The 72,089-nt window shown below is 43.0% G+C and overlaps 2 protein-coding genes and 1 pseudogene across 4 annotated transcripts; 2 read left to right on the top strand and 1 right to left on the bottom strand.

Moving 5' to 3' along the window:
- The first annotated feature begins 16,589 nt into the window (after nucleotides 1-16,589).
- On the top strand, nucleotides 16,590-45,272 carry OGA (O-GlcNAcase). Of its 2 annotated transcripts, none has more exons than XM_075215887.1 (16): nucleotides 16,590-17,018; nucleotides 21,392-21,443; nucleotides 22,070-22,167; nucleotides 23,069-23,199; nucleotides 24,154-24,325; nucleotides 25,012-25,110; nucleotides 26,408-26,692; nucleotides 27,056-27,214; nucleotides 29,598-30,208; nucleotides 31,178-31,352; nucleotides 34,674-34,759; nucleotides 35,552-35,656; nucleotides 37,250-37,338; nucleotides 38,627-38,819; nucleotides 40,086-40,245; nucleotides 41,129-45,272. In XM_075215887.1, the coding sequence occupies exons 1-16, from the start codon at nucleotides 16,850-16,852 to the stop codon at nucleotides 41,263-41,265; spliced, it is 2,721 nt and encodes a 906-aa protein (XP_075071988.1). In that variant the 5' UTR covers nucleotides 16,590-16,849; the 3' UTR covers nucleotides 41,266-45,272. The 2 variants fall into 2 exon arrangements, with proteins under 2 accessions (XP_075071988.1, XP_075071989.1); XM_075215888.1 differs by lacking the exon at nucleotides 16,590-17,018 and adding an exon at nucleotides 19,476-19,645.
- Nucleotides 45,273-54,587: 9,315 nt separating this feature from the next.
- Nucleotides 54,588-54,718, bottom strand: LOC142095974 (U2 spliceosomal RNA; annotated as a pseudogene).
- Nucleotides 54,719-56,020: 1,302 nt separating this feature from the next.
- NPM3 (nucleophosmin/nucleoplasmin 3) lies at nucleotides 56,021-62,732 on the top strand. 2 transcript variants are annotated; one of them, XM_075215886.1, is made up of 6 exons: nucleotides 56,021-56,293; nucleotides 56,337-56,423; nucleotides 57,590-57,675; nucleotides 58,934-59,053; nucleotides 60,184-60,277; nucleotides 61,561-62,732. In XM_075215886.1, exons 2-6 carry the CDS (start codon nucleotides 56,354-56,356, stop codon nucleotides 61,686-61,688), a joined length of 498 nt encoding a protein of 165 aa, XP_075071987.1. In that variant the 5' UTR covers nucleotides 56,021-56,293; nucleotides 56,337-56,353; the 3' UTR covers nucleotides 61,689-62,732. The 2 variants fall into 2 exon arrangements, with proteins under 2 accessions (XP_075071987.1, XP_075071986.1); XM_075215885.1 differs by having other exon boundaries at nucleotides 56,022-56,423.
- Nucleotides 62,733-72,089: the final 9,357 nt, after the last annotated feature.

Here is a 72,089-nt window from a genome sequence, read left to right as displayed (position 1 = left end):
GGAGGCAGCGGATAGGAATCAGCTAGCAGTCACGATGATGAAACACAGACGAGTTGCAGGTTGAAGACTGTAGTGCACGGAGGCAGCGGATGGGAATCAGCTAGCAGTCACGATGATGAAACACAGACGAGTTGCAGGTTGAAGCCTGTAGTGCACGGAGGCAGCGGATAGGAATCAGCTGGCAGTCACAATCATGAACAGGTGAGTGGATGTGAATGAAAGACTGTAGTGCACGGAGGCAGCGGATGGGAATCAGCTAACAGTCCCAATGATACATGGTAGAGTTGAAGTGGTTAGAAGACTGTAGTGCATGGAGGCAGCGGATAGGAATCAGCTCACAGTCACGATGATACAGTAGATGGTAGAAGTGGTATGGGAACCACAGTAGTAGAAGTGGTTTGGAAACCACAGAGGTAGAAGTGGTTTGGAAACCACAGGAATCAGCTGGGCTGAATAAACGAGGAAACACAGGAACACCTTCAGAGACTCATGGGGAATGAGACTCCAAGATCAGGCAACGTGGTGTTGACCACAGGTGCTTAATATAGGGAGGTTGCCTGATCTGCCAATTAAGTTAAAGGAACATACACTGAAGGTTTAGAAAGGGCTGCGCATGCGCAGTCCCTCAGGATGGAGGACGGCCACGGTTCCTAAATGTCCGGGAAGAAGCACTCACAGTCCGGTGAGTGACATCCCCTCCCTTTAGATTGTTCGCTCCTTTGAGCAGGGCTCTCCTACCTCCTGTTTCCATCACTTTTAACTGCTCTCTCCAGCTACTCTGCTCACCTCCTCTCGGTCCCTCTGCCACCTGTCTCCTCTCCGCTCCCCTCAGTGACTCTCAACCTGTCATCTGTGCCCACCCTCTTGGGCCATAGTTACCTGGCTATACTCACTTTTCCCCTCCCTCCCTCTCTTTCATGCTGTGCCTGAGCCCCCAGAGTTATAGTGCTTACTGTTACTTGTACTGTGCTGTTTCACCTTGTACTGTGCCATTGTTTGTCCTTGTACGGCGCTACGGATACTTTGTGGCGCCCTATAAATAAAAATTAATAATAATAATAATAATAATATAAGTAGACTGTAAAATACTGTAAATGCTTTTACATGATAAACATACTAATTTACCAACTAATACAGAAACAAAAAACATGTAAAAATGACAAAATTGCATGTATTTTTTAGCAATTTTATTCAAATTTCGATTTCTTATCACATTATCCGTCGACATCCAAAACACAGGAGACAGTCCTCTCGTTTTTCCGAAGCGATAATAAGCCTTACAGGGCCTTTGTTTTACTCTACTGCCCTCTTGTGGCTGTGACAGAATCTATTTCTGATCTCCATCATCTTTATCGGGACACTTATAGCTGTAATATTTATATGTAGTATAAATTAGCAAATATGTACCAACCATAGGTATACATTTGGTAATCTTGTTCTCAATATTGTTAAAGTAATTGTCTGTGAGATTAAAATAAAAACCACACGGAACAATGGATGATTTTGTGCACATGCTTGGCAATCCTTTTTACTGAAAATGTAAAAAAAATAAATAAAATAAAATGTACCAATGAGTTGCGTTGTTTTACTAGTACATTGTATAATATCTAAAATTAGACCACAACGGAAAAAGGGGTCAGGGATAAATGAGGGTTTCTACACAATCTCATAGTCATTTGTGCAACACTTCTATGTGTATTATTGTAGTCAGGAGAAAGTCAGATTGTGTGAAAATGTGATTTTCTTTTTTTTAATCACTATCAGTAAATATACAGATTGTTGTCACTTCTGCTGAGGCATCACTAGTCTTCATCATCATCATCACTAGTCATCATCATCATTAGTCATCATAATCATCATTATCGCTAGTCATCATCATCATCACTAGTCATCATCATCACTAGTCTTCATCATCATCATCACTAGTCATCATCATCATCACTAGTCATCATCATCACTAGTCTTCATCATCATCACTATTCATCATCATCATCACTAGTCTTCATCATCATCATCACTAGTCATCATCATCACTAGTCATCATCATCATCACTAGTCATCATCATCATCACTAGTCATCATCATCACTAGTCTTCATCATCATCATCACTAGTCAACATCATCACTAGTCATCATCATCACTAGTTCATCATAATCATCATCACTAGTCATCATCATCAACAATAATCATCATCATCATCACTAGTCATCATTATCACTAGTCTTCATCATCATCATCACTAGTCATCATAATCATCATCACTAGTCATCATCATCACTAGTCATCATCATCACCATCACTAGTCATCATCATCATCACTAGTCATCATCACTAGTCGTCATCATCATCACTAGTCATCATCATCATCATCACCACTAGTCATCATCATCATCACTAGTCATCATCATCATCATCACTAGTCATCATCATCACTAGTCATCATCATCATCACTAGTCATCATCATCATTATCACTAGTCATCATCATCACTAGTCATCATCATCATCATCACTAGTCATCATCATCATCATCATCACTAGTCTTCACAATAATATGACCTATACTGCAACAGGAGACCTCAGGTGGAAAACTGTGTCGGACACCCACTGGTTAACATCTGAAAATGTAGTTGTACAGGATAAATACTATTTGACTTCATGATTGTGTCTGTTCATATGTCATAGAGACAGCTGCCTTTTTCTGTATTCACTCTAGATGTAAATAGATTAATGCTACAAACATTATGATATAGTATAGAATGGTGTGAGCTAAAGAGGGGAATAGGTACCATCTCCTGGGGAAGATGGCAGCAAATAGCAGCAATGAATCACATAAGTCCAGGGTTTTTGGTATATTCAAAACAAACAAAACATAAACTAAAGGCCTTGCCAGTCCAGCACAAACTATACATTCAGCAATACCCTCTCTCATGTGTGGGATCTTGTGTCCCAGACACAAACCATACTCAAAGATATTTGCTCAACCTTAGCATAGTCTCTCAGGAGGTGTCCAGCCTCCTCCCCAGGTCAGAGAGACAGAGTGCACAGACTAGCTGCAATTTAACAGCACCTCCCCAGGTGCAACTCCTGATTAGCCTGCTCTTCATACAAAACAACAGGGACCCTTACCAGCTTTTCCTGAAGCTGAACAAACTCTTTTGAAATCTCCTTCCTATACAAAGCAATCTCCCTGGGTTTAAAAACATTTAAGACAAACAGCCATGGATACCTGCCATTCAGTATCAATCCAGAGACTCTGTCATAATGATTTCCTGGATTTCCAAGTGATACCAAAACCAGACATTTAATTTTAATTGTTCTGTATATTCAAAAATCCAGGAGAAAATAAAGTAATTCTAATGGCAATTTAGTTAGAAATGTCACTGTTGTCTCAAATTTACCTTAGAGGGGAATGTCCATATTTACATCAATATTTGGGTCCTGGAGACAGGACTCAGGGCCCAGTAAAGTTTTCACCTGGCTCTGGCATATTTGGTAGCAGCTCAATGTTGGAAACAAGCAAGTAAGTAAATCAAGTCAGCTAACGGCTCCTAAGCTGAAACACGGCCAGAGCATTAAACACATCCCAGCAGCCGGCAGAACGCATTTGTTTTGCAGGCTTAAAATGTGCATAGTCATTGTTACATAACATGAATAAGATATGCAGGCACAGCATATGTTGTGTGTGCGAGTTATACTCCTTCTTCCCCAGCAGTTTACAAAGAAGCATATGGGGGATATTGGGACAGGGGCAGGGGCAGGCTAGGCTGGGGGGCATCTGCCCCCCGGGCTGGTCCTATAGTGTGCTACTTTGGGCTGGGTTCACTGGGCCACCTGTATTTTTTTCCTTTAAAATAGGCTGCTGAGTCGAGTTTTGCCTCCCCGGGCTGAAATTTGCCAGCCCCCCACTGGACAGGGGCACCCAGGTCCTGTTTTTCTACAGTAACAGCCCCCTTGTCCCATACGTTAGAGGATTACCAAACCCATACCTACCAACATGCAAGACCCTGGCTGCAGGACAGGGGGCGTAACCACAACGTAATGGGGGCGTGACCACGCCACAGAGAGGGGGTGGCCACACCCCCAGAGGGTATTTTAGCTCTGTATACCACTAGAGAAAAAAAAAAACCACAAGCCCGCGCTCGGTATATCCCATATTATATATGGTACCAGCTGCGTGGCAATATCAATGCCGACATATGTATACAAAACAAAAAGACAGTTATTAGTGCTTATCCTTCACACTGCATATCTGTGTGTGTCTAGCAAAATGAAAATATGGGATATTAGTTCATATTTTGATCAAAACATTTAAGCCTGCATCCCAGCATCAAGGGCACATTATATGGAGGTCCTACACTGACCTATATGCTTTAAACACCATTAAAATGCAGTTAAAATCAGATGCACTCACCTCCCAAGTATAGCGGTTTACATCTAGCAAGGGCTGGCTTGTGAGCCATAAATGTGCCTTAAATAGGATTGATGGACAGCTGCTATGACAATAAGGCAATATTTTGAAACAAAACCAGAGAAAAAACAAGCCTACGCTTGGTATATCCCATATTACATATGGTACCAGCTTCTTGGCAATAAGCCCGCGCTTTTTGTTTTGTATACATATATGAGCATTTATATTGCCACGCAGCTGGTATCATATACAATATGAGATATACTGAGCGTGGGTTTATTGCCAAGCAGCTGGTACCATATATAATATGGGATATACCGAGCGCGGGCTTGTTTTTTTTCAACTGCCTTTTTGTTATGTATACTGCTAGGCTGCTCATTAGCTATCTCCCTTCCCCAAACATTCCCACCAGTTGGACAAACATGTCAGAGCCCTGGGACCGTCCTGATTAAATCAGGACAGTTGAGAGGTGTGCTAAACCCCAAATTGACATGTTCAGCTATGAATGTGAAATACATTGGTTAGTGGTAATCAGACATCTACTGCTACTCTGTTAAAAACTAGAATTTCACCCCAGCCCATGTTGCACTGGTATGTTCATTGTGGAACAGCAGTTTGTGAAGCTCAAACTTTAGTGATGTGATTCATCCCAGCAGTCTCACTATTTCTTAACAAAATAATAATTGGCCCTTTCTCTTTGTTTATTCCTTTGATTTATAGCTGCTGGATTTCAGGAATTGCCTTTGAAAGATAAAGCAACTGTATCTGTTATGATCTTTCTGAGGTCTCGGTAACAAGGTAATTCTGTATCTTTGATCGACTGTTTTAGAGCCAAGTCTGATTCATCTGCTGATTAATACAGCTGTTGTTCAATCTGAGGACAACTACTGTCTAGATTCAGATCAATATATTTTTGTTGTGTATTTGACATCAATTTGTATTTATGGTTTAGAAACTAAACTAAAAAATAATCTGCCTGTGCGCTAGGTTCACTTCTAAGGATTATATATACTAAACACCTAATTTGTGGTATTAACATTAGACAATGCATGATCAAAATAGTAAAGCAAGCTGCAAAAAGCATAAATAGGCCCCATGGAAACAACTCGAGATTTTGTCAGTCATTAAATCATTACCCAAAGGTAAAGCACCAGGACCAGATGGCTTTATCAACAACTTCTACTCCACATTTCAGACAGAGCTTGCCCCAATCCTAGAACGAGTGTTCAACGAGAGCACTCAACAAGGGTGTTTTCAGGAAGAAATGTTGGAGTCTTGTATAGTGACGATTCCAAACTGGGAAGAGTTCTGAATTAGTGTTACTGTCACTAGACACCGAAAAGGCCTTTGACAGACTCCAGTGGGAATACATGCACCAGATCTTGGTCCGGTTTGGGTTTGATCACGAGATTCTGGTATCTATTCTTGCCTTGTATAATGGACCCTCAGCTTGTGCATAGTAATGGCTTCACCTCTGATAGATTTCCAATGATGAATGGCACTAGGCAGGGGTGTCCTCTGTCACCTTTTATGTTTGTACTTGCCCTTGAACCGTTAGCTGAACAGATTACACTAAGCACACAGTTCATAGGTGTAGAGGTAGCCAAAACCAAGCACAGTGTCTCTTTGCAGACGATATTTTGCTGCTTGTGACTAGCCCGGAGACGTCGTTACCAACCCTCCATGACACACTATCTACCTTCGTTGCCGCCTCATATTATATGTTAAATACTTCTAAAACTGAAGCCTTACCCATTAATGTACCAAAGGATCATCTTGCCAGCTTAAGAACAAAATTTCAATACTCCTGGAGGAACTTTACTCTCCCGCTTCTTGATCACTCCATCGATAGATTCTTTACTTGAAGCCAAATACACCCCTCTTTTGTTACATTTGACCAACTTAACAAAGTCTTGGCACTGTCACGAGGTCTCCATGCTGGGTAGGATTGCTGCATTTAAAATGTATCTATTGCCAAAACTGTTATACCTGTTCTGCACACTCCCTTTTAATCTTTCAAACACATTTATAGATAAAATACGCTCCCTCCTCACTACATATGTTTGGAAGAACAAACCGCCAAAACTTGCTGCTGCGGTCATGACACGCTCAAAAATAGCTGGAGGCCTCACCATCCCTGACATGGTTAAATATCAGGAAGCAGCCGTATTGGCCCAGATACGGGACTGGTCTCTACCCACTAGCTCCAAGCCCTGGGTCGACCTAGAAAAAAAATCTCACCTGAGCCTTCCCACTACCTGACTTACTCTGGGTACCTAAAGCATGGTGCCCATGGCGGTATGGGAGAAAACTCTTAGGGGGATGGAAAACTTGACTTTTCCTACAACCAATCTTTCACTATTTGCTTTGACTAAACTTATCCCTGACCTTCATCTTTCTCTTTGGATTATTAAAGGCATCACCTCCCTTAAGGCCCTCTACTCTGACCAGACTCTCCTATCCTTTACACAGCTGAGAGCGTTTCAACCTTCCTAAGAACGAGTTTTAAAAGTATTTACAAGTCTGACATTGACTTTTCTCTCTTTGGTCTCAACACCAACAGATTTCATTACAACAGCCCCCTTCCCTACCCTTTGCTAGATTGACATCAGGTTCCAATAAGGCAGCCATCTCTTTTTGGTATAAGCACCTCTCCGATGAGAAAGAGTTTGAGAAAACTTCTTTCTTCCTTCTGTGGGAGACATCGGGCAAGAACTAAATTCAACCCAATGGGAGTATATTTTCCGCACCACTCATTGTATGTCTCACTGCTTAAACCACACCGAGATAATGTATAAACTACTTCATAAGGCTCTATTTGACCCTGGTTAAACTCCATAAGATCTGCTGATATCTTTCATACCTTTTGGACGTGCCCTGGAATTGGCCCTCTATGGACCTTAGTCTTTGCATTAATAACGACTGTTACTAAGCTCACTATCCCTCCTAGCCCAGACGTTGCACTCCTGCACATCTTCCCTCCCTGGACTTCCATGGGAGACCATTACCTCATAGGACACATACTCATTGCTATCCGAGCTGCAATTATTCAAGCCTGGAAGACACCTCACCGTCCCCTTAACTATAAAATTATCTCTAAAGTCCAACTGAGCTGTGACATGGAACCCTAGGAGTTCCGTACTCATCTGCCACATCACCACACGTGAAGTGGTTTCCGTGGCAGGAATATATCTCGACCCCCCCTATCCACCCTAGTCCTTGTTCTACACAAGAAGCCCTCTTGCAGTAAAATATTTCTTTCTCCCGATGTTATGATAGTCAGATTGGTTGCCTCAGATGTTTCTTGCTTCTGACTTTATTGTTTACCCATGTTGTAGTGCTTGATTTTTTACGAGCATTGTACCCTTTCCCCCCTGCCTACTTTCTTTTTCCTTTTTGTACCTTTAACATTTAAAAAAAATTCAATAAAAAATCATTGTTGAAAAAAAAGCATAAATATTGTGCTTGAATCAAGGAACGCAAAGCCAAACAACTTTCTGGACCCCGCCATACTGCACTAAACCCTTACGTGGATCCTGGCTCTTGGTCGCACTTCCCTGAGCGTTCTGCATACTGTGCCTACCTGTGATTTTCTTACTATAATCTCCTCATTCTATACTGTAACTCTAATTTCATTGTACTTAATACTCTGTTCTCCATCTTGTTTTACATTGTCTTTGTCCTCCTCTAAGATGTGGTCTGTTCTCCATCTTGTTTAATGTTGTCTTAGTCCTCCTCCATCTTCTTCACTCTGTCCTTTATCTTATTCGCTCTGTCTCTCGTGCACGCACTCTGTCTCTATTAACATATACATATAGACACACGTACACTGAGAGGACATACTATTTCCCTTATATACATTATTTCTATCTTATACCGCTTTCATACTGCCGCCCCGGCAATATCCCGAGTTTTTCAAGCCGGGTTTTTGCCGGGGCTCGGAGCGTCCCAGCTCAGAAACACCATTCATACTGCACCTCGGACCCGGGAATTTCCCGGGTTGACCCCATTCATACTGCACAAATCTGTGCCCTGGCAATTTGTGGGAGTCCTCACCAGAGCAGTTTTCATTCGCTTGAAAATGGTGATGTCATTGAAAGGTGACTGGTTTTTTGACACATAAAGATGATGCAAAAGTGGGTGATTTGATCTGCACTCCACCATCCACCATTTCTCCTAAACTCCTTCTCGAATCTTTCACGGGCTCCCACCGATGACATCATCCTCCAGAGACAGGCAGACAGCCAATCAGCTTGTTTTCTGTGCAACCCGGGTTGAAAAACCCGGGTTGCACCATTCATAGTGCAGGCAACCCGGGTCCGACCCGGGAATTACCCCTCGATAAATCCCGGGTTGAAGACCCGGGTTTTTAGACCCGGGATTTTTGACTTGTACCATTCATACTGCACCAAGACCCGGGTCGTTTGAGCTCGCCCCGGCAAAAACCCGGGATTTTGGTGCAGTATGAATGGGGTATTATTCTCCACACTCACTGTGCCAGGATGGACCGCCTATGCCACCCTGTCTGTTTTTGCGAGGAACCGGCCGGGCTTACTTTGCCACCGTTCCCTTTCGCTATTTTGAATACGCCCCTCCTGCCGCAGTGGGAGGGGCCTGCTGCCACCACTGAGCTCCTTCTGTGGCACTCAGAACCACGTTTCTTCTGGGTCACTGATGCTGCTAGCGTGTCTCCTTGCTGGTGTACCCGACTGGTACTCCTGACCTCTTACTATGGATCAGGGATGCTGTGGATGGATCCCCCCTGGCCTATCACACTAACGAGGGCTGCAGGTAGCAGGCAGGGCAATGGTACTGGCAACACTTGGGTCCAAACCCAAGACACAGCTGGAGAACGGATTAGATTTTTGGGTCTAATCTGTAGATCACAGGAAACAGCAATATTGAAGATGTTTTCAAGCAGTTCTTTGAAGCAGAGTGATGTTTTATTGCTCAAGTGTCCTGACAAGGACAGTCCCACTGATTTAAGGTATCAGTGGTCAGGTCAGATGAAGTCAGAAGAATGATACATTTCAGTGTACAAGTCAGAGCCTTTATACCTTTCAGACACATGCTATCTTTAGCATCAGGATATACTCTATTTATACAAACATAAATTTACATACATTGCAAAGCCACTGGTATTCATACTTAGCTTTAAAATTCTTAAAAACCTTGCTGTGATTTCCTGCACCTTTGAGATGCAGGAAATGTGGCAGCACGTTTTAAATTAAACCTTCCTGTCTCCAAGTTAAATCTCACACATCAAAAGATGTAATTAACACGTGGCCTTTCATCAGACCGTTCGGAATTCATATTCACACAGAACAACAAAGGGACATACAACAAGCTAGTTTCCCAAACCACAATACACCAAAGGCTTGGTAAATACAGGCTCATTGTATCAGATATATGCATCAGAAATAGGCATATCCTATAGCAAGTTTAGACAAGAAACAAATTTCTTCCCTGGTCTCAGAAATAATGATTACCTATTCCACAATATAAACAATATAAAAAAATAAGTGAAAATGCAATTACATAAATAAGTGCCCTGCGCTATTCGCTTTAAATAAATTTTTACCAAAAGTTATTTAACAGTGATCCAGTCACACTCACATAATCATACATACATACATATGCAAAAAGAAACCCTGGAACTTATATATTTAAGAAAAGATCAATAATAATCTATGTTACACAAAGGGATAACACATTACTGGAAACTCATTTCTGATAATGACTTAATAGTATTGTATGATCCTTTTAACTGTTGAATCATATCATCCGATAAGTACTGTATACATGGATTTATATGCACTGTTTATATGATCTCAAAATCATCTGTGAAGTAAAATTATTTAGCACTAAGTGTTTTGTCTGCATGTTCACGCAAATGGTTAAGTTATTGAAAAGACTGTTGTTGGAATAAGCGATGTTACACGTGGAAGCGAGTTACCTTAACAGAATTGTGAAGCATGTGTGATACTTTGGCAGTGGCCCGGTCAAAAAGGGAAGTTCAATGAGTAGCTCTCATGGACTTCTGGTTGTGATATATTAATGTAGCAACTGGGACTGCTCTGTCTATAGTTGTTCGGGGTACAAGATGAAAGTTTAGGAAGGTTGTATAGCGATGTCTCTTATGAATATCGGAGATGTCATGGGTATTGAATTGTTAGATATTGCTGAGGATAGCTGAGATATCATGGGTACCAAATTCTTAGATATGAACGAAAAAATCAACACAAGATTGCAAATTGTACAATCCATAATTAATGAGATTGGTTATTAAATGTTCATTAGCATATTTACCGCACCCTTGTACCATCAGTGCTAACAGACAGGAATAAAAGACTGCCAGAAATAGCACCGTTTTACAGAGTGCTTTTGTTTTTAACCATTTAATCTTGTAGTAGTGAATCGGCATAGAACTATTGTTTAAGAGCACCTCCCATTTCAACCCAGAAATTATAAGACAGTGCATGGATGGTACTGTATAAAAATGTGATTAAATACAATGACCCGTTTAATGAGCCCATTTACCAGAGAAAGCTGAACCTGGGAGCGGTCCTTGGCCAGGGACAGGACAAAGTGCAAGCCATCCAGCAAACACAAAGTATTCAGGACAGCGGGGAATTGGGGATTCCCGACAATTTGCTGTTCAAGAGGAATGAGAATGTGTGGGGTTGTTTATCAGCCAAGGGAGTGAGCTCACTCACAATTTTGCCTAAGACCACAGCCATGAATAAAGAATGGTACCAAAACATCCTCCAAGAGCAACTTCTCCCAACCATCCAAGAACAGTTTGGTGATGAACAATGCCTTTTCCAGCATGATGGAGCACCTTGCCATAAGGCAAAAGTGATAACTAAGTGGCTCAGGGATCAAAACATCGAAATTTTGGGTCCATGGCCAGGAAACTCCCCAGACCTTAATCCTATTGAGAACTTGTTGTCAATCCTCAAGAGGCGGGTGGACAAACAAAAACTCACAAATTCTGACAAACTCCAAGCATTCATTAGGCAAGAATGGGCAGCCATCAGTCAGTATGTGGCACAGAAGTTGTTTGACAGCATGCCAGGGCGAATTGCAGGTCTTCAAAAAGAAGGGTCAGCACTGCAAATATTGACTCTTTGCATAAACTTAATGTAATTGTCAGTAAAAGCCTTTGACACTTATGAAATGCTTGTAATTTTACTTCAGTATCCCATAGCTACATCTGACAAAAAGGTAAAAAGCAGTAAACTTTGTGAAAACCAATACTTGTGTCATTCTCAAAACTTTTGGCCATGACTGTATGTTCCACTCTGCATTCTCCCTAAATTATCCCAAATGTGAGGCTTATTATCACAACCTGTGGCTCTCCAGGTGTTGTGAAACTATTGTTTATTTATAAAGCTCCACAAAGGGTCCGCAGCACCATACAGAGGATACAGTAAAACAGGCAAAACTGTATAATACACAGCAAGTGAGTAGCCAAACCAGTAGGGAATAAAATGCTGGGAATAGTTCCTAACAGGGACTACAGGTGAAGGAGCAAGTTATCACAATCTGAGCCTGTACCCAGGAGTGTGGGTGCAGCAAACAGCGTCAGAGCCATTGCTTGAGGGTAGAAGGGAAAACACAGGACAGTTAGTGGCTTCAGTAATGAGAAGAGGAGGAGACGAGGGAAGACGGTCCTTCTCGTGTGAGCTTACAATATGCGGGGGAGAGGTAGAGAAACAGGGTGACACAGAGGGAATAGGTAGAGAGAAGTACTGGAGGGTTAGGAGAAGAGCTGATTGGCTCTGATGAAAAAAATGGGATTTAAGAGAACGTTTGAAGCCTTAGAAGGAGGTGGAAAGCCGGAGTGGCAGAGAAACTAAATTCCAAAGGAGGGAAGCAGCACAGGAGAAGTGGCAGACATCGCTGGCAGAACTACAAGCCGTAGCATGCCTTGCCAGCCAATAGCTGGCAGGATATGCTGGGACTTGCAGATTTACAACACCTGGAGAACCACAGGTTATCCAGACTTTGTCTATAATATATTAAGGGTCTAGTGAAAGCTGAAAATTATGAGGTGTCTATCGCCAATCATATATTACACACAGATAATACCTATCGCCAATCATACATTACACACAGATAATACCGATCGCCAATCATACATTGCACACAGATAATGCCCATCACCAGTCATATATTCAAAACATATAATCCCCATTGGTAATAATCTATTGCATAGGAATAACCCCAATTTCCACCCAACAACAACTTCCATGCTTAGTCAGACTTAGTGAGTCAGCAGAACTTGGAAGCGAAGAGATGGATCGTGAGCTCTGTGGCTCAATCAGTGCCAGACAAAATGTTTGGCCTATCAGTCTGTTGGGTGAAAGAAATCTGTTTTATTGCTGTATGTAGATTGATTTACTTTAAAACACGGCTGGAACCCCTAGTACTTTCCTGTGCTTCATAGGAAGGACATTCTAGGTTCCCCAAATTGATTTCGATCTGTCTGACTCTCCCTTCGCCACAGAAGCGCTGCAGACCTGTCCTGCTCCCCATTCTGGAATACACAGGTGCTTCCTACCTACATAGGCCCGATAATGTCAAACTAGGGGCAAAATCCAATGAACCACCAGCCCATCAGTTATATATTCTACTGGGCAGGCTAGGGACACATTATATTTCCATATTAGTCTGATACAGGCAGGATCAGGTAGCACTCTGTGCATTCAATCATGGAAGCACATCTCTAGCACTCTGCAGGCCCCACATTCCCCACTCATATAGTTTGATATTCCACTGAGACAGAATGTAGATAAATCAAACGACAGACGGACCCATCCTGTGTATAGTGTCTCCAGCACATTATGTGATCCCAGTGACAGACAGACCCATCTTGTGTATAGTGTCTCCCAGCACATTATGTGACCCCAGTGAAAGACAGACCCACCCTGTGTATAGTGTCTCCAGCACATTATGTGACCCCAGTGTCAGACAGGCCCATCCTGTGTATAGTGTCTCCAGCACATTATGTGACCCCAGTGACAGACAGACCCATCCTGTGTATAGTGTCTCCAGTACATTATGTGATCCCAGTGACAGACAGACCCATCCTGTGTATAGTGTCTCCAGTACATTATGTGATCCCAGTGACAGACAGACCCATCCTGTGTATAGTGTCTCCAGTACATTATGTGACCCCAGTGAAAGACAGACCCACCCTGTGTATAGTGTCTCCAGCACATTATGTGACCCCAGTGACAGACAGGCCCATCCTGTGTATAGTGTCTCCCAGCACATTATGTAACCCCAGTGACAGACAGGCCCATCCTGTGTATAGTGTCTCCCAGCACATTATGTGACCCCAGTGACAGACAGACCCATCCTGTGTATAGTGTCTCCAGTACATTATGTGATCCCAGTGACAGACAGACCCATCCTGTGTATAGTGTCTCCCAGCACATTATGTGATCCCAGTGACAGACAGACCCATCCTGTGTATAGTGTCTCCCAGCACATTATGTGATCACAGTGAAAGACAGACCCATCCTGTGTATAGTGTCTCCCAGCACATTATGTGACCCCAGTGACAGACAGACCCATCCTGTGTATAGTGTCTCCCAGCACATTATGTGACCCCAGTGACAGACAGACCCATCCTGTATATAGTGTCTCCCAGCACATTATGTGATCTCAGTGACAGACAGGCCCATCCTGTGTATAGTGTCTCCCAGTACATTATGTGATCCCAGTAACAGACAGACCCATCCTGTGCATAGTGTCTCCAGTACATTATGTGATCCCAGTGACAGACAGACCCATCCTGTGTATAGTGTCTCCAGTACATTATGTGACCCCAGTGACAGACAGACCTATCCTGTGTATAGTGTCTCCCAGCACATTATGTGATCCCAGTGACAGACAGACCCATCCTGTGTATAGTGTCTCCCAGCACATTATGTGATCCCAGTAACAGACAGACCCATCCTGTGTATAGTGTCTCCCAGCACATTATGTGACCCCAGTGACAGACAGACCCATCCTGTATATAGTGTCTCCCAGCACATTATGTGACCCCAGTGACAGACAGGCCCATCCTGTGTATAGTGTCTCCCAGCACATTATGTGACCCCAGTGACAGACAGACCCATCCTGTGTATAGTGTCTCCCAGCACATTATGTGACCCCAGTGACAGACAGACCCATCCTGTATATAGTGTCTCCCAGCACATTATGTGATCTCAGTGACAGACAGGCCCATCCTGTGTATAGTGTCTCCCAGTACATTATGTGATCCCAGTAACAGACAGACCCATCCTGTGTATAGTGTCTCCAGTACATTATGTGATCCCAGTGACAGACAGACCCATCCTGTGTATAGTGTCTCCAGTACATTATGTGACCCCAGTGACAGACAGACCTATCCTGTGTATAGTGTCTCCCAGCACATTATGTGATCCCAGTGACAGACAGACCCATCCTGTGTATAGTGTCTACCAGCACATTATGTGATCCCAGTGACAGACAGACCCATCCTGTGTATAGTGTCTCCAGCACATTATGTGATCCCAGTGACAGACAGACCCATCCTGTGTATAGTGTCTCCCAGCACATTATGTGATCCCAGTAACAGACAGACCCATCCTGTGTATAGTGTCTCCCAGCACATTATGTGACCCCAGTGACAGACAGACCCATCCTGTGTATAGTGTCTCCCAGCACATTATGTGACCCCAGTGACAGACAGACCTATCCTGTGTATAGTGTCTCCCAGCACATTATGTGATCCCAGTGACAGACAGACCCATCCTGTGTATAGTGTCTACCAGCACATTATGTGATCCCAGTGACAGACAGACCCATCCTGTGTATAGTGTCTCCAGCACATTATGTGATCCCAGTGACAGACAGACCCATCCTGTGTATAGTGTCTCCCAGCACATTATGTGATCCCAGTAACAGACAGACCCATCCTGTGTATAGTGTCTCCCAGCACATTATGTGACCCCAGTGACAGACAGACCTATCCTGTGTATAGTGTCTCCCAGCACATTATGTGATCCCAGTGACAGACAGACCCATCCTGTGTATAGTGTCTACCAGCACATTATGTGATCCCAGTGACAGACAGACCCATCCTGTGTATAGTGTCTCCAGCACATTATGTGATCCCAGTGACAGACAGACCCATCCTGTGTATAGTGTCTACCAGCACATTATGTGATCCCAGTGACAGACAGACCCATCCTGTGTATAGTGTCTCCAGCACATTATGTGATCCCAGTGACAGACAGACCCATCCTGTGTATAGTGTCTCCCAGCACATTATGTGATCCCAGTAACAGACAGACCCATCCTGTGTATAGTGTCTCCCAGCACATTATGTGGTCCCAGTAACAGACAGACCTATCCTGTGTATAGTGTCTCCCAGCACATTATGTGATCCCAGTGACAGACAGACCCATCCTGTGTATAGTGTCTACCAGCACATTATGTGATCCCAGTAACAGACAGGCCCATCCTGTGTATAGTGTCTCCCAGCACATTATGTGACCCCAGTGACAGACAGACCCATCCTGTGTATAGTGTCTCCAGTACATTATGTGATCCCAGTGACAGACAGACCCATCCTGTGTATAGTGTCTCCAGTACATTATGTGATCCCAGTGACAGACAGACCCATCCTGTGTATAGTGTCTCCAGTACATTATGTGATCCCAGTGACAGACAGACCCATCCTGTGTATAGTGTCTCCCAGCACATTATGTGACCCCAGTGACAGACAGACCCATCCTGTGTATAGTGTCTCCCAGCACATTATGTGACCCCAGTGACAGACAGGCCCATCCTGTGTATAGTGTCTCCCAGCACATTATGTGACCCCAGTGACAGACAGACCCATCCTGTGTATAGTGTCTCCCAGCACATTATGTGACCCCAGTGACAGACAGACCCATCCTGTGTATAGTGTCTCCCAGCCCTCAGTGCATGTGTCAGGTTTGAATGAGAACGCCAGTCCCCCAGTAACCATGTCGCTGCCGGGCTCTCTGCCGCAGCAGATCTCTCTCCGCTGGGTAACAGTGAGCTCCGGCAGCAGAGGAGTTAACGAGCCTCCGCCCCCCGGCGGTGACGTCACGATGCCTGGCGCAGTCCGCCAGTAGCCGTGGCGCCTGGCAGGCCCCGCCCACTGACGTCACGCCGCAGGTTCGGGCGCAGTCGCACTGTGAGGTAAACAGACTCCCGGGGAAAGACGCTCCTCAGCTCGGTCCTCCGGTGCCGGTGACCGCGTACGGAGAAACCGATAGACGTCGGCGGGGAGCCAGCACCTTCCGGCTCACAAGCTGCGGCTCTCGCGCTAAGCCCCAGCCCGCGGGGTTGTTGTTCTCCTCGCTGAGGCGACTGGTTCCATCCGGTTCCCGCGCCTGCGCAGTGAGCTACGGGCAGGAAGCTGACAGGATGGTGCAGAAAGACGGGCAAGCGGCGGCCGTCATCTCCGAGCCGGACAAAGAGACCAGCCCCCAAGCCCTGGCCCCCGAGCTGGTGGCCCCCGTCCCTGCGGGGGAGGATACCGACACTGAGACCGAGACCAGTACCTCCAGGCGGTTCCTGTGTGGCGTGGTGGAGGGTACGTGCTGTCACAGACCCACAGGCATCGTGTGTCATAGTCTAAGGTCCTTGTCTGCAACATGGGACAGGCAGGGTCTCCCAATTGTGGTGGGACTACAAGTCCCGGCATGCACTGCAGCCAGTGTAGTCCTATGAGAGCCCGAGAGGCTCAGTTTCCTCAGTCTGCATTACATTCTGCACTGATGCTGCCGCACAGACTCCTGGGAAAGGAAAAGTGGGTCGTGACGTCATGGGGTTCAGATGATTGACAGTTCTGTCACTCACAAGTGGCAGATAAGTAATGAGCACAGTGCTGCACTGCTCCATCACCCTCTTCATAGCATTATCCCTTTTACGGCCACTAAACTGTATTTATATCTGTTTAAGTTGCTGTGTATCAGACATGTAATAAGGGTATATAATTGGGTTAATACATTTTTTTTTTTGTCTCATTAAGTGAGTATACCTCGGGTGAGCAAGAAGGTGTAGAGCAGACTTGGTCAACCTGTGGCTCTCCAGGTGTTGTGCAACTATAAGCCATCATCGTGCTTTGCCATTAGAAAGCCAGCCTATAGCTGATAGGGTGTGCTGGGACTTGTAGTTTCACAACACCTAGAGAGCCACAGGTTGGCCAGGTCTGTTATAGAGGTAGCACTGCATTGCTGTTTAAGTTTCAACCAGTGGCAAAAATAATTAATTTCATATATTTCATGCACCAGAGTTGGGTTGATTATCTGAACATAGGCCAACTTTAGGGAATGTCTAGGTTTACACTTAGTGAACATCATGTTTTGCATGCTGTTCACTAAGAGGGACATAGATGTATGCAATGCAATCTGCTTATGAGAACTGAAGATATTTTCAATTATCTGTAGCCTACTGGCATGGTCTTCATAGTCTATCAGAAGACTGGTATAACTCTTATGGGAGGGGCTTTTGCCTCTTAACAGATCTCTGGGTCTATTTTTGAAGTGACAGATACCACTCCCTCCTGCTGCTTGAGGCAGTGCAGAGCTCTAGGAGAACTTAAATAACCTTTCTGGTATAATTTATGGTTCATAGAAAGAGAAGTATTTCTGCATGTGTTGACTATAATTTTTTTTCAGAGCAGTTAACAGATCACAACTGATTATTATAATTGTGAATTGTCGATTGCTGTGTCAGCCAGAGGAGTGAGAAGAGGCACATATGGAAAGAAGCTACATGGTGCATTCATGTTCTGCTTTCCATTTATAGTACCTTTATGTATAGCTTCAATAACTCATAGAGCTGTTCTTCAAAGAGTAAGAAAAGCCACTACTTAATATTCATATATCAAACGCTTTGTATAATAGAATAGAGCGATATGCATGAAATAACTGAAGGATTTATACTTGAGTCTCAAGTTTTTGATGTGCATTAGATCCCATTGGAACACTGCCCTAAAGAAGGTTGTGGAAGGTAAAAAGCTACAGTTTAGCTGAGTTGTGGTATAATGAATTAACTCCTAAGTTCCCCCTCCTAAGTTGGTACCATTATTATATCAGAACCCCACAATGGAGGGTCTGTCCCACCTAGTTTCATCATTGTGCTCATTGAAGTGCCTTGATTTGCGGTCCCAGCACCGATTTCTCCTGTGTTGTGGCCATGGCATTGGCAGCATGAAGCAGTGCTGTGACGAGAGCAGGAGATGTGGCATACTTGTGCATTGTCCCTCTGTCATAGAACTCTTTTCTCCACATATATTGTTTGGGTAATGATTAGTAAATTTGCTTAAATATGGCTTGACATCCGCGGAGAAAGCACTTACATGTAGACCCAGTCTAACATTCCAATCGCAGCATTTAGAACATTTCGCCAAGCATAAAATATATATTCCCATTTGCAGATATCAAGCTCAGCAGCTGATATTGCTAAGTTGTTGAGTGTGGCCAATACATATAATTGATCTTCACCCATCTGGGTCTTTGGCAGTCCTCCACAGCCACGTCTCTGTTGTATTGGCAGGGGTATACAGTAATAGATTTCAGCAATACAGTCAGAAGGCAGATGATTATGTAAATGTATTTGAAAAGAATGTGAAGGAACAATGACTTGCAGCATTGTGCAAGAATATTTTCTGCCCAACAGCGCTGGCGTTTGTTTTCACCAATTTTTCTAGCACAGGAATAGTTGGGAAGGCCTGGTAATCTGCTATTGTTTTTATACTGTAAGTACAAATGGCAACCTAACTTTAAAAGTCTGATGATAAACGTTCATTGCTTTTCCTCCAATATGTGTGTTCTTGACATGAACATGTATAGATATGTCATTGCTTTTTCTTTTTTTTTTTTTTTTTTGTACTGTCAAGCGACAAGGACAAGCTGATCACTGTATAGTGCAGAAGTTCTCGTGCATTTTACTAAGCAATGTCACATGACCTAGGCTTTGTTAGAGTTTATTAACTAAATACATATCATTAAAAGGCTTCCAAATTTATAGTGTCCCCGTCTCCTACACACACACGCACACAATGCAGGCAGTCATTTTGTTGGTTAAATATTCATGAGAATGCAGCCAATCATTTCACAGGGACAGGACTAAGGCATGATGACGACACTAACTCCTGATGGTCCGGGCTTAGCTCAGCCCAGAAAATGGCTCCTTCCTCTGTGTGTATGTGACAAGGTGCATATAACTCCAATGTGTTGTAAACCGCAACAACCAATTGCATATCAGTCTTAATCTGCATGTCCAAATTAGACTAATGTAGAAAAATGCCTTGTTGGTTACAGAACGTGTTTTGTCTGAACCATATCAAATAATCTTCATATTGTCAAGGATGTTATCTATGAACCAAATTAACAGTTTAGAGTGAGAGAAGGGGCCAGGTCTGTTAATTGTGACTGTCTAGAGGTCATTAGGGCTGATTAAAATATTTTGGGCACACCACATATTAAAAACATTGATAGCTGAATTGTGCTTGTTTTAGCTTTTCTGGGAGGGTACTAGTGTCAAAACTCATTAATAACGTTTTGCAGTTTGGATCTTGGAGCTGCTAGCAATCTATTATGTATAGAGCCTCGTACTCCCAGTTAAGGACATTTTATTTTTGCTGATGATAGATGTTTAATAAATGAAGTGATTTGTAGTCATGAGTCTTGGCAGCTGGATCATTACCTATAATGGTGCCAGCTGTAAGACCGTATCCTGTGTGACTCATTATCTGCAAGGTCTTTCTGTAACTGGCAGTTAGCTAGTTATCTCCAAAATAAGTCCACTGTCTTCAGCTATGAGGGAAAAGTTGAACAAGATCCATAGATGGTGTCTTTAGAGAAGAGGTGCGGCTTGGTGGCTAAATGCTCACGGAGAATTTAGTTGGAAACCCAGATCATTTTCTTTTTTGTGCTTAAAGACTAAATAAGATTCCAAGGATCATTTTGTTCTAATCTGATACCTTAGTTGGCTACTTTCATTTGGAAGATGCTCTTTACTTTAGTGTATGTAATGGTTTCCATGCCATAATGGTTTTTTTTTTCTCTCTGGTTGCTGTTGAAAGCGCTTTGAAACTCTTTTTTTGTACTAAAGTTAAAGGTTAATTCCACCCAGAACTAAACTTTGGTTTTAGTTCTATAACCTAGTTTAACAAAAATGTACTCCTGCGATCCATTCAGTGGGACTCTTGTTAGATCTTACGGTCCAGCGCTGTTATACTCCCTCCTGTTTGTTTTTCTTTGGTTTTTTTTTCTCCTTCAATGGTAGATTCGTATATGATTGCATGTTTTTATAGGTATATTTCACTTGTATGTAAACTCGTTCTATCTGCACTTTCACCTACTTGAAACGACGTGGAACTCTGTATATTCATGGGATGTTTATATTTAGTAATATGATATAATATTTTAATGTTACATAGCAGATTATTTTGCTATCTGTAGCATTCCACTTGAGCTTGTGGTCAGTTTGTTTGTGATGTTTGTCATGTTTTTCACTTCAACTGCATGGAGACACATGAGTCACTTTCTCTGTTCAATTTAAGTTTAATTTTAGTAAGTGCTTTTCCTATAACTGGATGGAGATTAAATCCTCAATCGTTTTTAGAGCACATAAAGTTTGTTTACTACATGGAGTGTGGCTATCTGCTGCTATATGTACAGCCCATTGGGGGACCCAGACTGTTTGCTTTATTACCACTAATTTAGGCATGAGAGTGGTCAGTGACCTGTTCACTCTCCTGGTTATGTCTGAGGACAGGGCTACATGTGACAGGGATGATATGATGTAAGAAATGGAGGCAAGTTGGAAACCTCAGACTGAGAGTTTTAGTGAAAGGAGCGAGATCCCTAGTAGCACAGTGTAGTGATGCAGGATAACTGTGGTGTCAAAAACACTATATAAACCATGCTCTTACATCTTATCATCTTTTCTGTCCAGGGTTCTATGGACGGCCATGGACTATGGAGCAAAGGAAAGAACTTTTTAGAAGGTTAGTAATGTTTCTGGCAAAGCTTCTTATGGTTTAACTGTTCATGAAAACACAACAAAAGGTTACCTATCATGAGCAGGAAATACTAAAAACTACGTAGTTAAATAGGAAATCCACCCAATTCTACATTTATCATATGTTTTAATTTTCCATTGTACCTAAATTGTCCAAACATGTCTAACTTGGAATTAGGAGTATGCGTTTCAGTGCTCGGGACAGATCCGAAAATGCACCATTCTTGAGCTTTGACTATGTGCACGTAGAAGATGTGGTTATTGTCCTCCATATTTACCAGCTGACATCTGAATTATCATTTTCGGTTGGTGATTGGGACCAGTGGCCTTTTTTTGGACCCATATATCCCTTTAGTTTGCAGTCAGTTAGGTCTAAAACAACTTAATTTGGTGCCAAAATCACAGCGTTTATGGGCCGGTTTGGATATAGATCAGCTCTGTAGGGAATTGTATCCAATGCATGCATGTTGTCTTAGCCAATGGCAATGAAATAAACCATTCTGTTTGGAAGATAATGTTCTGTAAAGGTGCTGTTCTCATTTAGGCATGTTGTTTTTGGCAAGCAGTGATCCTGTTTCTTGCTGCTTGTATTATTCCCGTTTTCTACCATAGGCTACAGAAGTGGGGTCTTAACACGTACCTGTATGCACCAAAAGATGACTACAAGCACAGAATGTTTTGGAGAGAGATGTACTCCGTGGAAGAAGCTGGTAATTATTTTTTATGGTTTGCACATTATCGGATGTAGGTTTCTTAAGTCATCCCCATGGCTTTGTTTTTGTGTCACATTAACAATTCGCATTAGTGGGTATCAAGTCATGAAAACGTGCTGTTTACCTGCCAGTGATAATGAGTCTCTGAGCACAATATGGAAGCTGTCCAGGTCACCTTTACAGCTTTTCTATATCCGTTTCAATGGTTTATTATCAATAATTCTCTGATAAACTACCAGGATTGTAGATCAGGCCTTCTCCGGATATTCTGAGAAGTTCTCTATATGGGAACAAAAGGGATAATTACTGACTTAAATATCTTACAAAGAAGTGTTTTATCATGAGACAACCTCTACTTTAATAACTGGTCCCTCCTCCCTCTATTGTGGCACTTTTTTTGGTGCTCACTGCCAGGGTATACAGTCTTCTGTGGTTGTTAATGCATGAATTCAATGTGGCACCTGATAGGATAGCCACAGCTCTGCATTCACTACACCTCTCCCACCCCCCATCCATAGAACATTGTCACTTCTGTGAAGTTGAGGGGGGATGTCCCAGATGAGTTGAGGGCAAGACATTCATTAACAAGAGTTGTCCAAAGGTGCACTAATTAGTTTATTCACCCAAGTTGAATTACAGAAATCCTGTACCCTGCTGCTTACAGACTGGGTTTGAGAAACGCCACTGTATACATTACTGAGCCGTGGTAATTGGAAACGGAACAAGAGATCTAGACAATTAAGCCTAGCTGCTGCGCAAGGTTACTGTAGAGATACTGTGCACCTGCAAACACAAATCCATAAAACAGAGAGACTAGCATTTACATGATGCCTTATTTCTATGGTATGATGATGCAATTTCCACCCAATACTAACATGTACTTCTTTCTGTTCTTCAGACCAGCTCATGATCTTGATCTCTGCTGCTAAAGAATTTGGGATTGAGTTTGTCTACGCCATATCTCCAGGGCTTGACATAACCTTTTCCAACCAGAAGGAAGTGTCCACACTGAAACGTAAATTAGACCAGGTATGTACGTAAGGTATTAACATCCATATACACTGCAGTGCTCTTCCTTTCTCTGGTCCAAAGTACTCATTGAATAAGAGTGACGAGATGGTTTTGGGAAATAATAAAGGAATAGCGTCTAGAAAGAAATCATACAAAAAGTAAATGTATTACACATTCTCTGAATATTTACTTTAGACAAGCACAAAGGGTTAGTGTGCCTATAAAAGATACTTTATATAAAATAGTATGTTCTTTTAATATTGGGTGTCCTCAGTTATTTGTAACTTACAGCAGTGATAGGAAACCTGGGGGTAAATGTATCAAGCCAAGAGTTTTTCGGCGGGTTTGACAAAACCAATCAGATTTTAGCTATCATTTATTTAGTACATTCTACAAAATGACAGCTGGAATCTTATTGGTTGCTATAGGCAACATCTCCACTTTTCAAACCTGGTGGAAAACGCTCAGCTTGATACATTTACCCCCTGATGTACTTCAAACCTGATAAACTCCACATGTGCAGCCCTCCACCTCCCATAGGGCTAAATAAAAACTCTGCACGCAAACACCGTTCTGATATTAAGGCAGTTTAATTTGCTAACATTGTATTTAGGTGCAAACTTTTCACTTAAAACACATTGTTAATACTGCAGCTGCTTGTTGTATCTGCCTAATGTAAGTTAGGCATTAAAATAAAGTGTCTGAATGCTACGGTTCAGTGTAAATTTTAATCCTAGTTGCAGTGTTAGTTAATTAGCCTCATTGCCTCATTTGGTGGGAGTGCTGAAAATCTGAAGAAGCTTACGTTACTATGTAGTAGTGTTTTAATGTTATTAAATGTTTAAAGGATCTCTGACATATATAAGTATTTTGAGGTCTAGTCACTGAAACCTTGGAGGGAATATGCTTTCTGCATGTATATAGTTTTCTGTCATTTCTGCAAGATTTATTCTACTTTTCCCTAATTTCCAGGTCACTCAGTTTGGTTGCAAATCGTTTGCTCTTTTGTTTGATGACATTGATCACAACATGTGCCCAGCAGACAAGGAGGTGTTCAGCTCTTTCGCTCATGCACAAGTGTCCATAACCAATGAAATTTATCAGTACTTAAGTGAACCAGAAACATTTTTATTTTGTCCTACAGGTAACTTTCCACCACTGATCTATAATATTCATGTGATAGCAAGGTTGATGGGGTTGGCTTGTGGAATTCGATTTTACTTCCAGTTAAGCTCATACACAAGGTCTGGGCAAATTGGAGGATACGTGTAGTCAGGCTGGGTAGGCCAAACTTTTGTATGGAAGACATTGGGAGCACTTATTCCCTATCTATCTTTGAAACCAAAGATTTGTCTGAAATGCTTTTATGTTCTACACGACTCTAGCCACACGTACATATACAGGGTTAATAGAACATTTATCTCACTGATAATATGCACCTTATAGAGGGGTTTTTCTGTGTGAATTAAAAGGGCGCCCCAATGTTAAGTTATTCTTAAAGATTTTATGGTAAAACCAAAGAGAGAAATTGGCAGCTTCCAACCGTGGCTAATTTTTCATATTGACACATACCCATAAGCTTTACTGTAATCCTAAATAAAGTGAAATACCTTATTTTTAAGGAATAAAGAGCATCTGTTTAAGTACACACTGTGGATGCAGCTAATGCATTAGAAACCAGTGACATTACTGAACTGATCGGTCGGATGTTCATATTGGTTTAGTCAGTGAATGGCTGCCTCCAGATTGTATACGCGGGTACACCTTAAGAATGAGTCTGTTTGTGTGAAGAACTAATGGTTAATGGCAGCGATCTGTTTTGTTTTATAGAATATTGCGGGACATTTTGTTACCCAAATGTTGCCCAATCCCCGTACCTACGAACAGTTGGTGAGAAGCTACTTCCTAACATAGATGTTCTCTGGACGGGTAAGACTTTTTGTTTACAGGATAGTCCGTCCAACTGGCAGTCCACTAGTCACAACCTGCTTTACAGTTGTAGGACTGTGTAAAATCTTGGTTAATTTAAAAATAAATAAAGTAAAAGTTGCTGCCGTTTATGGGGGCAGTGGAGTGTTTGTTGAAATTACTGTTACTTTGATCAAATCAGGTTGCCTCACAGTTAAGCCAACTTGACTTCACTGCAACCTCTGATTTCATTGGTCAGAGGCCTGGGTGAAATTAGAGTCGCCCTTGTCATGTGAGCAGGAACACACAACACCCCTGTAGACAGAGGGAGTAAATACAATGACTGTAGGTACTTAGCAAGTGTCTACTAGCATGTCTACACCCAACTCTTTCCCTGGACCCCGAGGAGAAAAAGGAGTTATACACCGTAGCGCCCGTACAGCATTACCGTTTCTCTTGTCCAGGTCATGGTGTATCGGGGGACCTGGTTTGCGGAGCATCTGTTTTGTTGCCCTCGCATGTTGCAATCTCTTGGTAGGACAACCCTCCAGGCAGCTCTCATTCATAAGTTCTCCTCCTCACCCCCATTGCTTTTGGCACTGTCTGTTCCCTTTGTGCACACGGAGAAAAGAAGATTCTTATCCCTGCTGTTAAATCTCTCCCAATGCTGTAAAGAAATGTCCTGTAGCTTGCTCCTTTTCTTGTGTCCTTGCTGAGCTAGTTGTAGCCTTGAGTGAGAGTGTTATGGTGAGGGAACAGAGGTTGATTATTTTTCCGTTGCCCTCCCTCCTAAGGGTGTAACAGACATTGCCTAGCCTGCCTGTTGGGGGATTTTCTTGTATTTCCCTTTAATGAGGAATCACCGTATGTTCTGCATTAGAAGCACATAATGTTCAGCTTGAATGGTGTGTGCAATTATCAAGGTCCTGAGGAACTGAATTTAACTGTCCCTAACCTTAAGAGTGGGTTCCCAAGCTGTCATTAAATGCAAGCGTTTAGTGATTGTACCGGCCACACTATGTTGCCATTATGTTTAATGATGTTTATGGGAGATATCGCTTATGAAATGTCTGAACAGTCAAAAGGGGTTAACATTGTCTTTGTCACATGGCAGCATGCAGACGCTGCCAATTCAGCTCTACAGATGCTACACTTATAATATAGTTTGTTTTCAATACAGCAATTACCACTGCTCTAGTGTTCAGAATAATAGTATACATAATATCCTCTGTTTTTGTTGACTTATTGCTGTTTTTTGCTTATTTTGAATCCTGACGCTGTTCAGCCAAAGTAAATCTGTTCTTTCGCGTTCTTCCAGGCCCGAAGGTTGTTTCTAAAGACATTCCTGTGGAAACTATCGAAGAGATTTCCAAAATTCTCAAGAGGTCTCCGGTCATCTGGGACAATATACACGCAAATGACTATGATCAGAAGAGACTTTTTCTCGGACCCTACAAAGGACGCTCCACTGAGCTCATTCCCCGGCTCCAGGGGGTTTTAACCAACCCCAACTGTGAATTTGAGTCAAATTATGTGGCAATTCACACTCTTGCTACCTGGTATAAATCAAATATGAACGGCGTGAGGAAGGACGTAGTGATGAGTAAGTAGATCCTGCAAGTAGTCAGAATGTTGGTGATCTTACAAAAAAAAAAATATTGTACTTTTTATATTCGGTTGATTTTATGTGTAGTGGATTGGAGGGTCAGAGAGAAGACTGGTAGGGGGTTTGTATTACAAAAGTATTTGACAGATTTGAGAGCTTTTAAGATTATAAATGTTAATATTGTTTAAAAACCATGCAAATAACACAATGCAAGTTGCTTCATATAAAAGAGCTGCTAAAGCCTTCATATGTCTTGTGAAGACGATACCGTATGAGGTAATTAAAGTGACTGTATCAGAAAAGCTGTCCGTCCACTATGTTTTATTATAAATATACCTTTTTTATTTTCCTCCTCTGCAGCTGACAGCGAGGACAGCACTATATCTATCCAGATTAAATTAGAAAATGAAGGCAGTGATGAAGATCTTGAAACAGATGTTCTTTATAGTCCTCAGATGGCTCTCAAGCTGGCACTAATAGACTGGCTGCAGGAGTTTGGAATGCCTCTTCAGTATAGCAGTAAGTCTTATGTATTCATAAACCAGCTGTATTCTGCTCTACACAGTTATTATATTAGGGCATTGCAACAACTCATTTTTGAGTGAAATGCTATAAATTATACATTATCACAGAATTTTACTTTAGGTGTCTGATTGGACCGGTCCCCTATGTCTGACACATGCCAGCCACGCTCTTCTGTCCCCTTATTTTTTATGTTTCTTTCTTTTTCCACCGTTGAGGGACAGTGAGACTCAATTTCATCCTGTTAGAGGGTTGATCTTTCTCCCTTACACTTGCTCACCCATGCTGCAGGTACCTCTGCAGTATCCACAAATCTCCAATCACTGGCAGTGGGGGGAAAATGGCAAAATCCCCCCCACTTGTTATACTATTGTCCAAGATGCACAAGTTTCCACCGGGTGTTCTCTGCAGAGTTCTGCTAGAAGGGTGATGTGAACAACCAATAACAGCTCTGCTGTAACAGCGGCTTCTGTGCAGTCATCGTGGCTTCAATCTACAAGATTCTGTGTCTGCTACAACTTGTCTCCAGTGCTTTACTCTCCAGATTACCTCGGCCTCCCTGGACAAGACAGCACTCAATGGTTCAGCCTTCCCAGTAAACACAATGGTACTTTTCAGACTAGTAATGTCTCCTGCTCCCCTGGGACTTCATCTCAGGGAAGTGTTTTGTTCTTTGTTTCTGTGTTCTAGCTACCATTCAGGTGACAAGTGAGGCTTTTACTGTAGGGTGTAGCAGGGTAGTACTGAGACAGCTTCTTTCTTTACCAGATGCAGGCGTATGAAGCGGAAGAGGTTAGCTAGGCCCCAAACTTTGGTGATTCCCAGTTATATTGGTACCAAACACCAGAATAAACGACCTGTGGTATACTCTGGCACGATCTGTGCTTCCTTTGTACCTCTGCAGTGACAGGTGGCACCAGGCAATTCCTGGGCTATACTGGGTCCAGTCCCTAGCACAGTCTTTGAACTGCATTTACTAAGTACATGTCCTGGTGGCAGGGTCCCGAGTACCTCGGACGTTTCCACCTCTGAAACCTGCCTGGGCGAGGTCCAGTGTTTCAGCTTTGAGCATTCTGGACTCAAGACGTCGGTCCTTGCACTTTTTAGGAAGGTTTGAGTTTGTTTTAGGGGAATTGGTGAATCCGCATATGCTGTGTTAGGGAGTCTGTTATGCTTTTTCCATGGGAGTTTTGGAGTTGTTGTAATCCTCTCCAGTTGTGGACCCTCCGGTTCTCTGGCTAACTCCTTTCACTCCTCAAGTATCAAACTGTTATGTGATAAATCTGTGAGCCTCTGGGCTACCTCCTTGCAGGCAGTGTAGTCCACAACATATGATAAATTGTAGGGATTAGCCTCCTAGTCCTTAGCTGTCTCATTTGTCTCCATGGGACCTGAGCATTGTTTTGAAGGTAATGCATGGTGTTCCTTCTGTTCCCATGTTTCATCTGGAAGGTCATTTTTCTCTTTCATCTAGTTGTGTCTTTGAACTTATAGTCTATAATGTCCATACCTTGTCTTCCACGAAAACAAGACTGGCCTTGGTACAGTTCTATCGTTCCAACCTAAGGTAATCTTCAGTTTTCATATCAATCAGGAGTTGATACTGTTCTTATGTCCTTGCAGCTCCAAAGAAATAGCGCTGCCTTCCCTTGATACGGTGTGTTGTCTACTTGTTCAGAACTCTGGAGTTCCGTCATTCATGTTTGTCGTCTTAGAGGGCCATAGTAAGGAATGCGGAACCTCCTCAGTCAGTCTTCTGCTGGATCAGGATGGCAGTCTGGTAGGTCTATTACCAGACTGCAGTTCTACTGGTACCTTCAGGGATAATGTCTCAACCAGGATAGTCAGCCCATTGTGAGATGTAGACATACCCTATTTACATGGTCTACATTTGTTCATCCCCGCAGGAATGGTGCTGCCTCTACGGAGGACACATTTTTGGTTTATACTTGGGCATCCCTCTGCACCTGTTGAGGGGGAGCTCTGGGACATTCCACCATCTTTCCCTTTAAAGCAGATGGATAGAAGGAGATTTTTGTCCGTAATTTTTCAGTGTCCCACAATTAACGCACCTCCATTTCCCCAAACGGTGGTATAGAAAGGGATTTAATGTGTCTTCTCATTCTCCGTGGCATTAGACAGGGCACAGTAGCAGGACTGTGTGTAATAAATATAAATGTCTGCACGGTAAGCATTTTAAGAACTAATACAATTTTTACACACGGTTCATTTTCATCTACAGTACTGATATATAAACTTAATTCATGGTAAAATGTGCTTTCTAGTATGGATTGAACCTTGTATAAAACAGTAGATTCAAACATATTGGGACTGCATTCTAAATTTATTTTTATTTTATTTTTAATCCTAATGCTTCCAGACAGACAAGTAGCGCACAGTGGAGCAAAAGCCGGCGTCGTCGGGATCGGACCATTAATTACCACCCCGTCCCTCAGCGCAGCGACCACCGTTACAACAGTTTATCAACAACCCATTATGAGCCAAGGGACAGCGTTAAGCCCTGACCCGCCGATGTTGGCAAAAGAGGAGGAGAAGAAGCAGCTTGACGAAGAGCCCATGGACATGGTGGTGGAAAAGATAGAGGACGTAAATAAGAACGTTAACCAAATCTTAACTGACATCGCGGAAGCCAAAATGTCGGAGGAGTTAAAGCCGATGGACACTGACAAAGAGAGCATAGGTGAAAGCAAATCCTTAGAGCTGTGTATGCAGGAGGATGCGTGTAATGACATAGCCCCCATGCAGACCGATGAACAGATCAACAAGGACGTGTTTATCCCTGGTCCTAACGAGAAGCCCCTCTACACAGCCGAAGCCGTGACCTTGGAGGATTTACAATTACTTGTGGATTTGTTTTACTTGCCTTATGAGCATGGACCAAAAGGGGCTCAGATGTTAAAGGAATTTGTGTGGCTTCGCGCGAACAGCAGCGTAGTGAGCGTCAACTGCGTGGGCAAGGACTCCGAGAAGGTGAGTGCACTCTAATGTCTGCTTGTACCGGGCTCTTGTTGGTTTCAACAGGGGATTATAGCAAAATATATTTAGCAGTATTTATACTTACTGTTTTGCACTGCAGACCCTGCCTATTCCGTTATTTTAAAAAAAAATTAAATCAGGACTTGAAAATTTGCAGTTTTTATAAACGCATCATACTTCTGCTTGGTTACCAAATGTAGAAAATTTTAGGGCGCTTGATTAATATATTATGATAATTTAGAGACTGCAGGAATAGTCTCTGGCCGCTGTGACATGAGGGTTTCCATTAAAGAGCGCAGCTCTCTAATATATAGATTGTAGATGTTGTGTGGGCAGATGAATGGGTTCTCTGGCTAATCAGGAGATCCGGATTCCTGGTGTGTTGATAGGTTATATTAGTTCAGCCCTGAAAATGACGCCCTCTACTGTTTGAGGTTTTTTTTTTTAAATCAGGTAAAATTTTATTGCATTTTCCTTTTTTTTTTTTTTTTTTTTTTTTTTTTTATAACATTTTAAACAACAAAAAAGCCCATAACATTGGGCTTAATCCCCAATTATAACCCACACAGTGTTACAGGTATTATCAAGTAACCATACATAATAGTATCACAAAACTGTTTGAGGTTTTAACATTTTATATGATTAGTTTTTGTTTCTCATTATTTTCACCTTGCAAGGGGATAAGAATATAATAAAAAAAAAGCTCAACATGACTTGAAGCTTGTTCAGACACGAACGTTCACCTCTTGCCCTTCGGTTCTCAGTAAAACACAGTAATGGTAGCAAGTTTTCCCCACTTATACTGATAATAAACTTGTGTAAAGTGACACAATCTACAGTACATGGGAAGCCTATCTATACATTGTCTTGTGGATTTTTATTTTGTTTTTGTTATGTTTATCTCTTCTTGAACTATTGAAAGAACCCCCCCTGAATATCCGACCTGTCTGTTCTGTGTTGTAGATAAGTGAATGGAGGGATAAAGCGGTAAAGTTTGAAGAAATGTGCGGCATCGTGATGACCATGTTCACCCGACTGTCCAACTGCCCAAACAGGACCATCCTGTACGACCTGTACCCCTACGTCTGGGATATCAAGAGCATCATTTCAATGGTGAAGTCATTTGTTCAGTGGCTAGGTATGTGATCTAGGGTGACCTGCAGCTACTACGCTGCTCCTATAAACCCACAGTCGCTGGCTCCGGGGTGAATAAAACTTCTCTAATACCGGAATAAATATTTATAATGAATTTTAAATGCTTAGAACATGATCTTATGAGTTTATTACTAAATATTACTGCAAATTGAAATGTTTTATTCCCCCCCCATGGGCTTATTCTGTTCTGAAATGAAATGTGATCTTTAATATTTGTTTTACTGTGGACTGGACTGAAAGTAACTGGGCTCTACGGTAAAGCAATATTTAGCCGACGGTATTGACTTGGTACAAGGTGAACCCAGCTGCCTGCTGCTTGCTGTGTGGCAATAACATCATTGCTATTTTAACAGAAGATTTGAAGAACTCCAATTGACATCCTGGAAAAGAGAAGGGAAATCTCCCCAGCGCCCGCGAGCTTTGCGCAAGGCTATTCTGGTGCTCAAGGGCGTCTACAGCAAAATTGGGTGGGGGGGCGGCATGTAGGGATGGCTCCAATTTCCTTTGGAAGTCAAGCAAACTGAACGTGTGCCTCTATGACGTTAGATGCACTGGTTTATGTTTTGCAGGTAAATTTGTGTGCTAAACTATCTGGAAATTCATCCTAAGCACCAGCATGGCCTAGGCTACTGGCGTAGTCTCATTTTATTTTCAGGTTTCAAAGTCGTGTAAAGGAGCAGTGTGGAAACTTGCTTTTCTAGAACACAGCAGGCAGCGGCGCTGGAGACCTTTCAAGAACTTCCAAAAAGTGAATCGACTTTCTACGTTTACAGAGGGGATTATACATTTGCTACAAACCCCTAAATTAATGCTAATATCAACCAAAATTTATATGCAATATCACAGATATCTTTTTTGTGTATTAGAACCTTTGCTTCACTATGAAGGTCTTGATTGCAAATTACACAAATTTAGCTTTGAATAAACTTGATTCTCCACGATAAGATCCAAGTAAAATCTATTGAAGCATTATACATCTTGGTCCCTTATGTTTTAGAAAGTGGCATTTCAGTTGCTTAAAGAGCCCCTAGTTGCTTTCAGACCTTATGACAGGAAGTGTGTCCTATTCTTCTGCTTACTAATGATTGTATTGTGTCTTCCTCATTGTGCACAGATGGGAGAAACCTGAGCACAAGTGTCTGCTGCTATTGGACGGAGAACACAAGATGCATACCGCGCTCTGCAGCGATTATAAATGACCTCTTTAGCTAGGCAGCGTAGAGTATTCTGTGCTATGTATGAAACTGAAGTCACACTTTGTCAGCCGCTGCCATTTCCTTTAGTGTGTACAGCTTTCAACTCGCCGGTGTTATTTGATACTTTAATTCTGATGTATATGTTGTGCGGGCAGGTCAGCTCATTTTATTCAAAGCACCATCGGGAACATTACCTAAACTCTTTGCGCCTCTTCCTCAGTTGTAGCACTGGATCTTGGTGAACGTATTGCTGCATTCTCATGACTATTGCTCCCTCCGGTGTGTGAAGTTTTACAGTATGAATGTGAAACTCTTCATTCAGCATTTCCAGGCATATGACGATGTGTTGTGAAGCTAAAGTAAAAGCAGTTGTTGCATGTTTGTATACTTTTAGGATGAAACATCTGCGATCTATCAGTGCTAGATGTTTGCTATAAAAAAAACAAACAGGGTTTCATAAAGGAATCCCCCTGTTTTGTGGACTAGTGCATTTGCAGTCCCTGTATTTTACGTTCCATTCGAGCATATCTGCCTTTGTACCCTGCTCTTCCATGTATGACCATTCTTACTCTGTTTAGCTATATTATACATGTCTGGTGAGGACCCACAGTACATCGTATACAAATATTTTTCTGTACACTGTCCTGGTCCCGTAGTCTATTTGAAGTCTTTTTGTGGTGAAAGGGCTTGTATGGGAAAGAACTTGTCTATCACTGCGGGATAAAGTCGGTGTTTGAACCACTCCTTAGTGTTAAAAAAACCACTGCATTTTGTCCTTGTTCTGTAAGAAAAACAAACCGTGCAGCTATGCTAGTATTTTGTATGGGATAATATGTATAAGTGGCAAAAAAAACACTTTCAGAAATTAAGCACCGACATTAATATATTTAAAGAAATGATTTGCTATTGTTTAAGGTGCTGTCATAAGCCGTCAGAACTCATTTCTTGAGTGCTGGAGGCAACCTAGAAGATGTTTTTACAGGGAGTCTTGTGCGGATATATCATAAGGAGTGTATACTATTTGGCTGACTGGTGAGCAGTATATAATGATCTGTTCTAGTGACCAGCATACACATAGAGTCCCTGTGTAATTAAATCCCCCCTCCCCCTTCCTGCTACCACCAGTCAGTTCATTCAGCTCTGTCCCACCACTGATTGGGTCACTATTATAGGCCGCACTGTTGCTGGCTGTCCAGGTTATTTTTCTATCAATGAACTAAAGTAGCCAAATTCACCTACAGTTTAATGAGTGGGAGGCTTCATCCACCCCTTTGGGACGGCTGCTCTAGTAGATACAATTGGAACAGTGTGAAAATACAAATATGTTTCGATTCAGCAACTGTTTATTAAAATAGCTAGTGAACCCTGACATGTACTTTCTACCAGCTCCCCATATTTCATACTAGCTATAACTTTTATATTGAAACTTGAAATGTTTATGCAGACTAAAACATGGGTACTCCCATTTCTGAGAGGGCCTTTACTTAAACCAAAAAATCCTTTTTTTACATGCAGTGTTTGCTAGAATTTCCAACGCCTGTTTCCGTCATATGCCGTTAATACAGCAATTGTCAAGTTCTTAGGTGATCAGAGCACACCAAAATAAGAAATCCTTTATTTGAGGCACCCTGAAGATATTCTGGTGATTATCACCCCCCATTTAGTGCACACAGCCCACTCTAGCAATCAGTATATCCTATTTATACATACAGTATATTTTTACTGTCATTCTCCTGATTCATGGTATATTCTACCCTTCACCTTTTTATTTTTCTAATCTGCCGAAGTGAAAGCCTGGAAATGTGACTTCAGAAGTATAATCCTTAGAGCTATGATAATGCAGACTCGTTGAAACTGAATCCAGTAGCTGTAAGAGCGCCAGACTTTATTTAATGTTGGTTTCTGAATTGATGGCTTGTTGAAATGAGCTGCACTACGTTAGGGGGGTTACACTTCAGTTTGTACAGGCACAGAATTATTACAGCCTTGAAGCAGTGAACACTAGGAACGTTAGAGAGCCTTTTCCACGTCTAACTATTTTGCTGGAAATGTAGACTCTCGAAAACCCCCTTCGTATAACATTCTCCGCTTGGATCTGATTTCAACAGGGTGCCGTAGTCAATCTTCAGCACAGTTCTTAAGTGGAGACCAAGAGCCCTGGGCCTTTAGAGGAGGTCTAGCAGGAGAGTTCCAGGTATCAATATGAATTCAAAACTGAATGACTTTTATTTTTACACTTTATTTTCCGACAAACATTTCTGTGCATCTGAGGATATGTAAGGCTTGGTCTGCTGAAGGCTTTGACTGTAACAATCTAATGGTTATTTCTTTTTTTTTTTTACGATTTCACAATCCTGTTTTTCAGGTGGAGGAGATGTTGTGCTTCCAAGCGCCAGCGTTGCGCGGCAAACAGCGTTGCGTCTTACATTGTTTCTTTGCAGGTTGCGCAGCGCCCGTCCTGCGCGCTGGCGAGCAGGCCGCATGCGCAGGCTTGGCTATTAGCTGAAATTCCATGACCAAAGGGGGAAGTGGTGAATGGCAAAAGACAATGGATATGAAATCCTAGTCAGTACATTAATAGCAGTGACCAGGGGTGGTAGAGAAAAATTTGCTCATGGACTTTCGTGCGCCGCCTTTTTCTCCCTCACAGGTGCACTATAGCGCACTGCGCCATGTCTCACTTTGCTGTGTTGGATGACACGCCTCCTCTTGTCACAGTTAACCCTCTTCAGACCAAACCTCTCCATGTGTCATTGGCAGTATCTCTTTCCTTGACCGGTAAAGGTTAAATCAGTAGTAACCCTACTATGATGCTGAGCACTGTTTTTATGCGGAGTATTCCTCAATGTGCCCTTTATTTTTGTTTATTTTTTTGCTGCAGAAATACCTGCAGTGGCATTTTTATATTTTTATTTACTATTTTACATTGTTCATCAGGATTGTTTTGATTTCCAGGTCTGATTTGTACCCCTTTTATTTTTCACAGCGTTTGCTTCCAATTGAGGGAGCAAATGACCTCTTTTTTCAGCCTCCCCCCTTGACGCCTACCTCCAAAGTCTACACAATCCGACCTTATTATCCAAAGGATGAGGTGAGCCTGAAGGTGTCAATAACACTAATTAATATAAATGTATAGTGCCGGCATATTCTGTAGCGGCCTATAGTAATGGGGTACATGGGGTGCCACGTGAACATAGAGCATGTTAGAAGAAAATAGCTGGGGGCTTGCTCACAGGAGCTTACAATCTAGGGGGTATATTTACTAAACTGGGCTTGAAAAGTGGAGATGTTGCCTATAGCAACCAATCAGATTCTAGATGTCATTTTATAGAATGTAGTAAATAAATAACTAGAATCTGATTGTTTGCTATAGGCAACATCTACACTTTTTTAAACCCGCAGTTTACTAAATATACCCCCAGGACTGTTTCCCGAAGTGTCTATTGGGGGGGGCTTGGCAATTAAGCACTTGGTATTTTAGTTAAAGAAAAACAGGGGTTCCATGTCTGGATCTGCTAACTGGCAGTGATCGAATACTCTGGATCCATGGGGGTCTTAGATATGGTAAAAATGTGGCTTTTTCTGTAAGGGTATGGAGGAAGGGATGAGTTGATCTCTGGGGGGGGAAAGGTTGTTCTTAAAAGTCCAGTTACATAACTTTGAATAAATATATTTATATGTTTTCTGTTATACTATAAACAGATTGGACTTGTTATATAAACATTGTGTGAAAACTTGTCCTGATGATTAAACACAAAACTCTTATGACTGTTTAAGGTAATTGCAGAAAACGGCAAATCATATGTTACATTTGGTAAAGGTTTAAGATACAAAATATTTCAGAGGACTGTGGATTATTGTTCTATAACTAGTCAGAAAAACTTACTAATGTGTTTTATGTTTATGAAACAATTAGTGCAGGAAATACCCCAGGCCCAGATATATTGTTCAAAAGGTGCTTGGAAAGGGGAAAAAACTGCATTATCCATTATGTCTAACAAAGTCCATGTGTCCCATGCTATTCTATATCAGAAATGTGATGGGGACCATGAAACTTCTTGTTCCCATCTAATGTAACTTTTACACTGAAACCTGGGCTTAGTGCCGATGGTTTGCGGGCGATGGGCAGAGAGGTCAGATAATGTTAATTACTGTAAACAGTAATAAGAATTAATTTTGTGTTTAATCATTGGGACAGTGCAACATCCCTTTGTAGTGCTAGACAGGACACACGCACTGATACACCTACAGACACGTCCTATGGGTGGTCTGAATGCTTTCTCTTCAACAGTAGCACAGTGACTCCACCTTAGTCATATCACACCGGGGCTCTCGTGGGGTAGTGTCCTGGATTAAACAACAGCAAAGGGAGACAAAGGAACCCACTGCACCCCACATCTCTGGACCACAGACACATAAAATCATATAACACTTAATTGAATTTAGACTTTTATATAAAAATAAACTACTGTGCTGTGAACAATACAACAGGATAAACTTAATTAAAAAAAAAACAACCCACACTACAACACTTGGTACATACTACCTGAAACAGATCTCTCTGACTTCTATAAGTGGTAATTGAGGTACCTCTACTTTATAATACTTGCTAGACTAGGGGTACATGGAATTCGTAATCTAGGTCAGGGATGGCCACGCACTAACATTTGTATTTCTTTTATAGGCTTCAGTATACAAGATATGTAGAGAGATGTATGACGATGCAATGGATGATTTACCATTTGAAAGTCAGCCTGACTTGATAGGAGATAAGTAAGTATACAACTTCATATCAGTGCACCTAGAAATCATGACTGGTACTTTCCACTATTATTGTGTGTCATTGATGCGCTGGCAGAGGATGTGTCTATTCATCTTTCAGTCGTTCTCCCCATCTACACTTATTCCTTGGATTCTACAGAGTGCAGTGTTCATTGCCCCAATTGACCTACGACAGTTCTCATGCACAGATGTAGTCGATCCATTATTCATTTGGCCTCAGGGCCCCTTCTTTTGTAACGGATCTGTCTTTGATGGCTTTATGGCTTTGAGGGTCATTTTTAAGCTTGGGGGACAGAGCCCCTCGACTTGACATGTTTTTGGAAATCCCACCTAGCCTAGTTGAGAGACGTTTCAAAGCTTTGTTTGCCTATTTTCCTTCAGAGGACCATGGAAAAGGCCTGGTTCTGTCACTGTGTCTCCCATCTGTTTTTGTTTTGTTTTGGTTGCTCCCTCAATGGTGCTATGGGCAGGCAGTCCTGCACTTGCAACCTTTTCTGGCCGTGATAAGATGTCTGTCTCTGTCCTGAGCTTGCACGCCTTGTTTGTCTTTTTCCATGGCCATGGGAAGGGATGTAAAGTTGCCCCTGTCAGTCTTTCTCGAGCATTCATGATCCAGACCATTCTTAGTCGCCCCCACGTACTCTTGTCAAAATCTTATAAATTGGACATTGCTGCCTTTGGTAGGAATGTCTTATAAAGGAATTTAATGAGAAGTATAAAAATGCCTTTTAGTCATGTAAGTAAGTTGGTGCCTTTGTTACGTCATGTATGTAAAGGAAGAAGAAAAACCGTTGGACATCGGTTACGCTGTTCTTTAACTATCCTTCAGAAGTTTTCACTTATAATGTGACAATTTCTAACTATTTCTAAATTGATGTGCAAAGATGACATATTCCCTACCAAACATGAATTGTTTCTGTTGGTCTAATATGTCAACCAAAAACAAAAAATAAATGCTGAAAAGTTGTGTTTTTGTTTGAATCAAAGTTGTGTTACTTAATGAGAATTAATATAGTAAGTTATGCTGTTGTTGTGGGAATTATCCGATGCAGTAAGTCATCCAAAGGCTCTTCTCTCGGACAAAGAGGTGCTGTTGTCCCCCATTCAGGTGAAAGGGATCCGACACATCCTTTCTGAAACGACTGCATTCGTGGATGAGAAGAGCAAGGTGGACTGGCCGTAAGGCCATTGAGGGAGCAGACAAACCAAAACTTTTTTTTTTAAATGATCTCCCCCCAAACTATTTTTTAAAAAGATATGATTTATTTTCCTTCTCTAGGCTTGTCGGTGGGCTTCTGTCTCACAGCCTTGACTACTGTTTTGTATTGGAAGACGAGGATGGGATTTGTGGCTACGCTGTGGGCACAGTAGACGTTACACCTTATCTCACCAAATGCAAACATTCCTGGATTCCTTTCATGCAGGAGAAATATACCAAACCAAAGGAGGACAAAGAGCTGTCTGCAGCAGAGGTATTCAGGCCACTCTTTACTTATGTTAATCGTGTGCGATCCAATGTTTATAGTAATACTGATTGTGGAATAAGGAGCACAACAAGTTTGATGGTGAACGTTTCCCTTTTGTCTCGGCTCATTCTCAAACTCTCTTGGTATCTAGATAAGTCTGTAGTTCGAGGTCTAAGGTTTTAGCCAAATAGTTTTTAACACTGTCTTCTGTACCTGCTGTAAAACCACGCTCATCGAAATTGCGTAACCTTTATTTGTGTAATATGTTTAAGATTTAAGTGGGAATAATTCTTGCTCTTTTTATTTTCACTAGCCAAGTAAATTTTACTTTGTGTTTTGGAAGCATGTAGAAATCAATAGATTTTAATTGTAGTATTCAAGGAATGAAGTGTAAAAATATGTTGCAAAAGGGTTTCAAATTCTAAAAAGGGATACAATCGTAATTATAGGGAAACCATGTTAATGTGCTAAATATTTGTACTTTCATAAGATATTTGATGTAGTTATATAGGGAAGAAATTGGGTGTGATTTAATTTTTATGTTTTTACTTTTTTTTTTTTTTTAATCACGGGGTGACCTTCAGGAGTCGTAAGAGAACCCAACAGGTCTCCTTTATTGCTAGCAGTTGTAGGTAGATCTAATCTGGAACTGATAAGTCAGGTATTGTTTGTATCTGACATATAGCAGGCCAGTAACTGAGACCTGTCTAATACCACTTTCACATTGCAGCCCTGGCGATATCCTGGGTGTATGAACCTGGATATTGCCGGGTGACCGAGCCTCCCATCCCGACAAATTCCGGGGCCAACCGGGTTTACACTGATCCGGGTAGATGCAGGGGAGCCGTTCACACTCAGCCTTGACCCGGGTTGTTTGGGCTCCCCCTGGTTAAAACCCGGGTTTTTGAGGCAGTGTGAACGGAGTATAACAGGCGGGGAATGTCATTAGATGTATAACATTCATTTTTAAAACTATTCTTTGTAATCGCAGGGCCAGGAATGAACAAGATGTTTCTTGGTCCTAAGACCAGACCCCCAGGCAGTCAGTGACAGTGGCCGTCAGCGATGCTGAGTGTGTGACATCTTTAATAGCTGTTTATATCTTACCTTAGAAAAGATGGTATCTACTGAATGGCTATTTACTAACAACCATGTAATAGAAGGGGTTAAATGTGAATTTAAATACATGTTGACCCCACTTTTCTTCAATAGTGACGTTTGATATCTTTTGTACTGTGAATTTTCTGACCTGTGTTTTTTTGTTTTCCTTAGAAAATAATGCTCAGTTTCCACGAGGAGCAAGAAATATTACCTGATACATTCCTTGCTAATTTTCCTTCTTTAATAAAAGTGGACATTCACAAGAAAGTCACTGATCCCAGTGTAGCCAAAGGCATGATGGCGTGCCTCCTATCGTCTCTGAAAGCCAATGGTAAGCTTTGATGGGAACATTTTATGTTGTCGGCAAATAAGACTTCTTTTCACTGTACCATTAAAACGGTGCCTCTTCCACATTTAGCACTACATTTCCTCCAAGCTCCTACTTCCTTTAAAAATGGTTTCTCACTTATTTTAAACTAGCTGCTATTTGTCCAATTTGGCAGTGACTTGCTATTTGCAATTACTGAGGACCCCTAGTGGCCAGTCTGTGTAATCATCTCTTGAGTGCAAGAGGGATCATCATCAACATTTATTTATGTAGCGCCAGCAAATTCCGTAGCGCTTTACCACTAGGCTTGACTGCTGTTTGGGTGGTTGCTGGGCTCTTCCAGTCAGGATCCAGTGATCATTTCTAGCCCTGCATATGATCCCCTTCCTCCTTCAGTTATCAGAAATGATTACTGAGGCTTACCCCCTCCGGTTTAAGACACTCACCAGTAAAGTTGATGGTACTATTAATCAGAATTCTGCCCAGTGAGTTCAGCTAGGGCCGTGTGCTCAAGACTCTCAGCTCATGGCAGCATGGAGGTCATTGATGGAGATCTCCGCTTCATAGCCCATTTACATATTAAACAGGAGCTCCACTATAATGTGCTGCCACATATAACTCTGAAGAGGGAGTAAAACTGATCATCTTGTAGAAAAGGTGGTTTCGCACATAGCGACTAATCAGAACCACTTTCTAGTACAGGTTAAAACATTTGGTTGCAATAAGCAACACCTCTTTCTACAGTTTCCTGTAGAACAATGACGTTCTACTTAATTACCTTAATTGCACCAAGCAAATACAACCCTGGTACAGCTAAATTGTTACAGGAACATCATGTTCTATCACAATATGTCAATGATTGGTTTTATTTCTCTGCATGTCACAGGCTCACGTGGGGCTTTCTGTGAAGTGAGACCAGACGATAAAAGAATCCTGGATTTTTACAGCAAACTAGGCTGCTTTGAAATTGCCAAAATGGAAGGATTTCCTAAAGATATTATTATTCTCGGAAGAAGCCTTTGAAGATATTTTCTACAAGGAAAACCCCCCAAAATAAGCTGTTTAAGACGGTTTCTAAGACTTCTAATCGTGTCTGGACCCTTCCTATGCATATACTGCAACTTTAAGACAAGACGGCTAAATATGAAAATAACTAAACAAAAGAAAAATACACAAAAACAGCAAAAAAAAACAAAAACCAAACAAACCAAAACACACGTTTTTAAAGGCAACTGTCTAGGCTTACATACGATGCTATTGGTCGTTTGCATGGGCTCTTATTGTGGAGAAACCCGCTCCAAGTTATACTATAGAAGGATGTGCGCCTGATTTGTTTTTATGTAGTTTTGGTTGCATCTTACTTTTCATTACCTTCCCATGCACTAAGCATTTAATGGTGGTTTGAGGAGATCTGAAACCTCTCATTCATTTACAAAAGAAACAGGCGTTTTGTTTCCTCTCCCTCGAGGCGCTCCACATTACCCCCCACCCCCACCCAATAAGCCGGGGAAGGTGATACATGTAGCACTTCTTAGAGTCCTTCAGGCTCACTGATATAGTAACACCTTTCTTGCCCAGGAGGGCAGCAGCACAGCAAGATGACTCAACCTGTCTGTAAATGTTACTGTAGAAAACTGTATGTACAGTCCGTGTTTACCATTTTTTTTGTATATTATTATGTTCTGTTTCTTTATACAAGTTTTCATCGAGCATGTTCCGCTTAAAATGATGGTTTAAAAAAAAGAAAAATACCGTATGGGAGAAAAAAAAAGTGCTTTAATTCCTCTTTGTTTTCTGTTTCCGCTGCTCATCATGATACGGTTACAGCGGACGGTCTTCGTATTTCAACTTTGGTCTCTGTTTTCCATTGATAGAGTTTGGTAACTTACCCTCTAAAGTCTGTTTGTTTGTTTTTCCTTTGCATGTGCCAAAAACTTTTGGTTGTAACTGTGAATTTCTGACGCGGTCTAGGGGGAAGAAAAAAAAAAAAGGTTTTCGAAAATAATTTAAACTTCTTTTGAAATATGCACTACACTGTACAGCTCAGACGTGCGTTCTGTGGCGTTCCAGCTGCTGTGGAACCCACAAGCTCCACAATCCCCTGCCAGCCTTTGCTGGGAATTGTAGTTCCACCACACGTCCCAGCACGGCCGTTTCTTAAGATTTATCTAAAGCACTATGGCAGCCTTGGACGAGTGCTAGCTCATTGGTAATATTTCTCTACGGGCCATTGGAACACTGGAGGAAAAACTGAAGCACAATATACGGCTGTCCAGAATGAAGAATATTTTTTTTTACATTTAAATGTATTTTTGGCCTACCTATGTTTTTCAGTCCATAGTAGAAAAGAGCTCTGGGCTAAAAAAAATCGGTGCTAATGTTTTTTTTTTAGCTCCTTGGACTGGCAGATAATCTAGACGTAAGCTCTGAATTCATACTGACCTTTACCGCCTTTACATTGACTTTGGTTTGCATGTAGCTGGCTGATAGCTATTTGTGCATTGTTTGCTCTATCCCCCTGGCTGTCTCTGGGCTATCATGCTCTTTGCAATGTTCTTGTACCCGTTTAGGAATGCCTTGTCAGTCATCCGAATTTATGGAACGTACTTTTAACATGGAAAAAAAAAAAAAAAAAAAAAATAGCTGAGCAGTTAACCATTTAAATAACCTGGCTTTATGATTAAGTACATACTATATAGATTTATTTTTTTCCTCTCCTCCAACAGGTATATCCCTGCTTCCTTACAGGACCACTGCCTCATATAAAGAGACTACTAATAACTTTCACACACAAAATATATGTACAATTTCCCACACCTTGACAGAACTTGGGGGTGTTTAACGCTGTATATGTATTTGCTATACAGCTGATTTAATATCTTTTACGCATATTGTGCAATGCGAGGCTGACTTCAGTGTTCTTAAATGGGATTACAGATAGGAATCCCCTCTTACGAGAAACATCGGCTAAATATCTCCTGTTCTTGTTTGCGAGCAGACTTTTACCAAATTTTGTGGTTTCTATTAGTAGCGCTTTTATACGTTTAGTGGTATTTGTTGACATTCTGATGTAACTTCCAGCTCGTTACATTTGGACACGCAGGTGACTTAATTTTTCACCCAGGAGTGTTGCTTAACAAAACGATGTTTTGGTCACATCAAAGATGGGATTATATGAAGGAGCCACTGACTATTTAATATGGGGAAGTAATTCTCCATTTACTTCTTACTCTGCTTAGTATCTTATATTGAGTATAGAGCAGAGTACTTAAACTACAGGTCACCCTATATACGAGCTTGGGGTAACCTTCATAAATATATAGTCTATCAGAAATGTATAAATGTATCGGACCTGGGGACTATTAGAGGATACCACTGGGTTATTGAGGGAAACAATTATTACTCTGTACATCAGACTCTGTCAAATGTCAGTTTCGGAGCCCGATATAGCTTCAACACAACAACCCTTTGTACTCTGAAATTCTATTCACCCTTGTTATGTAGCAAACACGTTTAATTTATGTCATGATTGGATAATGTTTACATATCCACATCTATATGAACGGGAAGGGCAGTCATTTAGATTTGGAGGGGGGTTTCAGAGTTGTGTGTAACTGGGTCTGACATTAGAATACTTTGTTTCTAGTCCCGTCCCCCCCCCCCCATACCCACTACAGCTGTTGTCAGCATTTCATCGTCTTCTGGTGTTTAGAACGCACCATGCTTTATCAAATGTGTTTACCGCAGGTAAACTGTTTGAAACGCATGTGTGCATTTACTAGCGCTAACACATGCCCCAAAATAACCACTAAGTAATGATCCTACTGTAAGTACCCACATCATTATGGAATATGTTGGTTATGGGGAGATGACCGGTATAGACCTATGTGTGTAATAATCTGACCGCACTAATGGCCCCAGCGATGCTGGAATAAGTTTAGCTGCTCATCTGAGCAATCTTGTCCAATTTAGCCACCCACGTGGTGTTTAAATTAGAAGAGTAAATCCCCCTCACCCCCCTGCTCCCAATAATCCACAGTCATACATCCTGGTCATGTTTTGTTTTTAGGCCTTGCCCTTTGACACCATTTAAGTTTAAAATATCGGCCTTCAATTCCAGCACCAATAGACTGATATATGTGACACATTAATGTGGAAGCTAGCATGTACTACTGCGCAGAGCATATTACAGTATATTATACAGATGGGAAACCCCGGCCTAAAGACCCGTCAAACTGTTCTCATGTAAGGTGTTGGAAGCAGAGATGCAGCCTGACCAGTGCTGGAATCTCTGCACACAAGGTTTACTATCTTGTTCAGGGACTCTTTTGGGGGAATTGGGAGACTGAATTGACCGATATCAGAAAACAATAGTTTGCAGCTTACTGTACAGTAGATACAGTGTCAAATATCTCCAATTCTGTCATGTTATCGGGACATTTACAGCCCTATATGTGAATGCCTGCAGATCGGATCAGGTCTAGTGGTCCTTTAAGTGATGTTATGTTAGGATTATGATTTGGTTATTTGTGAATCTGACCTGAGGAAAGCTTAATTGAGGGTAGTTACTGCTGGAGCCTATGAGACTGGATACAAATAGTGAAACCTGTTTCTTGCAAAAACTTTAAAAAAGAAATCCTTCATAACATAAGTTATTCTTTTTATTCCTGTTGTTGAGTAGGAGTTGTATCGATGGTTCGGTATAAAGTTTGTGTACTAGTTCTAATGGTCACATACTTTCCTGGGCCGGGCCCTGGTATTGCACTTCTACCTGGAGTGAGAGGTTAACAATTGTTTTTCTTTCGTTGACATTTCAAGTTGAAACCTTTTTGAAGTGTTAAATCTGGATCACAGCGCCCCCTCTGGCCACTCAGCAGATGCACAGGCTACGTTCTAGGTGCATTTCTCTGACTGCATTTCTGGGTTCCACTATACAAAATAATTCTGATGTTAAAATAAGTTGCACACTTTTTGTAGAATGTTAAGGTTTTTTTTGTTTTTGTTTTTTAATAAAACTAGTAAAAAAATCATTGTTTATCTTCATTTACTGAGTGATTTTTTTTTTTTTTTTGTAGTATCCAACTGCTAAAGCTAAAAAATTTTTCTCTTTCATCCAGTCTGGTGGACACTGCTACCATGGGTTGTGGAGGGGAGCTCGGGAGTTGGCACCTAGCTAGTTAACTTTTAGCAACTGCTGACAGACCCCTCCCCTCTACAATCCCCCTGTCACCTCCCAGTTTTTTCTAGGTGCCCAAGGAGTTGGGCTGCTATTTTTTTACTGCTAGTTTTATTTTATTTTCTATTTAATTTTAATTATTTATTTTTTAAGTAACTTAATTTTTTCATTTTTTAATATTACAGACTTTTATTTTGAAGGCAGATCTGGGAGTGTGTCATAGAGAGCCCCGCTGACGGAGGAGCCGGCCTGGGTGGCTTCTATCTACTCAGTTATTGACAAGTGTGGCAGGCCTTCCTACTGCGACAGCTTCTACTGGAACGGCTATAGCAGGCCCTTCCTCTTTAATAACGGATCAGACCCCTGTCCCAACAGAACCGGCATGGTCCTCATCATTTATAAAGGGTTTAGACAGGCTTAACCAGTAAACTTGAAGCCCCTTCAAAAAGAAAGCGGCTTAGATCCGCTAATCCTCTTCTGTCCCCCTCGGATTCTGAGGGGTTTTCCGAAGAGGAAGGGGAAACAAATTTTGATACTGACCAGGTTCAACTGTCTGATCGGGAAGAAATCGCTAGATATCAAGGTATTGATGATTTGGTTTTAGTGGTAAGGCAGGCCTTGGACCTCCCAGAAATGGAGGATCCTAGTCCTATAGACAAAGTCTTTTTAAGAAAGCCAGAAGAAAGGTTATTCGTTTTCCTCCTCAAGAACTGAGAGATTTTGCTGAGGGAGCCTGGAACAGCCTGATAAAAGGTTCTCTATTCCAAAAAGATTCTCCTTGTATCCATTGCAGGAAGAGGATGTGGCTCGCTGGGAAGGAATCCCTAAAGTAGATACTCCCGTAGCCTGTTTAGCCCGCCACACTATCCTGCCGGTCCCGGGCACAGCAACTCTGCAGGACCCCACTGACCGCAGAATTGAATCTCAACTAAAATCTATTTTTGTAGCAGCAGGTTCTTCCTTTAGACCCAAATTTGCTTCAGCTTGGGTTTCTAGAGCCATGGAAGCATGGGCTGAGCAACTGGCAGAGGCCTTGCAGAACTCAAAATTACTTCCCCCTAGCTTTACATTTGAAAGGCATCGGGGTACCTTTATGAGGCAGCTCAGAACACAGCGTCTGTGTCTTTCTCTATTCAGGCTGCGACAATTTCAGCAAGAAGAACATTATGGCTGAAATCCTGGGAGGCAGATTCGGAATCTAAAAAAATCCCTAGAAACCATTCCTTTTTCAGCATCCGGTTTGTTCGGCCCGGTGTTACAGTATGATTTCTCATGTAACGGGTGGCAAAAGCACCTTTTTGCCAGTGATCACAGGCAGAGCCCAGACCCCGTGTTTAAGCTCCTTTAGGCAGTCCTTTCGAGGGACCTCTTTTCTTAGGGGCCTGTCATCTAGGGGCAGACAACCGAATTCTAGAGGCTTCTCAGTCAGAGGTAGGTCCTCTTTCGCAGCTAGGCGTCAGGCCTCCAAGGCTCAGGAGAAGCCTGCGTCCTGACTGCCACTCTAGTCTCCAGGAGGTGGCGACAGTTGGGGGACGTCTGTCTCTTTCTCAAGAACAATGGACCGCGTTCTCTCAGGATCCTTGGATTCGGAGCATTATAACAAGGGGGTACATGATAGACCTGCTGGGTCCTGTTCCACATCGTTTCTTTGTAACCCCGCTACCTCGAGATCCACAGAGACAGGCGATACAGAGTTGTGTCGCCTCTCTTCTTTCGGCAAGAGTTATTTGCAGGGTCCCAGAAAACCAGAAAGGAAAAGGTTTTTATTGAAATCTTTTTCTTGTCACGAAACCGGACGGTTCCTTCGACCTATCTTAAACCTAAAGAACCTCAATGTGCACTTACGAGTGGACAAATTTCGGATGGAGTCCCTGAGGTCAGTAATAAACAGCTTGGAAAGGAATCCGTTTATTGCTTCCATAGTCATAAAGGATGCATACCTCCACGTTCCTATTTGGAGCGGTCATCAGTCTCTCCTGAGGTTCACAGTGGGGGCCTCCCACTATCAGTTTCGGGCTCTTCCCTTCGGCCTCTCCACCGCTCCAAGGTGGTACGAGCCTGAAGTTATCTTGACGACCGGGACGTCACTTTCGGCCGTGACCTGGCCGTTGCCAAGGCAACGGCCGGACGCTTCCTCCGCAGCACCGTGTCCCGGCAATGATTGAAAGCCGGGCGCGTGCACAAATTGGCCCCACCAGCCTGCTGGCTAATTAATGAAATAGATTAATTCTATGCAGGGGGCTGTGTGATTTCAGAGTCAGGCTCTGATTGGCTGCTTGTACTATTTAAGGCAGGGAGGGATTAGCCTCCCTGCCGGTTATAGCTTCCAGTTCTGTGTTGCTTTTATTGCCTGCTCCTGTACCTTGCTGCTGTGTACCTTTGATTGGATTCTCCGTGTATGACCTTTTGTCTGTACCTGGATCTGAACCTTTTCCTGTGACCCCGACCCAGCTATTATCTGACATTGTCTCTGGTTCTCCGCAGCCAGTACCCATCTCCCGACCCTCAGCTGTCTGCGGCCAAGTCTGTCCCCACCACTAGGGGCTCCAGTGAAAGCCAGACTTCTGAGTAGACTCCGGGGTTTGTGGTGCTGACTGCTGGGGTTCCTAACACAAGGGTTTTATGAAGATCATGTCTGTAATGGCAGCCTGTCTTCACTTAAAGGGAGTTTAAGTTGTGCCCTACTTACACGATCTGCTCATCAAATCCACCTCAGAAATTTGCTTACATCAGCACTTATCCCTCACCATAGCTTTCCTCGAGAGCCATGGGTGGCTAAACGTAAAGAAATCCCAGGTGGTTCCGTGCCAACGCATGGTCTTCCTGGGACTCCTCATGGACACCAAACAACAGAAGGTGTTTCTGCCTGTAGAGAAAATCGGATCGATTCAGAGGATAACAACGCAGGTCTTGTCCTCTCCCAGTCCTTCAATTCACTTGTGCATGCGTCTTCTAGGAAAGATGGTGGCCTCCTTCGAGACTATCCCTTTCTGTCGGGCTCATTCATGGTGCTTCCAGTGGGATCTCTTGACAAAATGGTCAGGATCCCACCTACATTTGGATCGCCAGAAGATCTCGCTGTCCCCGGATGCGAGAGAATCGCTTCAGTGGTGGCTGATTCAGGATCACATGTTGGTGGGCAGGTACTTTGCTCCATGGTCATGAATCATAGTCACAACAGATGCCAGCCTGAAAGGTTGGAGGGCTGTAGTCCTGCATCTCCGGCTCCAGGGGCTTTGGTCAGTTCAGGAATCCGCCCTATCAATCAACACGTTGGAGTTGAAAGCAATTCTTTTGGCTCTTCGGGGGGCCCAAACCCTTCTTCAGGGCCATCCAGTCAGGGTTCAGTCCGACAATGCCACGGCTGTGGCATATGTCAACAGCCAAGGAGGAACGAGGAGTGCAGCTGCAATTCGAGTATCAGCTTAAATATTTGCTTGGGCGGAACAATATGTTCCAGCAATCGCGGCAGTGTTCATTCCAGGAATAAAAACCTGGGAGGCCGATTATCTCAGTCGCAATCCAATGATGCCTGGGGAGTGGTCCCTCCATCCGGAAGTCTCAGTCACTAGTTCAGAGGTGGAGTCTTCTGGATATAGATCTCATGGCCTCCAGACACAACAAAAAGGTTCCCAGGTTTTGCGCAAGGGCAAGAGACCTCTTAGCGGTAGCAGTGGACGTGATGACCATGTCATGGGATTTCAGGTTGGGATATCTGTTCCCCCCCCCCCCCCCCTTCCCCCAATTCCCATGCTTCCTCAAGTACTCAGACGAGTGAGGCAGGGCGGTCTGCCGATAATTTGAATAGCACCCGCATGGCCACGTTGAGTGTGGTACGCGGACATAATCTTCATGGCGGTAGGGCAAGATCGTCTTCCGTCGCGAGACGATCTTCTGCAAGGTCCTTTTCGTCACCAGGATTTACCTCGGCTCAATTTAACGGCATGGCTGTTGAAGCCAGGCTCTGGAGGGCTAGGGGTTTCTCCCCCAGTGTAGTGAACACTCTGCTGCGCGCTCGGAAGCCAGTTTCAGCTCGCATCTATCACCGTATAAGTCCTGTCACACGTCTTCTTTTCGTCTCCCTCGATTATTGGCTTTTCTTCAGGATGGTCTGGAGGCGAGTCTCTGTTTAGGTTCCGCTTTCAGTTTTCTTTCACCTAAGTTAGCGGATTTGCCAGACTTTTCTTCAGGGAGTCTTACATATTCAGCCTCCCTACGTTCCGCCTACAGCACCGTGGGATCTTAACCTGGTGCTTGACATGCTTGCAAGGCCCCCTTTTGAACCATTACTCGCGGCAGATTTTAGGTCTCTGACCTGGAAAGTCGTCTTTCTTTTAGCGATTGCATCTGCACGCAGGGTTTCAGAATTGGGAGCTCTGTCTTGTCGAGAACCATATTTGGTTTTTCACGAGGACAGACCATTATTAAGAACTCTCTTCATTTGTTCCGAAGGTTGTTTCGGCATTCCATTTGAACCAGGAAATTGTGGTGCCGGTCTTTACATCGGCTTCTCATTCTGATCAGCAGTTTATGGAAAAGTTAGACGTGGTTAGGGCTCTCTTTATTTATGTTAAGAGAACTTCCCAGATTCGGCGTACAGATTCTGTTTGTCCTTTTTGATTCTAATAAAAGAGACTGGCCAGCCTCAAAACAGTCTATTGCAAGATGGATTAAGGCAACCATTAAACAGGCTTACATCAGGGCTAACCGTCCTGTGCCAGAGAGACTTAAGGCCCATTCCACCCGGTCGGTAGGGGCGTTGTGGGCAGCGAGAAATGGGGCTTCTGCGGACCAGCTTTGCAGGGCAGCAACCTGGTCCTCTGTCTACACCTTTACCAATTTCTATCGGTTTAATGTATTTGCGTCCGCTGAGGCAAATTTTGCTCGTAGTGCTCTACGAGCGGGGCTTTCAGAGCGGTCCCACCCTTTAGGAGTCTGCTTTAGAACGTCCTCATGGTAGCTGTCCTCATGGATGAAAGAGGATTTTTGTACTTACGTTAAATCCGTTTCTCTGATTCCGTCTGGGGGACACTGCGATCCCTCCCTTCTGCTTTTCCTGTGTGCTCTTGGTTGATTTGGCCTTTTCTCCTTTTGGGCTTTTTGATTAACTGGGAAGTGACAGGGGGATTGTAGAGGGGAGGGGTCTGTCAGCAGTTGCTAAAAGTTAACTAGCTAGGTGCTAGCTCCCGTGCTCCCCTCCACAACCCATGGTAAGCAGTGTGCCCCAGACAGAATCGGAGAAACGGATTAACGCAAGTACAAAAATTACTCTTATATAAAATTACCCTACTAAATGATCTATATATTTATCATGTATAATCCATATCTTATTGCATGTGTTATATATACATAGGGCCTGAGTCATTAAAGAGCGCAAAGCATATAAAAGGAGTAACTCTGCACCAGGGCAAAACATGTTGAATTGGAGGGGGAGGTAAATTTTTAAAATGTGGTGACAGATTTGTAGTTTGGGTAGGGAATGTCTTAGACCAACTGTAAATTTTACTGCAAAAATAAAGCTATCCAGTGTTTGTGTGTTACATGAAAAAAACAGCCAGTATTTAACTTATGTGCAAAATAATAAACTCATTTGCACCCCTTGCATTGTAACATGGTTTGTCCCGGAGAACATTTACTCCTTTTTTTATGCTTTGCTCTCCTTAATGATTCAGGCCCATAGTGTATATAATTCCTCATAGATACACATGACATTTATGGTGAAAGAATTTGCACATTATGTGCCTGATTTAGGCATGAATGCAACTTGCATGCAAAGAGCACAGAACTTGTGAGTAGGCCCGTCCGCCTTCAAAACCAAACTTATATCCAAATACGTTTTGATTCTAATCGGGGTGGTAGTACGCGCTGCCTGAACAGTACTTGGCATACATAGACACACAGAACAGACTACAGTATACACGTGTGTATGTACAATAAAAGGTCACATCAGAATGCATAAAACAGTTATAATTTAAGTAACTTAACAGTATAATATATATTTTTAAATATACATTGTTTTACATTAATGACATAAAGATGGTTTCAATGCATTTATATCTATCTCTCTATATCTATATAAATGCCTAGTGGCGTGTGTGTGTGTGAAAAAAAAAAAAACAAGCTGCAGCGCCACCTGCTGGGCAGAGTTATACACTGCCCTATATATTTCTTGAAGGAGAAGTGACAGTTGGGAATGGTTGGTGGTTGCCGGGGGTGACAGTGGGAAGTTTTTAACACCTTAAGTAGCTTGATGAAGATGAAGGATGAGGTGATGGATAAAAATGATGGGGTGGTGACGTGGACAAAACCACGTTAAAAAAGGGCGCTTGCGTCGGGAAGTAACGCTCTTCCCCTGAGGAGGCCTGGGCTAAGCCCAAATGCATGACAATAACCTTTTTAACAGCTTAAGTAGCTTGATTTTACTAGAATGCAGTCAAACACTACGACCAACCAAATGAGCCGACAATCGACACTTTGGAACGACTTTCGACTATCGTGTCACTATACACACTAACCCGACTTTCGACCGAATGGTCGTATGTCGGCTGATTTGGCCGATTATTGAATGAAACCGCTCCAGTGTGTACCTAGCCTAAAATGGGAACTTGGTATCTGAAAGGATACAGAGGAGAAGTAGATAAAGTTTGATTTTTACAGTGGAATTGTCAAGATAATAACTGGCTGGATCACTTATATATAACTTATTGCCTAAATATATTAAAATTATTGTGCCTGGTCTGTTTACCCTACCCTAGGATGTAAGCTCGTATGAGCAGGGCCCCCTCCCCTCCTGTCTCCATACCTGTTCTTCCGCTCCGTCTTTACTGCATATGACTGGCCGGAGTTTCTGAAGTATTGGTACTTTTTGTTCATTGTTCTGTATGGTTTCACCCTGTATAGTCTACTGTTAGTACAGTACTGTGTGCGGCGCTGCGGATACCTTGTGGTGCCTAACAAATAAATGATAATAATTAGCGCAGTGCGCTAATTTATATCATTGCAAATGTACTGATTTTTATTATATTGTTGCACTTTTGTATAGGAAATGTATTTATTGCTGAGACAGTATACCTGGGGTCGAAAATGGATTTGTCTAACTTTTCTAAAGAAAGTCCCCCATGCTAATTAGACCTTTTGATGTGTGAGTGTCTAACGCATCCCTTAGCCTGCAGGCCCAGCAGGAGGTTGATACCTGCGGTCACGTCTTGTTAGAAAGACAAGAACTTGTCTGAACAATGCAGATACAGGATACAAGTATTAGGATATAACAGATTAATGTAAATTTTGTTAAAACTTAAATTGCGTTGGCTCCTTGGTTAAAGGATATATTACATGCTAATGGTAAATACTGAATGTGATTTATCAGTCTTTGCAGAGCCATCTAGGATCAGGGGGTGGTGTTACCCCCTGCTAAGAGTTGTGCCAGAATCTGTATAAAAAGGAGCTCTGTTTGACCATGTATCATTATTCCATCTGTACACTTCTGGAAAGATCGCTAGTACTATATACTGACATGATTAACTGTCCTCATTAGGACATTTGAGCTAATAAAACATCACTGCTTCAAGATCCTGCTTTGACACCTAATTCCTGAAACCTACAGATTAGACCAATCTAATCTGTTATCTGGCTGTTCTGAGGTGGGGACCCAGCATCCAGTGCCAACGCTGTGCCCGCTACCTTGCAGCTCTAGCCATCCACAGCAACCATGGTCTGAAGGCAAGAGGTCAGTGATACACTAGCAGCGAGAGTTACCCAAGAGGACGGGAGCGTGTCTGGGACAGTGGGGGAGTTGTGACACCAGGAAGGGAGGGATATACTGTCACAACGGGAGCAGGTGAGTAAGGAGTGGGGAAGGAGGTTGGAGAGAAGGAGTGGAAGGTTTCTTAAACACTCGTGGCTGTGGTAGGGGCTTCTGTTGCTTCCTCTGGGCTGCAGGACAGGAGCAGGTCCACCTTCCAGTAGTCCTTTACCAGCTGCTGCAGCGTAGATTCTGGCCCTCTGGGGGCAATCCCTGTAGATGTGGCTGGCCAGGCTGCAGTGGTTGCAAGATGTCTTCCTTGGGCATGCCTTGGTCTTGTGCCCTGCCACTCTACAGTTCCTGCAGGCTGAAACTTTGCAGCTTCTTCACATGTGGTCAGCTTTCCTGCAATTCCTGGGCTGATCAGCATAGTTGAAGAAGGCCAGCAGAGCCACCCAGGGCAAAGCATGATGGCAGGTGCTGGAGACCGTCTGTTGCAGTGTAATTTTTCCTCAGCCTGATAATGATGGACCACTTGCCTGTCCAGAAACCGTTGGCATCCAGGATCTTGGAGGGGTCCTTGACCACGGAGCAGAAGCGGCTCAGGAAGGTAGCGGTGTCCTTGCCAGGGATATGAGGATTCCTCATGGAGACCGTCACTCTTCTTTCCTCGCTCAGGATGGGACAGTTCCCCACAAATCGAGAAAATGGAGATTCCAGTCTTGCTGATTTCACCGCCTCCCAGTATCTCTTACAGATCGCTATGGAGGCAAAGGTGATGTAGAAGATCCCCTTGATGTAGGTCTGAATGCTGAGGGTTTCAGCCTTCGAGAAAACTTGTTCGAGGACCATCTTCTTCCCACGTCTCAGCCGTCAGATCTGGGACCTTTCCATCCACTTCCTGCAGCTTCAGGGCGACGGTCTGTCTCTTCCAGGGTGGGAGTTCTCTCGGGGGTATCCTGGCTGGGCTTCCCTTGTCCTGGGGCAGCTGGAGGCAGAGGTTCCAACCTCAGGGAGAGGCTTTGGTGCAGGGGTCTTTTCTCCCTTCTTCCTAGGGACAGGAGCAGGGGTGGAGGCAGGAGCTGCAGCAGCTGAAGCCATCTTCCTGGCTCTTCTTCCCGAGGCAAAAGGGCTTGAAATGCTGGTCCGGGGGACGATCTTCTTCAAGGGGGTGGAGCTTATGCAGAGAAGAGCAGGGTCTGCCGCTGAGAAGAGGGGTTATTTCGCTGGTATTGATCCCGACGTCTTCACAAGCAGAGAAGAGCAGGGCAGGATCTCCAGAAGAGAGGAAGGCTTCTCCAGCAGGAGTTGATCCCGAAGTTTTCTTCCAGCAGCCAGGATCTAGCAGAGTTTCTTTCCCCGTAGTCGATCTTCCTCGTTGTCTTCCTTCTTTTGGCTGGCGTAAGAATCGTGGTGCAGACCACCTTTAGCAGTTTGAATCCTCACCAGTGTTAGATCATGCTATGGAATGAGCCACGATCAGTATTACGACCACCGGGCGTTGGGCCTGATAAGAACAGATAATACACTTGATCTTAGCCAAAAGGCCAAAAAGCAATGATGGAAGCCTTGGTAAGGGGCACAGACTGACTAGGGGGTCCTCTGTGACATGCTTACCCTGCCCCCTTGAAAGGTCCTATTGTCCGCTCATGCAAAGGACATTGCACAGCGTGTTCCAAGTCTATAAGTGACTGGAAGCCGTCATGTCATGGAGGGAGAAAACAGAAGAGGAAGAACAGAGGCAGAGATATGTCAAGTGAATGGGGGGTGAGCGTGTGTGGGACACGTGTGTGCAGTGTGACTGCTCACAGCTCTCCAGCATGTTACAAAATAGAAATCTGCTACTATATAGAGGAAGCTAAAATGTTAGCAATAAAGCACAATTCAGTGTATGAAATATAGCTTTTAATTATGTATTATTCTATAGGTAAACTGTACATGCAGAAGCTGTTTGTATGGTAAGCAGCAACCTTGTCATATAGCGCCACTAATTCCGCAGAGCTGTACAGAGAACTCACTCACATCAGTCCCTGCCCCATTGGAGCTTACAGTCTAAATTCCCTGACACACACACACACACACACAGACACAGACAAAGACTAGGGTCAACTTGTTAGTAGCCAATTAACTTACTAGTATGTTTTTGGAGTATGGGAGGAAACTGGAGCCCCCGGAGGAAACCCACGCAAACACGGGGAGAACATACAAACTCCACACAGATAAGGCCATGGTCGGGAATTGAACTCATGACCCCAGTTGTGAGGCAGAAGTGCTAACCACTGAGCCACCGTGCTGCCCGGTTTTCTGTTCCATGTGGGGGAGGTTGGTCCAATCAATGTTTCAGCTGCTTGTATCTAACCCTGCCCTGGTCACATACTGCACAGAGTACATTATTAATTACTGTGTCCCTTCCTAGGGTAGTAATATTCAATCATTTAGGTCTTCTCGGAGGCATGTGGGAAGGTCTGATTGTTGGGACTATTGAATGGCATGTGATGGATACTGGAACAAGTGAGGGTATGTGTGGGGGAGGAGGGGGTTCCATGTCTGTTTAATTTGTACTGAGCCCCACAATTTCTCATGGCAGCTCTGCTTGTAGTTCAACAAAAACTAGACAAACACAACTTGCATACTTATACTTAAGGTAGTCCTATAACAAGACATATAATCCCCCTGTAACTAGATTGTGGGGAGAGAAAGCTGCAAATAATTCTTAAACTGTTACAGAATTCCAGATGGAGTTTTCTGGGGGTCTTGGGAGAACGCTGTCCTGATGTTACCCTGTAGCACGTTGTGAGCCTGAGCATGTAACCACCAGACTGCTGGCAGCCGGTTATAAGTCACAGCACAGCCAGGGGGAGGCAGATGGATTGGGAGTAGTGAGGTCACTCTGGGCACTCCTCCTCTTCCTCCCCGGAGCCGGTAGAGAAGTCAGCGCTGTGTCGCACGTGTGTGGCAGTTATAACTAAGACCCTGCGCTGTGTCGCACGTGTGTGGCCGCTGTAACTGCTCAGACCTTGCGCTGTGTCGCACGTGTGTGGCCGCTGTAACTGCTCAGACCTTGCGCTGTGTCGCACGTGTGTGGCCGCTGTAACTACAGACCCTGCGCTGTGTCGCACGTGTGTGGCCGCTGTAACTGCTCAGACCCTGCGCTGTGTCGCACTGTGTGGCCGCTGTTACCGCACAGATCCAGCATGAGTTCCTGCTATCACCAGCACGAGGCGGACGAGGCGAAGTGCGCGCCGGAGGAGAGCTATTTGTTCGGTAAGACCGGGAAGGGGGGTATACATGTGACGGAGGGAGCATGGTGCATTACACATAGACTTAGCATGCAGGGACTCCGGCAACATGTAACTGGGACTACAGGTTCCAGGACTGAGTGTCTGCTCCAGGGAGACTTTATTAGGAGTAAGTTGTGTAACAAGTAGAGCAGCCTCTGAACAACAAGTACCAGCATTCCCTGCTAGTCTAGTACCCTAAAGCCCTTACACAAGAGTTCCATAGTTGTACAGTTTTTAAAAAGCTAGATGGTGAACACAAAACTATGCTCCTCTATACCCAGGGGGGTCTCTGGACTGTAAGCATCTAAAACAGTAAAATGATTGCATTGCATCATTGCATCTGCCAGAACCATGAGCTGTAATATATATATATATATATATATATATATATATATATATATATATATATATATATATATATATAGTGTGTGCCATCAAAACAAGTGTATAATAACTTCAGGATAAGCCTTTTACATTTTCCAGTACCAGTCCACAACATGTATATATAAATCTGCGAGTCCTATAGTGCTGAAATTGGGAGGGCCCTAGCAATGTGCAAGTACAGTTCTTGTCTATGTCCCTCTCGCAAACATTACAGTATTCACTTTATTTTTGGTGTGAATACCCTTTAGTTGAATCTACATGAATGTGGAAAACATTAGATACATTAGAAGAAAAAAAAAACTTTATGTACAACTTTATTTCTTTAAACTTGTAAGTATTAAAACAAATCTGTAACTTCCCGTCAACCACTTTCCTAATAAGTGTGCACCTTAATGTGGCTGTCTGTTCCCCTTTCCATTGTGACGCTCCCCATGTCTCACCTGACACAGCAGCCGTCCCAGACTCTATACGCTAAATCCTCGCCTCACAGCTCAGGACTGATCAGCAGAACTGGACATAAGCTTTATATTCAGGTGTATTGAATAGGACTGAACAGATTGAGGTCTCTTACACTTTGAGATATGGGTTTGTTATACACATAGTGGGATGGCGGCTGTGGACCTAGTAATGGGGGTGGGGGGGGGGGACTTAATAATGAGGGGGGTGTAATATAGATACTCTGAGAGCTGTGAGTTTTCATGTAACTTATCCTGTAATGTTTTGCAATGTTCCACCACTTACGTGTTTTGCTTCTGCTTAACCCAGGATGTGAGCTCTCATCGAAGACGACCTATTATACGTTTAAGGTAGATGAAGAGGAGGAATACGACCATAGTTTATCCTTGTGCACTGTGAGTACATATTTCTGTCTTCTCCCTCCTCCCTTACTCCGTAATGTCTGAATATCTGAACTACTAAATCAGAATTGGTGATAATATATGAATCTAGTTGGATATATACATTTATTTTTATTTTTGCACACAGCAGTTTATTATTCAAAGACTGGACTATTTGGGTGCCCTAAATGCCTCTCCCTTCCCGTTGCTTGCTGCCCCACTTCCAACTTCTTCCCTTGTTTGGTGCAGGGGTGGAGTGGTCTGTTTATCTCTTGGGAGTGTGATTCCAGGCTGTGACATTATAGCCTGGCATGGCACTCCCAGCCCATTACCGAGATGCTGCCCGCTGGCATGGAGGGAGCAGCCGTTGGCAGTTTATTTGTGAAGTTGCTGCTTCTCCTCCATGTCTGCGAACGGCAGGTAGTGAGGGCCAACCACATTTACATAATATGGTTTTGCGGCATGCATACACCAGATTTGCGTTAGTCATCGCCATAAAATTATGGGCAGCACGGTGGCTCAGTGGTTAGCTCTTCTGCCATACAGCGCTGGGGTCATGAGTTCAATACCCGACCTTATCTGTGTGGAGTTTGCATGTTCTCCCCGTGTTTGTGTGGGTTTTATTCCAGTTTCCTCCCACACTCCAAAAAAAAAAAAAAAGTTTATTAGTAGGTTCATTGACTGCTGACAAAATTCTCCTTGGTGTCTGTATGTTTGGGAATTTAGACTGTAAGCTCCAATGGGACAGGGACTGATGTGGATGACAAATATTCTCTATACAGTTGTAGAATTGGTGGCGCTACATAAATGAATGGTGATGATAATCTCTTCATTGATGGTGATATCAGAAATGTCACCCAGACTGTAAGGGGCATATTCAATTGTCAGGGGAAACGCGGAAATTTTCACGGTCCGCGCATTATTACGGTAATAGTGCGCGGAAAAAAACGTTATTACGGTAGTTTTCTTGCTGGATTTCAGCTCGCAGCTCCCTGAGCCGCGAGCTGAAATCCAGCTAACTACTACCATAATAACGGTAATAGTTTTAACGTGCCGCGGGAACCGGATAATTGAATATGCATCTAAGAATGTATTACTTTTGTTTATATATTGTGTAGTTCTAAAGGGATTATGTATAAAAGTATCAACATTGAGTTCTGTTTCACAAAACATATTAAAAATATTGTTGTTTTTAGGGGTTGCAGATTTTTGTTTTGTTTATTAATGCTCTGTGAATAAACTGTGAATATAATTATTATTTCCCCCCCAACAGATTAGCCTTGGGGAAGGGGCCAAAGATGAGTATAATATTGTGGAAGTCACTGCCCGTAACCACAATGATGAGGACATCACTGTTCCAATTGCTACCCTGAAACTTTCATGTCAGACGATGGTAAATGCGATACAACTAAAGTATAGATCGACTCTTACAAACCCAGGGTGGTTGTTCTGTCATATATGGAGAAATTATGCAAATTAACTTGTTTTATGTTAAATCGATAAATTAGAATATGTTGTGTTAACAAACCCAACGTAATCTGGTTTAAGATATGATTTTGATGGCTGCAGACCAAGGATTCCTGCTGTCGGATCACCCAGAAATGTCAGGGACTTTAGAACAGATGTCGGGTGTATATATATATATATATAATGAGAGAGAGAGGATTGTGGGTGTTTACAAAATACTCTTGTGCACTATTTTGCACATATAATCCCTGTAATAAAAGTTGCTTTGTATAACATGGCTACCAGGGATATTTCCAGTTATGATATAAATGTTAAACAGCTGTAAATATTGGAGATGAATGTATTTTTATGTACATAAGTCTTTTTGCTTGAAAGCCAATAATGAGATTATATACTTTGTATATTTCTTGGAATCCTAGGTAAAGGCGCTATCAAGCATTGGGTCTTGTCATGGGATGGAAAAGATACCAGCTGCCTCTTTAAAGCAGATATTACTGAAGTCATTGATTATCTACCCAGGAGATGCTTCACACGAGCGTATTTTATACAATGAGCCAGTAACCTGTGGTTCTCCCACTGTTACGGAACTACAAGTCCCAGCATGCTATAAATTCTAGTTCCACAACATGAGAGCGATAGGTTGTCCGAGTCTGGTAGTGGGGATTAATGTTTTTAACCTTATTATCCTCAATCCCCTCAGTGTCTTTGCAAGTGGCATTTTTTTGCATTTGCAAAATCTTTTTATGTCCTCTGAAAACAGGCTCCACCCACTTGTGGCCCATGATTTGAGTGTTATATGGTAGTATGCAGCTCAGGCACTAGGAGCGAAACGCATAGGGTTTGAGGATCTCCTAGTATAAGTAACTAAGATAAAAAAAAATGATGCAGCTGACAATCCATGTGAGTGTGAATTCTGGTTATGTCAGGGTGTCTACTTTATCCTGTTTTCATGTCTATCCACCGCATCTATATAATACAAACATACTTGCACAACTTAGTATAAGGTTTAATACTGTGTGGTTATTTTGCCAAGCTATTTATCTTTCCGTTTTTCAGGTTAATGTGGATAATTTTGTGATTCGGCCTCCGGTGACGTTTCGCCTGAAGTTCGGCTCTGGACCTGTGTTACTCTCTGGACAAGTTATAATCGGTAAAACACCACTTAAGAGGGATGAAAGGGGTAGCTCCACTCAAAAAAAATAAAAAATGATGTGGCCTAATTAAAGTTATTGTGCTGGTTGCTACAACTTACTTGAAGTAAGATTACTGCCTGAAATTACCTGTTAAAGACTCACTCACTGTCCACTGTTTGTTTCTGTGGTTGCTATGAAGATCGGTTATTCATGACTTATGTTTTAAGTCAGCAACAGTGCAATTTTAGATATGCGCCCGTTTCACGTGTTAGGAGTTATTAAAGTCAGTTAAAGTATTCCGCATAATTTAATTATCCAGCATTCTTTAATATACATAGTATGTGAAAGCGGACACAGGACTTATGAGTCTTTGTTTAGTGCCTTAGCGCCAATTGCAGGGGAGATATATGGAAGTATGCTGTATTAATTCCAAAGCTTGATAATTTGAATTTCCGATTTTATCAAAGCTTATTGGGTGCTGGGCTTAATAATATATACATGAAATAAGTTTTGTGCTTAACTACATCTCTCCAGCATGTTGTCTGTTCTATTCTTTAGAGAAAACGGATCCACGTCACTGTGTAATATGGTAAAGCCAAAGCCTAAGTAATTGATTCTGTGCTCTCGTAGGTAGCAACAATTTTCTGAACAGGCTGTATATTGGCAAAATCATACTTAAGGGCATAACTGACATACTATGCTTTATTAGTTGAGATTTTTGTCCTATATGATCTACTTTGCACACTTAAAGCTGCGCTACCACCAAAAGTGGTGACACTGTTGTTCCCCCTTCAGAATGGTTTCAGAAGGAGGGTATGAGCAGAGTGACCAATGAGAAGCTGCAATGTGTGATTGTGGATTCCAATTAGTCCTGTCGCTCTCCTCCAAAACATCTCACAGCCTCAGATCGCAGCCAAGACTGAGACGGAGCCTCGAAAAATGGCTGCACGCAGCAGACCCGTGGGCTGCGGAGCATGGTTGCAATGCTCCACTTTCTCCGTAGGTAGTAGCTCATCTGTAAGAGCTGTGACTATTATTTGTGTCATAAAGAGAGGAAGAAATAATTCAACTTTGTTCAGATTTAAATGGTCTTTCCATTGCACCAATGTATCAGCCTCATGAGTTGCCCGTATTAGGGCAGGGGTGCTATCAATGCTCCAGATGTTGGGTAAAATGCACATATTTGTTTTTTTTTATTACTCAGTGTGTGAAGTGATGCATTGTTTAAATGTGAATATTGTTCTGTACAGGATGGTCATTAAGTAGTTACATTTTAGCTGCATTCTCTTTACATTCTCAGCACCCTCATACTTGGCCTCTGACAGTGAGGAGGATGAAGATGAGGAGGAGGAGGATGGTACTGAAGAGGAGGACGAGCAGGAAGATTTAGCCCCCATTAAACCAGCCGACAAAAAAATGAGAAAATGATCCAACATTGTTGTGTTGAAACACGTTGAGCTTGTGGTTATATGTAATGTACAATGTATATATCTTGTATGTGCATGGATCATTAACAACTTTCACAGTTTTCCTTGCAACATGTTTTGCAACTTTCTCAAGTTTCTATGTCCGTTGTCTATATTTATGTATAGATACATGGATAGGTTTTATAGTGCTTTTTATTATTCATAACATATTTTTGTACTTGAAGCTTGAAATTATTTGTGTACTTTTTGTATGAAGTCGGTGTTCAGGCAAGAGGTTTCTCCATTGTTTTGTTTTTTTTCTCCCTCATATACCTTCAGGGAAAATATTCCATACACACTTAGTGGAGCTTGTGTGATGTCTGCATCTGGTGTATTTTTTTTGTCCAGGCATAGAGAATGGACCACACTTCTCGTATGGTCAGCAAGCGGTGGGCAACAAGACGTCATTTAAGCTCTTTACTGATATCTGGGTCATCTAGGTGTCGTGACTTGGGGGTGGAGAACATCTAACAACTGCATTACCTGCCTGAATAGGACAGGGTACATCAGCCTTAATAGTCTAAAATTATCTACCAGTATCCTGCTCATTGGGTATAAGAGGCTTCTGAGTATAAATCACTTTCAGTGTTACTCTAGAGACTTAATGGTGAACCCTAAATAATAACTAACTACATTTTGATTGCCGGTGTAGACCATTGTAAATACAGATTTACTGGTCAGCTCTGCAAAGCTGCTAATTAGTATAGCATCGATAATAACAATATATTACAATAGTTTGTCTTGATGGAGGGTTGGTCAGGGGCAAGTCATAACTTTATTGCACACACACCATAGATTGGTTTCTTTATTGACACTTTGTACTTGTGTACACTATGTACATGCTGTAGGTTTTTTGATATCACCGCTTTCAAATGTTGCCCTGACTATGTCATTTTTGAAGTGATTTATGTGAAAGACAAACTGCAATTATTTTCAAAGCAAATATTTTTGTATCCACTTTGAAAGATTGACGATTCTATGAAATAAATGCTACATGTTGATCTTATGAATTTTTGTCGTCCTTGTCAGTCTGCTATTCTGGATGTAACTTTGTAAAGCCTTGAGACCCACTTTTTGTGTTCTCTTATAAGCAGAATCGCCCTCGGAGTAGATTTATTGGTATGTTTACAGACCTGCAGATTTAGGATGATTACCAGATTTTACTTATCTTAAAAACCTATTTCTGGGAAATTTATCATTCAGACATTATAGACAAATCCTTAGAATAGGCCTGGCCAGCCCATCGCTCTCCAGGTGTTGTGAAACTACAAGCCCCAGCATGCCCTGCCACCTATCACCTGGTTATCTGCTGACAAATCATGCTGGGACTTGTAGTTTCACAGCAGCTGGAGAGACACAGGTTGGCCGGGCCCGGTGTAGATTAATGCATCTTATTAGGACCTTCTTTTGAGCCTGCTGCTATATAATATTTCCTCTAGGTATAAACCTACACTGGATTTTTCTGTATCAACGGCATGTTATTCAAAGTGAAGAAAATCCCTTGCAGGTTAGTTATACAAGGTTTTTAAACATATATATTTAATGTTTATCACTTGTTTCCCATTGGATAAGTGTATATATCTGGACTCCTCTTTGGTTAAGGCGCTCATTAACGTAAGTTAATGCATTGGATTTTACTTTTTTGGGTGGGGAATACATAGCTCCCACCAAGATTTATAAATTATATACCGCAACATATATAGCTTAAAAAAAAATGTAACTCGTGACATGTTACTACTGGTGCTTTAATTTGATGGAGGGGCGCTTAGAAAAAGAAAGTTATCATTTCAGCAGAGATACTTCTCTGACGTTCCATATCTCTATCTGTAATACTGAAACTGACCACTAGAGGTTGACTGCTGATCAGAAATATCTATGGTGGTGCTGTGTCTTTATGACATTCGCTTAAAGGACCAGTACACGCTTCAAATATAAAGATTTATAACTAGATTTGTTGGTCTTGTTTTTAGATTATACAAGAAGGGTTGTAGACCAGGGAACAGAAAAGAAGGGGAACACATGGGAATGAAAGGGAAGACCTAGATAGTCAATAGCACAGTGGTTCCCAAACTTTTGCAGTTCGCGGCACCCTTAGAGTCTCCATAATTTTTTCAAGGCACCCCTCCACAATAATAACCGAGCAGTTCTGTTTTATAAGTAGTTGGGGCAAAAAAACGTACTACGTATTTAGTTCAGGACAGAAATAATTATTTAGTTGTATGCAAAAATAAGAAAAATTTACAGCTGTGCCCCCTCTGCCTCTCGGCTCACACTGTGCCCCCTCTGCCTCTCGGCTCACACTGTGCCCCCTCTGCCTCTCGGCTCACACTGTGCCCCCTCTGCCTCTCGGCTCACTCTGTGCCCCCTCTGAAGCCCGGGGGCCAGGAATAAGAAGAATAAAAAAAACAGCAAAAAAAACTTACCAATCAGGCGGCGCCCAGAACCCAGCATCCTCCTCTCTCCTGCCGCTTGTCACTGAATGATGGGCGTGATGACGTCACGCCCAACAGTCAGTGAGGAGGATGCTGGGTCCTGGGCGCCGCCGGATTGGTAAGGTGTTTTTTTTTTTTGCCGTTTTTTTATTCTTCTTATTCCTGGCCCCTTGATTAGTAAGTTTGTGGGTTTGTTTGTTTTTTTTTTCTCTTCCCCCGGCTGCGGCACCCCTGTGACAGGGGTGCTGCGGCGCACACTTTGGAAACCGCTGCTCTAGCCTATATGAGAGACAGTCCTAACATACAACACTAGATCCTTTACTCCCCTGATGTTAAGAAGTGGATTGAGAAGCCTTTTATGGGTAATATTGTTACCAGCTGGACAGCCAGGTCGGATCGGTGGCCCCTCTTCAGGTACGTATATAAGTGTGGGACTGCTGGGATCGTGACCACTGAATCCTTAAGTCCTCCAGGACCTACTCAGATAAGTCCTGGGATGTAGTATGTATGACCCCAGCACCCCCCTATCTTGTATAGAGACCAGATGAAGGGAGAGCCTTCTAACCTGTACAGCCTACCGTTGTGCAGGTTCATGCTGGAGAGTGGTCCACTGGTACTATAGGAGAAGGTTTCCGCAGCAGAGCTTCTAACGGAAGACCTGCATAATGAGGAAAAGGGGGAAGAGGTCTATTTTGTTGGTGAATCGTGTGACTTTTATTTTTTCGCTAAGCCCTCCCACATCACCAAGTCAGTCCTTCATAAAAATCCGATATCCCATTAAAAATAAAGGTACGTAAATGGAACTAAGTGTGCTGCATCTCCCCCCCCCCCCAAAAAAAAATAATAATAATCAGCACCTGTGCTTATTGGTCAGCATGGGGCTAAATTTATTTCAGCAAACCAGCTCCAGGAGTAATGTGTGTATGTTCACCTTCAGATTACATTGCTGTGGCTGAATTTTCTCCCAAGTGTACATTTCCCCCAAACTGTTTACTGAACAAAACAATTACCATTGTGTGGGCTAAAGTACTGTACTATAAATGACCAAAATAAGGACAGCACCTGTGGAAATACAAAATTATTTTAGTGTCAACTAAATATAAAGTAGATATGCAAAGCCATTATTAAACTTTCATCAAACTGTTAGGCTGCCGGTCTTGTAATAAACTTACAGAACTAGCAGTAGAGGTCTTCGCCTATAGCAGTCACCTTTCCCCTACAGCTTGATGTGCTCACATTTAGGTCTTAACTCTTATTGTAGGGTAAGTTTACTAACAAAACCGCAGTGGCAGAGCCGGAGGAAGCAATTCGGATGGTAATGGATGGTCAGACGTAAGCCGAGGTCAGCGGTCCGGAGCTTGCAGAGTAGTCAAATAACAAACCAAAATGTCTGGGTCACCAGCACGAAAGCAGAATCCAGAAACAGACTAAAGGGTCACAAATGGGAGGTCCAATAACAGGAACAGAGTATCCACTGGAACAGGACAGGAGCAGGTCAGCCATAGACAGAATCCACGCTATAACCGGCAGGGAGGCTAAGCCCTCCCTGCCTTAAATACTAAATTCAGCCAATCAGGAGCAGGAGTAGGGTCATATGATTAGCCCTCCCAGGCACAGTATAATTAAACTTATTAAGCCTAATTAGCCCGCAGGCTATATGAAAGAACAAGCACGCGCCTGGCTACTCTGAATTGCCAGGACGCAGCGAACTGGTACACCAGCGTCTAACTGTTGCCCTAGCAACAGGCAGGCCCGAAGTGACGTCCCGGTCGTCAAGGAGACGGCCGGGATGCAGGAGACAGAACGGAGCGAGTTACGGCGGTGCCTGAAAAATGGATCTAATAGTGACTAATTTACCAGTCATAGTTGGATCCAGTGTATATGGATCTGTTAGTGCAGCACAGTAGTTAGCATTGCCTCTGCTCAGCACTGGGGCTTAGTGTCTAGCTCTTACGAGAGCGCCAGTTGTCATTTGCTTATATGTTCTCCCTACGGTCATATTGGTTTTCTCCTGGTGCTCGAGTTTCCTTCCACAGTCTAATAACAAAAGAGCCACCCCCTTTCTGTGTAGGTGCAGCCGGTGCCTACTTTAGAGCCTACCCTCCCTAAAATGTTCCCCTTAATCCCCTTGTTGTGCAGGGCTTCAGTCAAAAGCCCTGCTGAAGAAACATAGCTGCTGTAGTAAAAGCCTGCTCCGTTATTGAGGTGAAGGAAATCCTTGAGACGGGTGTGTAGATAGCTTATTTCATTAAGCATGTATAGTATAGATAGAGGAGTTAGTTAGTTAGTTTTAGGTTAGTATTGTTATTATGTTGGTTAAGTTAGTTGGAAGTTAGAACAGGACATTGGCGTTTAATTAGGTGAGGTATAGGCAATCAGCTGGTTAATGTTCCTTGAGGACAGTGTTCCAAACTGTTGGCGATTTATAGTTCAGTTATGTTTGTACATTATTTTAGTCAGTTAAGATCTAGGGTCACATGTTGTATAGTTCTGATTTGTCGACCTCAAAATAAAATCAGGTTCTACCATAATCCTGGTGTCAGTCAAGATATCAGAGTCCCCATATACTCACAGTTGTCTTTTATGCCTGCACAGCTAACTTACTACCTACTACTCATCAGAGCCAGACCAGACCAGCGAGCAAGGTGGGGACAGGGGAGCAGGGGAACTGTGCTTCAGTCATATAACAACAACTTCATGGTTGGTAAATCTCCATGAGGGGCCATCCCGCAGTGCTGTCGCTGGGCTCTCTGAGGCCTCTCATCTACTCTGTGGATTGGAAGAGGGATAGACAGTGAAGACTGTCTCTGTGTGAGTGTAGGATTATATGGCCGATGAGCCAAAGATAGAGCAGGCTGTAGAGCAGACACTGGGCCTGAATCATGCTCTAACGTACATCCGCTTGCGTAGCGTATCTTGGTGTGATATATCTCTGCGCATGCCCAGAAACGGACATTATGCCCATGAACACAATTCATGTCTGAACGGCACTTACGACTGCTTATGTCAGAATAAGTTGGAACAGGGGAGGAAAGGGGCGGACTAACGTAGGCCGAGTACAGTGAGGGGGCTCTGATGCTGATGCAGCTGATTCAAGTCCTGGGTTTCTCTTAAGTACGCTTCTTTTCAGCCTTATACACCCGCTACAGGTCAGGTGTAAATGTCGGATGATAATGATGACCAGGGACGCCGAGAGGGGGCGGGGAGCTCTAAGTCTCACGAGATTTTACTTCCCTGGACACTCTACAGGAAGTTCCTTCCCTGATGGATGTCAGCAGCACCAACCAGCACAGCATAGGTAGGTAAGTACGGTGGGGGGTTCTGGGGGGAAGGTCATAATGTGCCTGGCAACGGTGTTGTGACGTGTCGTGTGGGGGTCGTGTTATGTGGCTGGAGGGGTGCATGCCCAGCATGCCCTGCCAGTAATTGGCTGGCTATCTACTGGCCAAGCAGGCTGGGGGTTGTAGTTTCACAACACCTGGAGAAACACAGGTTGGCCAGGTCTGATATATTATATATAAACAACGACTTGGTTTTTTAAAGATCATAGCAGCATATTTACATTTATAAAATGATTTATAATCTTTACTCATTATTTCCAGGATCTGAGATAATAATCTAATAATAATATATCTTGATTTTAAAAAGCATAAAAACAGTGTAATGCACAACAAGCCTCATGAGTTTTACGACGGGTAAATTCAAACCTCTCGAGTCCACGGACCTGACATATAAACACACTGCACATTTCTCTGTTCCCAATAAGCCAACAACGCATCTTTACTGGATCATGAAATCTAACCTCATAAATGTCTTTCATCTCAAGAAACATCAAATTCCTTTTTCTTTTTCGTTTTCTCTCCTTCTGAATGGAGGTGACAAATTTCACGGTAACTGAATTTCTTCTCCTTGGCTTCTATGAGCTTCCAAGTTTACAGTTCGTTTTGTTTGCAATATTTCTTGTAATCTATACAGCATCTGTGGTTACAAATGGTTTAACCATTGTTCTGTTTTGCTTGGACGTTAACCTTTACAGACCCATGTACCTACTCTTGTGTAATATGTCTGTGTTGGATATTTCCTTCACCACAATGATCATGCCCAAGGTGTTGGACATCTGCTTAACGGGGAATAAGGTGATATCCTACCAGGGCTGCATGGCTCAAGTCTTCTTCTTTGTGGTGCCGATAGTGACAGAGTACTTTATGCTGGCTGCGATGGCTTATGATCGCTATGTGGCGATTTGCCTTCCTTTAAGTTATTCCCACTTTATGAGCTTCCGAGTGTGTTTCTGGATGATATGTTCATCTTGGAGCATAGGCGTCCTGGAGGGAGTTCTCTTTGTTACCTTAATATCGACTTGTACATTTTGTGGGTCCAATGAAACTAATCATTTATTCTGTGATTTGAAGCCTCTTATTAAATTCTCTTGCAGTGATACACTTACTATAGAGACGATAATACTCGGATTGGGTGCTGTCATTGGTTTTGTACCCCCGTTTATGACACTTTTGTCCTATATGTTAGGAACCCCTCCAGCCGGCACAACACAACCCGGAATCTACTCTGCCAGTCAGGTGTTCACTGGAGCCCCTGATGGTGGGGACAGACTGGGCCGCATACTGACAGAGGGTCGTGAAGTGCGTACCAGCTGGGGAGAACCCAGGCAAGAGGAGTCAGGTCCACGCAGAGGTCAAGGGCCGGCAGCAGACAAGAGTATTGATGAACAAGCTGAGGTCAGGGGTCACAGGCAAATAGCAGAACGGGTAAACAGACCAGAGATCAGGGTCACAGGAAACACGAGCAAGGTCCAAATCAAAGCCAAGGGTCATACACGGGGAGTCAAATAGCGATATCAGGATACAGGACAGGAACTAGCAGGTTAGCAGACTGGAACACAGGAGCTATAACCGGCAATGAGGCAGCAGACCTCATTGCCTTAAATACCCAGCTGAACCAATCACAGGTTGAACCCACTCCTGCAGGTTAATAAAGCAGTCACTAACAGAGCCAATCAGGGCTTGCCCCTGGCCTGCACAGTTGCAGGCTAATGCCTGTAATTGCCTCCTATAATCTGCCCATATTAATTAGCCCACAGGCTGTAGAACGCTGCGCCCGGCCTCCTCCTATTGCCGGGACGCAGCTCTGAAGCGTCTACTGGTTGCCCCGGCAACGGCCGGGTTATGGCCGGAAATGACGTCCCGGTCGTCATGGCGACGGCCGGGACGCGGGTGAGTGAGTCGCGGCGGCTGGGCACCGCCGTGGCTCGTAACAGTACCCCCCCTTGAGGAGGGGTCGAGGGACCCCGACATCCTGGTTTTCTAGGGAATTTTTTGAAGAACTCCTTCAGTTTCTTTGGGGCATGGAGTTGTCTCCGCGGAACCCAAGATCTCTCTTCCAATCCGCGATTCCTCCATTGTATGAGGAAATGCACCTGTCCTTGAACTTTTTTTAGAATCAAGGACCTTTTGAATCACAAATTTTTGTGGTCCACTGGAACCTCTCCCAGGCACACTTGAAGACTGGGTTTGACCAGGAAATAGTACCGGTTTCAACAGAGAACAATGAAATGTGTTGGGAATTCTCAATGAGGCCGGAATTTTTAACCTAAATGCGACGGGGTTCACCTGTTTGATGATAGGAAACGGCCCGATGAACTTAGGGCCCAACTTCTTGCAAGGCTGTCTGAGCCTGATATTTTTTGTAGACAGCCACACCTTCTGGCCAACCTTAAGGGAGCAGGTGGTACGATGTCGGTCCGAATTTTTTTTTTTTGCCACAAGTGAGGCTTGTCTCAATGATGAGTGAACTTTCTTCCAGATAACTCTGAGATCTCTTGCAGTGGAGCGGATCTCCTGGATACCAACGGACTGGAGTGAATACAGGGAGTTAGATCTGGGGTGAAAACCATAATTGCAGAAGAACGGAGAGATTTTTGTAGCTGAGTGACAGGAATTATTACAAGCGAATTCCGCCCAGGGTAACAGGGAAGACCAATTATCGTGGAACTCCGATGTGTAACATCGCAAAAATTTTTCTAGGGACTGGTTAACCCTTTCAGTTTGCCCATTTGACTGAGGGTGGTAGGCGGATGATAAACTGACCTTGATTCCGAGAAGGGTACAGAAGGACCTCCAGAATTGTGCTATAAACTGAGAACCCCGATCAGAGACGATGTCAGTAGGGAGTCCATGGAGCCTGAAAATATGTTGAATGAATAAGAGAGCCAAATCCCGAGCAGAAGGTAGTTTGGTTAACGGAATGAAGTGTGACATTTTGCTGAACCGGTCTACCACGACCCAAATCGTGTTGTGTCCTGCAGAAGGTGGTAGATCCACTACAAAGTCCATAGACAGATGAGTCCATGGTTTCGCAGGAGGGGCCAAAGGAACTAATTGGCCTACTGGACGGATCCTAGGCACTTTGTTTCTAGCACAAATCTCACATGAGAGGACATGCCTCTTGACGTCGGCAGACATGGATGGCCACCAGACCGTGCGGGAAAGGATTTCTAGCGTCTTGTAAATTCCAGGGTGCCCAGCAGCCCTACTGCAATGTGCTTCCACAAGAACCGCCTTTCTTAAGTGGACTGGAACAAAAAGTCGTTGCTCCGGAGTAGCATCTGGGGCTAATTTCTGGAATCTCTGCAGTGTGACATTCAGATCTTGGGTTAACCCAGCATGGATTATGGAAGGAGGAATAATAGACTCTGGGTTAGTAACTGGAACATGGTGTGCCATGAAACTCCTGGACAGGGCATCTGCCCGGACATTCTTGGAACCTGGTCTGTAGGTGATCAGGAAATTGAACCGGGTAAAAAATAATGCCCAGCGGGCCTGTCTAGGGTTTAACCGCTTGGCTGACTGTATATATTGCAAGTTCTTGTGGTCGGTAATGACAGAGATCTGATGCGAAGCACCCTCCAACCAATGCCGCCACTCCTCGAAGGCCCACTTGATTGCCAATAGTTCTCTATTACCGACGTCGTAGTTGGCTTCTGCTGAAGAGAACTGACGGGAGAAATAGGCACATGGGTGTAGACGATTAGTATGAGGATCCTTCTGTGATAGAATGGCGCCGGCCCCGACGTCCGAGGCATCGACCTCTAGAACAAATGCTTTAGCTGGATCTGGATGTTTAAGGACCTCAGCTGAGATAAAGGCCTTTTTCAGACTTTTGAATGAGGCTACTGCTTGAGACGACCAATTAGTTGGGTCCATTCCTTTACGGGTCAAAGCCACAATGGGAGCCACAATGTCAGCGAAGTTGTGAATGAACCTTCGATAATAATTGGAGAAGCCCAGAAACCTCTGTACCGCCTTTAGATTGTTGGGTTGTACCCAATCGACAATAGCCTGGACCTTTGTTGAATCCATAGAAAATCCCTCAGAAGAGATTACGTAACCTAAAAAGGATACCTTCTGCACCTCAAACTCACACTTTTCCAGCTTGGCGTAGAGATGGTTTTCCCGCAATTTTTGTAAGACTTGTTTGACGTGAGTCTGATGTGCGAGTAAAGATTTGGAATAGATGAGGATATCATCTAAATAGACGACCACAAAACCACCCAGGAAGTCTCGGAGGACCTCGTTGATCAAGTCCTGGAACACTGCAGGCGCATTGCTGAGGCCAAATGGCATGACCAGATACTCGTAGTGGCCAGAGTGCGTATTGAACGCCGTCTTCCACTCATCTCCTTCTTTGATACGGATGAGATTATATGCTCTGCGAAGGTCGATTTTAGTGAAGACAGTAGCCCCTCTTAGCTGATCAAACAATACCGAGATGAGCGGAAGGGGATAGGTGTTCTTGACTGTGATATGATTCAATCCCCGGTAGTCAATACAAGGTCTTAACCCTCCGTCTTTTTTTGATACAAAGAAGCATCCTGCTCCTACGGGAGACTTAGATGTCCTGATGAAGCCTCTCTC

This window comes from Mixophyes fleayi, chromosome 6, assembly GCF_038048845.1.
Source record: "Mixophyes fleayi isolate aMixFle1 chromosome 6, aMixFle1.hap1, whole genome shotgun sequence".
Lineage (NCBI taxonomy): Eukaryota > Metazoa > Chordata > Amphibia > Anura > Limnodynastidae > Mixophyes > Mixophyes fleayi.
The sequence above is the reverse complement of the archived record's forward strand: the minus strand, read 5'-3'. Positions and strand labels throughout refer to the sequence as shown.

Excerpts from the sequence above, each read along its gene's own strand:
- OGA (XM_075215887.1), top strand. The coding sequence starts at position 16,850 with ATGGTGCAGAAAGACGGGCAAGCGGCGGCCGTCATCTCCGAGCCGGAC. Across the intron at positions 22,168-23,068 it reads GTACTCCGTGGAAGAAGCTG|ACCAGCTCATGATCTTGATC; the intron begins GTAATTATTTTT and ends TCTGTTCTTCAG. Across the intron at positions 40,246-41,128 it reads ATCGTCTCTGAAAGCCAATG|GCTCACGTGGGGCTTTCTGT; the intron begins GTAAGCTTTGAT and ends TGCATGTCACAG.
- NPM3 (XM_075215886.1), top strand. The coding sequence starts at position 56,354 with ATGAGTTCCTGCTATCACCAGCACGAGGCGGACGAGGCGAAGTGCGCG. Across the intron at positions 56,424-57,589 it reads GGAGGAGAGCTATTTGTTCG|GATGTGAGCTCTCATCGAAG; the intron begins GTAAGACCGGGA and ends TGCTTAACCCAG. Across the intron at positions 59,054-60,183 it reads AACTTTCATGTCAGACGATG|GTTAATGTGGATAATTTTGT; the intron begins GTAAATGCGATA and ends TCCGTTTTTCAG.